This window comes from Neopelma chrysocephalum, unplaced genomic scaffold, assembly GCF_003984885.1.
Source record: "Neopelma chrysocephalum unplaced genomic scaffold, ASM398488v2 Primary Assembly neopelma1_147, whole genome shotgun sequence".
In the NCBI taxonomy this organism is placed as follows: domain Eukaryota; kingdom Metazoa; phylum Chordata; class Aves; order Passeriformes; family Pipridae; genus Neopelma; species Neopelma chrysocephalum.
In genome coordinates, this window is record NW_020897809.1 from 9,272,522 (window position 1) to 9,344,610 (window position 72,089).

Below are 72,089 nucleotides of genomic sequence, written 5' to 3' on the forward strand. Positions count from 1 at the left end.
GCTCAGTATCAGGCATGATATTGTCCTGCAGGTTGGTTGCATCCTATTTAAGTAGTTTAAGTACCATGTGTTGTACTTGTCCTAATTGTTTTGTGCTCATTGATAGCCTCGGCTGATGGCATTTTTCCAATTGGTCCAAGCTGTGACTTCAGATTTCTTGTCTTGCCCCTTTAGTTGTGCTAGAGGACAGAAGCTGGTGAATTATGGACTATAAGATGTAGATATATTCACCTGTGGGGAAAAGTTAAATGTTTTCCTTTAGGAAAGCACATGGCATTTTAGCACCTCCTAAGATTTATTTATTTTTTTAAATTAAATTATGTTCTTCGCAGAAATTGAACTTCTCTTATGTAAAACTGTTTCTCTTGATAATGCCACCCATTGTATTTGTGCAGTATTTATGACTGACCACTGTGTTTTCCAAGGACAACCTCTTGAACTCCTTTATCACTTTTGGATATGCCTGCACAAAGACACACAGGGGAGCGAAGGACAGAAGCATTAATCAGGTTTTTCTTTATAACTTTGCAAGATTTATTGATTTCATACAAAAATAGGTTTTGATCATTATCTTCCTAAAGCAATTGAATTTGCTTTATTCCAGCTTGGGAATATGGTTTAAATTTACTTGTCTTTCTCATATCATACACTGTGTGTCTTCTGGTGCATGCTTTCAAGTTTTTAAAGTTTGATTTATTGTAATTTATTACCTAGAAGGTGTTCTTAAATTACTGCTTCAATAATATAATCTACTAAAAACTCTGAAGTTTTATCACATCACACCTGTATTTGACAGCAAATTGATCTGACAGCATTATTACATGTTTTTGACAGGCTTATTTGAAATCCTCAGGTCCCAGCTCCCTCTTTGTTTCATTACCGTAACATCACTGGCATAGCCTTGTGATCAATTATCCACTTAGGAAGACCCAAACGTCTGCCAGTTAGGTTTCCAGAGAGGTATTCACTTCAGCATCTGTTAAATATGTTCATTTTTTCACAGCTTAGGAAAAGTTTTCCTGCCCTGTTCTTGCTGGTGCGTTGCACAGTGATGCGCTGACAGACTTTTGCTGGGACTCGCTCTCTGGGCAGGTCTGGTGGCAGTAGGAACACTGCAAGGGGCACAGAGGTCTCTCCTCCTGCCAGAATATTACTTTTCTTTATGGAAACTGCAGAAAGGGCAAGTCTCCCAGCACTGCTACAGCTTCTGGGGAAAGCAGCACAGGTTTGCTTGCATTTCGTTCTGACTAGAATCAGTTTGGGAGATGGAGTTACCCCGCCCCTTGCAAACTGGGCATCCTGGTGTGGCTGATGTCCCTGGAGGAAGGAGTAGGACTTTGTGCCAGCTGGACCCCTCTGTCCTAGCACTGAGGAGCACCTCTTGCTGTCTGCCTGGGTGCCCTCATCACATCAGCTGCCTGGCCGGGCCAAGGCTTGGTCTCTTCCTGCCTGCTGAGGTGGGGAGCTGCTCCCTGTCTGCCTTCTGCCCAGCACTCACTGAGGCAGGACCTTGGATTACAACCTGAAAAATCTGGGATGTCTGTTTTGGTGAAGCACAGGTGTGGCTTCAGATACAAGCTCTGCCCTGTTGCAGTCAGTGCTTACACCAGGCTGAAGCACCTTGTGGAGTTGCTTCTCCCTGTTGATTACACAGGCAGGACTTTGTTGGCAAGGATGGGCTTGTTGTTATTAATAATTCATTTTTAGGGAGTGAAAAATGTAAATTTTTCACAAATAGGTATCCTTCAAAAGGGATAATAAGCTATTTTATCACCCCTAGATAGTCTCAGGGGCAATATAACTATTTTGATAGTTGAACTTTTCTCCTGGTGTTTTTGCCTATGTCATTAATTTGCATAGATAGCTTATGTGAAGGGTTATGCTGTTGTTTGTGATGCTCACTTGCTGGATCATTATTATACACTTTTAATGTAATAAGGAAAAATCTTTCAGCCATAAAAGAAAAAAAAAATCTTACAAAATGAGTTTGCCTTCCAGAGAAAAACATGCTGTTGGCAACATATTTAATGTAACATCTAGAGAGTTTGATAATCATTGTGTGTCTGTGATATTAGCATTCACATTGCTTATGGCATTTGGATCAACAACAGGGGAAAAACTATCTTTTCTCAGACTAAAAGTTTAAAACCTTAAAGTTTTACTTAAAAGCAACCAAGTTGGGACTCTCCTGTTATGTTGCAGCATCCTGTAAGTGGGATTTTTGAGCTCCATGTTGGCCTTGGAGCAGCATGTGTGACATATTAGATTTTGAGTTATTCTGTACAGGTAAGTATGGCAAATGGCCAGGTGGATTAACAAATGGAGAAGCAAAGCCTCCAGAGGAGAAGTGCAACCACTGTACTCTGTAAAGAGGAGATAGTATGCTTTAAAGAACAGGGTTGCTTCTCTACTGATGCAGTGTTACCATCAAGCTCTAGCTCTTGGCTGTGAAGTTATATAGAGAGAACTGAATCCAGGGAAACTTTACTGTTTTAAATAAAATGAGGATTTGACGTAAGAAACACAGCATGGTTTTTAAACAGCCCTGTTGTACTGAATTTGGCTGGGATAGTTTTCTTCATAGTAGTTGGTCAGGGTCTGTGTTTTGGATTTGTGTTGGAAACAGGGTTGGTAACTCAGGGGTGTTTTTCTTACTGCTGGTCAGGGCTTACACAGAGTCGAGGCCTTTGCCATTCCCCACCCCACCAGTGAGGAGGGTGGGGTGTACGAAGAGCTGGGAGGGGACACAGCTGGGACAGCTGATCCCAACCAACCCAAGGGATATTCCAGGCTGCATGGCATTGTGCTCAGCATATAGAGCTGAGGGAAGAAGAAGTAGGGGGGTGAGGTTTGGAGTGATGGCGTTTGTCTCCCTAGTCACCTTAACACATGATGGAGCAACTGTTTCCTGAGGATGGCTGAACACCTGCCTGCCCATTGGAAGTGGATAATGAATGCCTTGTTTTGCTTTGCTTGTGTGCAGCGTTGTTTGACCCATTAAACTGCCTTTATTTCAACACACTAGTTTTCCTACTTTTACCCTTCTGATTCTCTCCCCCACCCCACTGAGGAGGAGTGAGTGAGCAGCTGTATGGGGCTGAGTTGCTGACTGGGGCTAAATCACAATACCTGCTAGTGTGGAAGATGAAACATGGTTTATTTTAGTTTGAAAATAAAATCTAGCTTCACATCCTAAAGAATGCTCCCATCAGATTTCATTTGCAAGCAGAGCCTGACTTAAAGGTTAGTGTGAAGATAGTGGTGAGCACCACACACCTGACAACTTGGTATAATGACATGTGACTTCAGCTTGTGTTTCTCTTTAGAAGATGACTAATGAGTCTTTATCTCATAGAAGACATTAAAATACAATTACATTATGTTAGATCAGCTCTCACAACTGCTGAATTGCAGAGTGGTAGGTAGTGGATTTTCTGCAGTGGATTCCAGTCAAACTCCTCCTGACGCAAATGTATGTGGTAACTCACCATGTGGACAGAAATGTATGCACTTTTGTATTTTACGAGGCAGATTTTTCTTATGTTTTTACAGGTTTTTCTAGCTCTGGTAAAGTCTCTAATGAAATTCCAGTCCGGTAGTTGACTCATTAAGGTTTCCCTCAATCCATCACTGTAAAACTGATTATCAAGATGTTGTCTTTTGGTGTTATCAATCTTGAATGACTTTTTTGGAGATTGATGCACATCCGTTCTTATGACTGGCTCAGATGATATCTGCTATTTATCTTGATCTCCTTTTATTTAGTGTTATAACTTAGAAGGTTATACTGCCTTTTTTGATTGAATTTTAATGATGAGGTCTTGACTACAAGACAGACCTTCCACAGCTTTCAGACACATTTTACAAAATAGTGTCCTCGGGCTTTCCTTGCTGACACATTTCCAGATTGTCTTTTTCATGCAGTCCCAGAGGGGGGTTTACTCCACTCTGTGTGTGCTTCTACCCAGGTGGATGTGCTGCAGCAGTACAGCCAGCTTTAAAGAAGGTTGGGGATAGGGAAATATTCCACAGTATAAAACAATTACATGTCAGCTTCCCAGCTGCTGCTAATGGGTCTGCGAGGGGCAAATTCAGGTGAAAAGGAAAGCAAGACATGGTTCTGTCAGCAATATAATTGTAAATAGACTGACATGTCAGTGAAATGCCAGGTCAGTTGTGGCCACTAAAGTCATGCTCTGGTTAAGCATAGGCAAAATCAAGCAGAGAAAAGTGAGGGGAAATAGAAATAAGGGAGGAAAAAAGCTTCAAAATGGTAGTGGCAGCATCGTAAGAGTCCAGTGATGGGATAGTTGGGGCACAACTGAAGCCAGACCAGTTGGGAGATGTTTTTGAGGATGGTCTCTGAAAACCTTTTGAAGGGCAGGACAGTAAAGCTTGGCATTAAGGAATGGAAGTGGCTTGTCCCTTAGTGTATTCTTCACCATGTATATCTGACCTATTGCACATCTCTTTCAAGTCCATTAATTTTTAGGACCTATACCTCTCTACCTCTCGTATTTGAGAGGACTGTAATCCAGTCTCTGCATTACAGGACTAAAGAATAGCTTTTTAATTGGAATAAATAAAACTTTAACTTCACGGGTTTTTTTTCTCTTTTTTTTTTCTTTTTTTTTTTTCTCCCCCTGCAGTACTTTGCAATAAACCTGCCAGCAGGTGTCTAGGACATTAGCAGCATTTCAGGTAGCCTTTGTTAAGGATGTTGCTGTAGAGCCCAGTCCTGGGGTAAAGCTGCCAGTCTCTTTCAGGAGAAACATGCTGATGCAATCCTGGGCTTCATGCTGGGTGTCTTCCACAAGCCACCACTATTCCTGCTAGTATGGGGGCAGATAACTGCTTGCCTTCAGTGCAGGGGAGCTGTGTCTAGCATATAGCAGTCTCAGGAGGTGACACTTTTGTCTGCATCATTTGGTCTCTTGCTGTGGGTTCCTGTTTATCCCTAGGGAGTCAGACCACTCTATCAAGGGCTTGGGAAGTGCTCACTGCTTGTTTGTGCTGCGGGACACCATGAGGGCTGCATCTTCATAAATGGGCTCTTCTGCACTTATTCAGGCTCATGGCAGAGCTCTTACAGTGGACAGAAAATAAGGTGTGTTTAGGTCAGTATTTGACAAGCATTTTAAGTATGTACCCATATTTGCCCCCTGTCCCCCCGATGGACACAGATATACATGCAGTCATTTATAAAATGCTTTCATGGTGCTGTATTCAGAGTTTCTGCCTGTTCCCAGCTGTACTTCAGTATCCAACAGGGATTGTAAATCAGATGATGCATTTTAATGTAGTATAATAGATTTCTGGTGAAGGGCTTTTTTCTCTGTGCCTCCTCAGTGGAGTTATTTGCATTTTTCCACTGTGTCTGCATGTGCGCCAGCAGTTCTGGAGATTAACCCTAATCTCTGATTGAAAGCAAAGCAAAGTGACATTAGCTTGTAAAATGGATTCTGCGAGAGATACATTTAATGATTTTCTTTTTTTTCCCTTCAGTAGTCAAAGGTAAACTGCTGCTAGCAATGTTATTGGACCTGAATTTCCTTTTTTTTTTAACTACTTCTTTTTTCTTTTTTTTTTTTTGTTCCTCTTAAAAGCTTTACGATTCAAAGACATGAAGTTTTAGAGAGCTTTTGGATCTAATTCACAGATGGTGCATAGTTCCCAAGTGCATCCTTTATGATAAGGAATCAGTGGTTTCTTTGACAGTATTTTCTCAATAAACAGGTTCAATTGATTCTCTGTGGCTGCTGCCTGAGCTCAGCAACTACTTCTTGGAGATGAGGAAGAAGAAAACATGTAATTGAGGAGCTGGGTACTTTGTGACATCTGTTTGTCCAGAGATAGTAAGTTTCTTGGAAAGCCTCATATCTTGCCAGGTCATACAATTGTGTAGCTCTTCTGGGTGATTCATGAAGTTCTTAATGTGTCTTTAGCTCTCAAAACAGGAATCATAATATTTCTCCAACTTTTTTTTTCTGTGGATGTACAGCATCTGTGCCCTCTGTTAGTCTCTCTCCTTGGGGATGATTCCATCAGGCCTCTGGGACAAACTCCAATTGTGTTGTAATATTTAATTTCAAAACATCAAAACCAGCCTCTGTATCACAGAAACTTTCTGTCCTTGGCATCCCTCTGGAGCCTGCCCTGTTCTCACGATGGTCATCTCTGCAGGGCAGCTGGAGCACTAGTTCTCAGTTCCTATTTTTGCAGTGCCATGGGAGCAGGAGCTAGACCTGATGGGTGAGAGGGATCACTTGCCAAGCACAGACACACTCCAAAGCAGTCTCAATGGGCAGGCAGTCACTCTGCAAGCTATCACAAAACGCAATTTACAGTGGAAGTTATTTTTTCATAGCTCTGCTGAAGAAATAAAGCTCAAGGCGATGTTTAATCTGTCAAATACTTACTGGAGGGCCACTAGTTCATGTGTATGTTGTACTCTGGCAGTGCCCAGCTATAGAGAAAAGGCATTGACTCGAGCAGAGGTGGGAAGGGGATGGTGTCCCCAGGGACTGTCCCCTTCTGCTGTGTGTTACCAAAGCACTAAAGTGAATTGTTTTCAGATTTTAGTGCAAATGAAAGGCCCTACCAAAATGTCTTGACAGCAGGATTGTCATTGCCCAGTCAGGAGCTCTTTCTCTTTGGAAGCTATTGGCACTGCCTGCTCCCAAGAGACAGCTTGGCCATAAAGGCAATGGAGCAATTTGAGGAAAACTCTGGGTTTAGTTTCCTTGTGGTACTGACCCCATAGTGCAGGTAAATGCTTTGGGTGGCTGGAGTCGGTAGGACCATGCTGTGTTTTTGTAACTGGCCTTTCTGGGATGGTGCAGCTGTAGCTCAGACTGCAGTATACCCTGTTACAGTGGGATTATGCTCTTACACTCACTCTGCTCTCCATATCTTGCTTTTCCATCTGTTTTTCATAAGGCAGTTGTTTCTCCATGGCTTGTGACCATGTTCACAACATGAGGAAATTCCACTTTTAAGTTTTGCAGCCAATCTGATATCTGTATTTTATAATTCCCTCTTTTTATTGTTGCCTACTTTCAAATGTCATTGGAAACAGCCTTTAGTGCCTCTTTCCATACCCCGCCCTTATAAAGATCTCCCATTAAATTTTGTGTCAGTTCAATGGGAGAAAGGAATGTGGCTTTTCCTTAGCCATGTGCTATAAACATTTGCCTTACATGCCTGCTGAAGTTCACCTCCTTGGCCAGCCTGTGCTTTCTTTGGCTTTCCAGTTACTTAAATGAGTGTGGTTTGGGGACCTTGTGCTGCCCCATGCCGGTTAATGTCATGGTGAATTACACTGTGCACTACCAGTGACAGCTCTGAGAACCATCCTGGAGGTGCTGTTTGTCAGATGCTGTGGTGATGTGTCTGAGAAAGGGGCTGGCACTTGACAGAACAGTTACCTCCGTCTCTCCCTCCAGCACAAATACTTTGGAGCTGCAGAGCTCTCCGCAGCAGACTGTGGCAGTGCCAGCTCCTGCCTGCTTCTGGGGATGTCTTTGCTACTGGAGTAAACATTTCTTCATAGCATTCCTTATAAGGAATTCAGCTTTTTAGGGAAAAGCCCTATTTTTTAGGTTCTTTGAATGATGAGTGCATTACTTTGGTTATATCACACCACTGTTGCCTGCCTTCCTGCCTTCCATCCTTCCTTTCCTTTTTTTTTCTCCTTCCCCCCTGCCCCAGCCTTTTATCTTCGCTCTAGCTAAAGAAGTTTAGTGAGAAATTCGTATCAACTGCTTAATTATACTTACAAGCCAACTGCATTAGAAAGCTCCTTCCCCTCTACTCACCCCAGTACTTTCACGAGCCCCTGCACCCACAGTGCAGTGCTACCTCTGAGCTATGGAAGAGGTGATCCAACCTTGACGTGCACAGTGTCAGCTTCCCCCTGCTCAGTCTCTGGGTGCAGCAACCATTATGGTTTACAGGACACCATTATGTGCGAAGCAACTTGAAGTGCTCCAACTTTCCCTAGACTTGCAGCTTCGAGACCAGTCTTGAAAGTTCCTGTGCAGTTTTGTTTGATCTTGGAGAGAGATGAATGCTGTTCGTACGGGTTTTCTTCCCCTAACGAATGGTTCATTGATCCATGCTGGAAACAGTCAGCCTTGTTGACTACAGGGAGCAGAGTACAGATGGGGAGCTGTGCTTCCTTTCCTCTGTAAGCTGAATGGCATTGATTGCCTTAGAACCAATACATTTTCATTAGGCTCATTTTATTTCTCAGATTTATTTCTCAGATTTTCATAGTTCACAGTGTTTATGAAAGGAAGAAATTAATGGCCCTTGTTAAATAGTGCAGAGAAGAACTGGGAAAGCTTCCCAGGGCTTTGGTCTGATCCTTACTTTCCTGCATCATATCCTTGGGCTTTTGCATGTCTTGTTCTGGTAGCAAAGGCTGGTGTTGCTCATGGAGCCTGAGGGGCTGCTGCGCTCCCTCACTGTGTCATCCCCTGCTCCTGTGTGGGCTGGGGTGGGGAAGGTCTTCAGGGGACAGAAATACGTGAATTGTCCCCTTCCAGGCACAGTTCAGACACTAATGATAAACATCCTGGGGGCACAGGGACGTGTGTGCTGTTGCCACAAGTGGTCTTGGAGGGGATGCCAAGGCAGTGCTGCCCTTCCCTGCTCTGATGCCACACTCTGCAGTGCACGAAGCTGCCAGGCTTGAGATTAAAGGGTGCCAGTGCTCCCAGCTAGAGTGGAGGGGCTGCCTGGGTCCTAGCCTGTCATGTGTGGGGCTCTGTACTGTCCTAAGGGGCAGGAGACTCTAAAGTTGCAGAGAGAGCAGGGGCTGGCCAGGGTCTGTCTATGGGGCTCTCTGAGAGCCTGACTTTGGTAAGGGTCTTGTGAGGATTGAAAGTTGGGGAAAACAAAACAAATCCAACAAGGTAATGCCAGTGTCCATGAGCAGGAGGCCCTGCCTGGCTGCTGCACACTGTACTCAGGTGTGGCTGCTGCAGATTGAGTGAGTCCTCGGTCCTACCCCATGGCAACCCCTGCCTGCCTCAGTTTCTTTCCTGTTGCATTTCATTCACCATCTGTCAGCAGCAGTGTCCTCAGCAGCCCTTCACCATCCCACCTCTTGCACTCAGCAGCCCCAGAGGGAATCCAGCACCTCATCCAGCACCCAGGGAATGCGGCTGCTGCCATGGAGGGGTGCGATGTCAGTGAGCACTGCTTGGATCTTCCCCCTCTGCCCTCCAGCTTTGCAGTCGAGCAGAGGCTTAAAACCAGAAAACAAAACAAAGCTGTCAGAAAACCTGGTATTTGTGTTGTTTCCCTGAAGGCAGAGTGCCATACCAGGCAGCTGGGCAGCAGCAGTCGCTTTAGAGATCTGGATAGATGCTGTTTCTCTTGGAGTGGTCTGGATTTTATGATGTAGTTCTTATTCTGCAGGTTTGCTAGTCTAGATATATTTACTACATGGTTTCTTGGCTAATTATTTCTAGCGTGGCACTGATTGAGCTGTTAATAAAGTGTGAAGGTGCCTCGCAGGCACTTTTTGAGTCTTAAAGAAATGATCTACATCTAAATTGCAAATAGTAAAATTTCCTTACCCACCAATATTAAGGTGATAGCATCTCCACTATTGTAAAATTAATCAAACTTCTCTTACTGACAGAAACGTTAATTTAAATTTTTCGTCACAATTACAGAGAGAGTTATTGCAGCCTCTGACTTGTAATTAATTTCTCTTTCTTTTCATCACTGTGTTACAGCCCTTTGTAATAGTGATAAATGGAGTATCTACCTGACCTTTTTTTTATATATATAATATAAATTGCTTTTAGGTTTAAATAAAAATACTTCTGGTTAATCAGTGCTTTTCCATAAACAGGAGGATAGGAGAGAATGGTTTGGGGTTGTTTCACATAAGCATCACTGCAGTTAAGATGATATGCAGCAAGGGACAAGAGGCAGGAGCAGCAGGGACCAAATACAATGCTAGACACTGTCCCTGTATTATGTGTTGTCCCAGTGCAACCACACGTGCAGGAAATGGACAATTAGAAGAGATTTGCTGCTGCCAAGGAAGGCTTTAAAATAGGGTTGACAGAGAATAGTGGTGCATCAAACCACTGGCAGGAGTGAGAACTGGGAGAGGTTGAGGCATAATTGTCACAAGGAAAAAATTAATGGGACAGTCAGTCAAATGTTTAAGGTATGTCAGCACAAGGAATAAAAGGGAGGAACTTCATGTCTCATTTGTAATCAATGTTATAATTTAAATGCCATAGCAGAGGCTTGGTAGAAAATGGCTATGGCTGCAGTGCTGATAGAAGAGTGTACAACTTGTTCAGGGAGGACTTGGCCATGGGAGAGAGGCTGATGCTCAGACTGAGGTCGTAGTATGTCTGCTGCAGGGATCCTGGATCCTGCTGCAGGTTGTTGGGAACAGGCAGTCTGTCAGAAACAGTCAGCTATGGATCACCAAAGAGATGGGAGTGAATGAGGCTTCTGCTGAGCATCTGGCAGATTAGATCCTATCCCTGGTTGTGCAAGGTAGGATTTGGAAAGGGAGACACAGCAGGATGTGATACCATGCAGCTTCACAGCTGGCTGGGCAGGAACGGATTTGAAGAAACGGGGATATGGTGGCAGAATGGGAAAAGATGAAAAGTGATGCAGGTGACGGTTGTGAAAGGAAAGCTCGTGATTCAAACCAAAGGCAATGTGCTTTAGGATTGACATAAAAGGTCAATGGGACAGCAAGAAAGACCAGTAGTGCTGGGCCCCTGAGCTTGCCCAGAGCCCTGGGGAGAAAACATCTCCCCTTTGCTCTCTGAAGCAGCAGCAGACACTATAGATTTCCAGATTTCTGCAACTCTTAGGCCACTGGCGCAACCTGGATGTTCCCAGCTCTTGGAGCATTTTGAGAAGAGGCTAGAGCAGTTTTCAGGGCCTATTAGCAGTTACCCTCAAGAATATGAGGAAGTCTGGGGAGGTTCTAGAAAAGATGCAGGTAGAATGTGCCTCTGAAAGACAGGGAAAAGAAGAACTGGGCAAGCCTGGACTGGTCTGTTTGAATTCACTGCTGGAGCAAATGATCCAGTGGTCTGTCCATATGCACTTGGAGCATCTCAGGTGATAAAGAACAGCCAGCACAATTGTCAGGGACACATCATGTCAGCTTCACCTGCAGCAAGAGAGAAAGTAAGTGAACTATTCCCAAATCCTGGTGTGGCTTGGAAAAGGGAGGTCGACTGTTCAAATGGTTTTGTTAGAGGCTTATCCAGGGATATGGTAAACTGTTTTAGTAAAATCACTTGGGTATCATGTGTCACAAGTGGCTGTGTGTCCAGCAGTTGATAACATTAATCCCTAATTACAGGCCATCTTATCTGAATTACTTTATGACATTCAGTGATCTGTGTTACAGGAGAGAATAGAATAAATTATGAGAATACTGCCTCAGGCTGTACAATCTCATAGATCAGTAAATATCAAATTCTGTATATATCTTTGATAAGCATCCACTTTTTTTGATGCTTGTTTCCTTCTGGGTTAAGTTTCCCACCTGCAAAATTTGTGTGTCTGTGTTGCGGTCTTTGGGTTTCACCCAGACAAGTCTCCTGTTGGAGGCATTTGGACACCAACCAATTTGCCAGGCAAACTACATTTTTCACTCAAATGTAGTTAATGACCCAAACAAAATGAAATGCTTGTTACAGGTTGATTTAAACAATGTGGTCTAATGACAATGTTCTCTCCTTTCTGCCCACTCTCAATTACAATTCCACTTTATTTCAACTAGGCAAAAAGGAAACGAGCTTTTTAAACAAGGCTCAGAAACGTGTCTGTTGGCTGGAGGGAAGAGGAGGGGGACCCATTTAGCTGGAGATTTTTACTTTGAAATTTCCTGACAAAAATTAATTAGAAGAATCATGTAATTACAATAAATGTATCTCATTGGTCCCCAGTGGCTTGTTTCTAAACACTGAAGGATTATTTAGGCATTCGTGACAGCAACAAAAAGTAACAAATAAATGTAATGGGTTCTTTTTATATACAATAAAAATGACATAGAGTAGCTGCATGTTTTACTAATTTTGCTACAGGATCTTAAAGTGGTGGGTATGGTTGTGCAATTTTAATTTTTGCTGTGGATGCAGAGGCTGGGACTGTACTTGCAGGGGCTGAGATGCTGACTGGTGTTCCTACTGGTGTTCCTGCTGGTGTTCCACCAGATACTTGGGAAGAGAAATACCCCAGCACTCAGAAATGTGGCTATCTCCACTTGCTGTGTTGCCCAAATTGCATGTTCCTCCCATGAAATGGGAGATGTAAATATTCCTGAAAGGCAGAGAAAGGCTGATAAATAACTGGAGGGGCTGTATGGAGCAGCCAGTGCCAGCCAAGGATAAAGCTCCATTGCCTGTGGTGGGACCACCCATTGGGAGGAGGTGGGTGCTTCTTTCACTGCCTGGTGTTCTGCACTGACACAACTGCTCTGTTCCTCTGCTATCTTTAAAGTGGCTTCCTGAGCACACATTTGGGGTGCCTTAGGTTCTGCCATGGCACAGGTTTCTGCTCCCTCAAATCCAGTTAATGCCAAGACCTCTACTGGATCCTCCAAGGGAGGAATTGCAGTTTGGAGGAAATGCTGTAAAAGCTACTGTATATCCTTCCCCTTCCCACCAGTACTGCAGCCAGGGCAGCATTTTGGGTGATGTGAGGCAGTGGTGTGTGTACAGCTGCCCCCTGCCTTCCCTGGCCAGGCCCAGCTGGACTTACCTCCACTGTGCCAAGAGCAGGGCTGGAAAACCACAGCGGTGTGAAGGCAGAGAAGTTCTACTGCAACTGAAGCTGAGCTCAGTGGCGGTTGTGGAACATGGTGGCTTGATTTTCATCATGCCTGTGATGAACTCTGTTGCTGTGTCAAAAGGGTAAACCCTTCCTGGGGCACTTCTACCCCAAAACTCAGCGAGGCAGGAGTAGTGCACATGTGGAGTCAGAGAAGGACTGGGATTGATCCACCTCCTCTGCTTCTCTCTGCTTGTTATAGGGCTTGCACCTGCACAAACCTGAGAACTGTGATGTGATTTCATCTCCTAAATGCCTCAAATTCAGGTCTTTTCACTTATTTCTGTTTCATTGTGTCTCCAGAGTAAGTGAAGCTTGAAGGGAGAATCTCATTAATAATCATAAAAATTGGATTAAACCAGTTATAAACATTTACATAAGGTGGACATGTGCCATCTTAATATGCTTACCAGTCCCCTTTCCCCTTCTAAATTATGTTGCTTACAGGGCAGAGGTCTCTCTAGCATGGAGTGAAACTGGCTTGCGTGTTTGATATGGCATGCTACTTTTTTTTAGTTATTTTTATTTTGTATAACTGTCCTGTTATACTGAACATAGCATAGTCAGATAAGTATGTAACTTAATTTTGGCTTGGATTCATCAAGTTGAGCTAGGTGGAAAGACTCATGATCTGAACATGCCTCTTCTTTTTTTGTTTTCTATAGAAAAGGAACTTATATAGCAAAGCTGGCCTGGCTTTGGGATGTTGTTCAGGTGAACTGAATCCCACTCTGTGTTTGGATCTTAAAGGTTGTGCATAAGAGCCATTGGTGGAGACATATGAACACAGTAAATCTTTTTACCGCATGTACCAACCATAAAGAGAAGTGATCTTCAAATGACATCATCAACACAAAGGGCACTAGGAGAAGTTCCAATTTATGACACAATAAATCAGCAAGTAGTCTAGTAATGGACATTGAGCCTAGACAGTTTTGCAAAGTGAGTTCCCATATAAAATGGTATTGTGCATTGAAATGTGGGCTCCAAACCTGCTTAGCTAGTACCACTTAAGCTGCTTTAGTGAGACCATTTTGGATTTCCACAGTCGACCAATCTTCCCAAATTGCTCAGTGTCTAATGTAATCCCAGATGTATTTACCATACTTCATTGTATTTATAGAGGTGACTAGGCCATTAAGACATGGCTTATTTCCAGGGACAAGAAGTCCGGGTTCTTCAGTGCGTTTCCTGCCCCTGAAAGCAATGCTGTGGTGCTCTCGGAGTTTGCGGTTGCGCACATTTGTCTTTGCTCAGTGACGATGGTTGATCATTAGCAAAATGTATTTCGGTATTTATGGTTACAGGCGTATTGACCTTAATGCTCCATACAGCAGTGATGGGATCACAGCCAGCCACCGTGGGGGGAGGTGCACAGCTTTTCTGAGCAAAGAAAATGCCTCCAAGGCATGGCAGCTGTGAAGGGCAGTATGTAAAAGGAGTAAGTCCTTGGTTCAAGTATGATAAACTGGCTACTACAGCCTTGTTCCTTTTCCTTCCACTGGTTCTTGTCCTTATTTAGCACACAGGGACTGTTAAACCACATGCTTCTCTGGAGCTTTTCTGTAGAGCTGCCCTGCAGTAAAGGGATTACACTAATCGGTACCAGTGTGAGGATGTGGCCCACAGACATGTTTACTGATGATGCTGCCAGAACTTGTGCTTCAGAGATGTTCTTCTCCAGCACAGTAGTGTCCAACTGTATGTAGTTTTGTCACTTCACTGCCAGTGTATGTACATTTGCAATGCATGTTGCTTTATTCTCAGAAGTCTAAAGTTAGGTTAGGTTTGCAAGACAAATGTATGATGTCCTGAAGCATAATTTATGTTTTGCTATAGGTTTAGTGTGATTCCTGGCAGCAGAAGGGTCTGATCAAAGCCAGGCAAAAGGCATGTTTTTCTGTTGAGCAACATGACAATCTTGTGACATAATGAATTACACACAGCTGGTTTTTCTCTGGCTTAGGAATTTTGTCTCATTATTACCGTAGCTGTGCAATTTCTTAATATTCTTGAATCTGGACTCTGCTTACAGGCATATCAGATTGTTCATATGCTAGAGTGAAATATGATATGGAGAAGAGCATAGAATGTGCTTTATTTGTGGGTAACTGCTTATGTAATGGTGTACAAAGACTCAGGAGCTGGTACTTAGCTGCAGTGTCTCTTCTGCTTTCTCATTCATCACCAAGCTAATGTGTAGGGATCGTTTGTAAGCCTTCTCTCCTACACTGTTTCTCTTCTCCACCTCACCTTCCTAAGCTAACAGCCTTTTAGACAGTTGACAGTGGTAATTAAATAAAGTAGACTTCAAGGGGATGCCTGACATGCCTGTGTTCAGCTGTATAGTGTTAACAAGGCTGGGCCTTTGGGCTTGGAACTGCGAACTCCTAGAGAATTTGTGGGACGTACTGCACCCCCATTGACTTCAGAAGAAATTGAGAAGGCATTTGGTGTAGGAAAGGGCTGGGGGGACTGTTTCTCCTGGCCTGCACTGGGATGAAATGGAGGCTCTTGGAAGGGAAATCTCAGAGGACAGGAGCACCCATACTTACTCCTCAAATGGGACACAGGAGTTAGGGGTATACAGGGGACAGATTTTAAGATCTTACTCTATGCCTCAAGTTAAGGTCTCATATGTCAGTTTTTTACATGTGAGGCTGGGTTACTCATAAGTAGAATATTAGGCTTATGGAAAAAAGTCTAAGCTGAAAATCTCACCTATGGTGAAATAGGTATGTATGATTATGTATATGTATGTGTTATGAAATACCTTGTCAGAAAGTGTAAGTTGGTCTGTTTTGTTAGTGTGTTAGTACTGATCACTTCTGACTCTCCATCTTCTTAATGAAGAGTGTGAGGAGCAATGACTTAACTCTTTGGGTGCTTCCACTGGTCAGTCACATTCCCTAATTGTATGTCTAATTGTATGAAATGCCAATTCCTAATTGCCAATTTTCTAAGTGTTCTTTTATTGATGCAATTGCATCTTGCTTTACCTTAAGATTTTACTACAACTTCACCAAGAGTGATGAGAAACTCCCTTTTGTGTTTTGCTAGTGCTTCTGTCCACCTCCTATAAGTGATGTATATCTTAATATATTAAAATACAGTGCAGTTTATTGCCAAATCCAATGTGCCTACAGATTTCCATTTAGGTAATCAGGTATGCCCAGCTTGGCTGCTTATAGGTGGAGCACTTGACTGTTCCTTCTGCTATGAGCTCAGTCTGGGTTAGATTTCTCTGGAGAGCAGCTTTGTGATTTAATAGCTGGTCTGCAGTTCCGTGAATTGCATCCAGGGAATTGTTCAAGATGGATGATAACACAAATGGGTTACTTGGGCTAACTCAAGCCATTCCCTTGAGCATACTAGGTCAATTTTCTAATGGATCAAAGTGGGTGTGTTTTGGAAAACTGCTGGCATACACGTACGTACACTCCCATGCTGTATCACGTAGATTAAGACAATTCCAAATTCTGCTCTATTTCAGTCTGTTCACATTTCATACCTATTTGAGACTTTTGAAACTGAGTGAAGCATTGGAGATTGTGCTAAACAGAGTGACCTGGGACTGGTGAGTGAGTGGTCTAAATGTTCCCTTCCTATCTCTTCAATGTTGTGAAATTTAAATGCTGGGGATACTGGTGAAGCAGTCCCTAGGTTGAATTTGAAACCTTTGCTGCACTCCAGCCTGGTTCATACCAAGCAATGAAAATGCACGCAGTCAGATATCTGGATATTTACCCTAAGCCCTTCTTCTTTGGGATCCTTTTCCTCCACTTGATGAATCAAAGTTGGGGAAGAGCCATAGCATGAATCCATAGCTTGCTATTAAATGAAGCTAAAGCAAAACTTCTCCTTATTGAATACTTTGGCAATTTTTTCATGCCTTTACTAGGTGCATCTTGCTTGTGTAAATTCAGACATGTCCCTGAGACCTGTAGACACTGACATCTAGAGATGGAGCGGAGTCAAAACCTACGGAGGGACGTTGGTTTTACATGTTCATCCATTTAAGTGCACAAGAATCTGGTGGGTGTTGTGTGCCTAAACCTCTGTAGGTGAAAGGAAAGGGAGGCATTACCTGGAAAGGCATTAGCTAGAGCTTGCTCTCTGCATGTTAAGGCAGTGTTTCTGAAGTCAGTTCATCGACAGTCCTCATCATCTGCTCTTCAGTAACTGCACATGTTATGCCTGATGTTCTGCTGGTACTCAGTAGAACAGCAGACCTGGCACATTGATCTGTTGTCATTGATTTTGTACAAATGTGCAAGAGGTGTGTGGTTTCCTTGAAAGATACTAAGAGAGATTTTATCAGGATGCAGACTGTTGATGTAACGAAACTTTCCCATGGTAGACACTCAGCGATTGCCTTTCCTGTGCAGTCAGTGGACATAACTGGATTTTATTGCATGGGAATGCAATGCTTTCCTTTTTTCTCTCATGTAATAGGAAAGCTGGAAGGGATGGACTCTACTTGGAACTTTATTTCTGATTAATTACAACATAGGAGAAGGAGATGTAAAAAGTTGTTATTATGGCACCTCATTTAAACCTAAATTCATAATTTTAATTTGTTTTTTGGCTTTTGGTACTGCATTTTTTCAAAAAAAAAATTTTTTTGTGAGTTTTTTTGAGTATGAAAAACTTGTCAAATTAATGTGAGGGTTTTTGTTTGCAGCACTGGGGTTTTTTTTGTCAGGTGACACAGGGGCTTATTAATGAGTGTGATATAAAGTTAAAGTTGCTTCTGTTTGTGGCCAAAACCTGCAGTTTTACGTGTAAAGTTGTTTGTGAGGATGAGTGTGGGTCTTTAGCCAAGTACGCTGCTCCTCTGTCCAGGTTTGGATTGTCGTGCAGACCCTTCACTTACCACTTGACATCAAAGACAGGATAAGCCATAAAAAGATACCCAATCTCTGGCTATTTTGGTGTAAAGGGATGATACCTCTCAAAGTCTATTCCTCCTCAAGAAGCCAAGTATCAAAGGAAGTTGATAAAGTTGCTGGTGAACGCTTCCTAGTCTTTTGGTGTAATCATTGAGATGGGGGTGATACAAAGGAGGTGACATAAGGGGCACTTATGTTTCAAGTGAAGTCTGGGGATGGAAGAGTGTCCTGGGTTGATTTCTGTGCGACTTCAGGAATGTTGAGTGAAGCTGGCTTACGTGTTTGATATGGCATGCTACTTTTCTTTACTTATTATTATTTTGCATAACGAGTTTAGTTGACAGCCTACTGGTTTTGCTCTTTTGATCTCTGCTCACTTTGACTGTATTTTCAATAAGTACTTAGTATAAAAATAAAATGTGCAGGCCACATGAAATAAACTAATTAAAGATTAGAATGAAAAAGTGTCAAAATCCGAGACCTCGCTGAGGCAGATTAGTCACTGCATACGAGACACGATCTAATAACTAATGGGTTGCTGTAGTAACGGGGGAATCGATACCCCTCGGCTGGTTGGGGAGCTGACAGTAATTTCTGCTGGGTCATAGATTCTGGAAAATGAAGTGCCTCCTACTACAGCACAAGTAATCTCTGTGGGCTTTTTGACAACAGAGCATCTTACAAAGTTTATATCAAAGAAAATATTAATCTCTCAAGTTTTCTTGTTTACCTCTGCAGGGGTTATCTGATATTGTAACCGCCACAGACAATTAAGTTTAGTCTCCTATGTGGGCTCTCGGTGTGTTAGGAAGCAAGCCTTTGGTTTTGGTTCCTAACTGATAGGTTTGTAGGATGTGCCAGTACCAGGATGTCCAGTCTGCTATGCCAAATCACCTCCTCTTACTTGAGGAACTCCTGCTTAAGTCAAGAGGAGTTCAGCTTGAGTAGAGAGGAGGAGATACACTTGGGTACTTAAAAGAAAAAGGTTGTTTGTAACTGAGCTGCAAATCCAGGCTTGCTGTACACTGTGTGTGTTTGTGCCTCAGTACCCAGAATTTCCAAGAGAATCATTATCCTTCCTTGATTTCTCTGAACTGATTGCAAACTGTCTGGGATGGGATCACTCTTACCTGTCTGAGCAGGACCTAGAGCAGTGTCAGCTGTGTACCCTGACTGCTGATGGATGGCAGAATGGGGCTTGACTGTATACTGGAACAGGCACCACAGCTCTTCATCCAGGACTGGGAGCTACAACTACCCAGTGCAGAAATGTGAGAAGGAAAACAGCAAATGGAGGGAACTCCAGCACGTATTTTCCAGCTGCAGGCAGGGAGAGGAGAGCCCTGTGAAGCATAAGGAGTTAATGTTAGCAAAAGAGCTACGGGGAGGTTAATAAGGACTTCTTCCAAACATTTCAGAGGTATGGTAGTGCTGGAGAGAAAGTAGGCCACTCCCTAATGAGGGGAGTGGTGGTGTTAATTACATCTGGAAATTGCCTGAGACACTGAGCTCCTGAAATTCATCTTCAGAAAACCATCAGGAAAATAAGTTCAGGCAATTAGGAAATGGGGGGAGAGACCGTGTAAAAATAGCCTGGATAATTAAGAGCAGATAAGGACCATCTAAGAACTGGCAAACAGTGCAAAGAGAGGCTCGTGCTTTTGCTGAGCTCTGCTATGCCGATCTCCCAGGCCAGTTGCTGGTACAGAGGATGCAGAAGGGCAGGTCCTCAACCCACAGCTGCCTCTGCTGATGGCTCAGCTGTGTGAGGGCTGCTGGGTGGCAAGAGCATGTCTCATTCCTTGCACCACGCTCAGGGCAGTGCGGCTGACACCCCTGTGCTGCAAAATCCCTGGGAAATTGGGTAGGGCAGATCTTGGCTGTCGGTGCAAGAGGGGGATTGACATGGAGCAATTACAGCCACAGACCTGTGAGAGTGGCAACCAGTCACAGGGTCAGTGGGGAGCAAATGCAGCTCTGAATCTTTTAGATGGGCTGTGTTGTGGAGAGGCACAGCTGTTTTCTACTCACAGCAGCCTCGTGCTGTGGTATTGACTGTGACAGTGCATGTGTCCTGCTTGGCACAGGGAAGGAATGGGGAGCTACTCCCTCTGCAGCTTCTCCCCCATTTTATGGGACCAGTGTGTGGCAGGGAAAAGCCCAGTGCTGAGTCTGATGTTCAGCAACAGCTCTGCAGCTGCTGCTGGCATTCGTGGTGGTTAGTACATAATGCTGGTGAATAATAATACCTGACCTAGTAGAACAAGAACTCTTTTATCAAACACATTTAAAGAAAAATGACAGTCCATGTAGCATGTAATGGAATGGATGATAAATCACAAAATGGGGAAAAACAATTGTTACTCCTGCTGGTATGAGTTCCTGTTCAGAAGGTCCATAAGTTATATTTTTTGATGACATAAATTTAATGAAATTCTCTGGAAATGCTGACCAGAAGTCAATATACAACTCAGTCCCAAGAAGTTTCCTAATATCTTTGTTTGTTTTAGGTAATAGATCTGTTCATGTGTGTCCCTCCTATTAAGTGCTGTGATAGGATGCTATAATGAAATTACAATATGGAATGGTAGCTCGACTAAAACAGCATTATCAGAAATGTCACCCCCTAACAAATTAGCAGTTGTGATATTTGCCCTCTGGTTACAAAACCTTGTTCCTTTTGTCTTTTGCTATAACTTATAATAACAAAGCCTGTGATGTAAATGTCCGCAGGGTATGTTTCCAGTAGCGAAGTGTGAAACATGTTTCAGTGGGGATATGGGGGGAAAAACACACTTTTTTTAAAATTCGAGACAAAGGATTTTTTGCCTTGGGCATTTCAGCTGCAGCTGATGTCAATATAGGGGAGATGGAACTGTTTTTCTAATATGTTTTCTTTTTTTTTTTAAAAAAAAAAAAGGTTACCCATGTATCTGGTTATGTAATCCACAATCTTTAAAATGGACAAACAAAACAAAAAAATCCCTCCCAGAAAAGTAGTTACTAATTTCTCTGGAGATTGGTTTATGATGGAGAGATTGCAGATTTCAAATGAGTGAGGTGCAGTTTGTATTTACAATTTCAGAGCCTGGGGATCAAGAAGTAAAATGGAATGAGGTTTGGAGTTTTTTGCTTTTTGTTTTTAAGCTGAGAATATTCACAACTGTTACTCCAAAGCCAGTACAAAGACCTCCATTGGGTCCTATATTTTTCATTTAAAAGGCCATAAAAAGGATTGCAATTTTTAAAAAAAATTTAGAAAAAAAACTAGTCCTCAAAGCCATGACTACTCCCAGCCCTGCATGTGTTGGAGCAGGTCTAGGGGGACCTCCTGTCTCTGGCTCATCTGGGGAGGCAGATTGCTGAAAAGCTGTCCCAAAACTGCTGCCAGTGACAGCAGGACATGCAGTGTGTTGCTGAAAGGCCCACCTGGCTCTCTTGTCCTTGCTGGGGTGCTTTGTGCAGGTGGGAGAAGATCTTGATGGAAACCTCTCCTTGTCCTTTGCCAGTGACAGTGGTCCCCAAAAGTGGTCAGTAAAGGGTCACAAGGCAGCCTGGGTGTGCAGGACTTTGGGAAGGGGCCTAGGGAGGCTGCAATCCATGCAGTACATGAGAGGGGATGAAACCTGGATATCCAGGAGCAGATAGGAAAAAGAGACGATGGGTTTGGTTGGCATGATGAGCCATGATCAACACCTGCACGAGTTACTAATGTGCAGTTGTGCAAACCCACTGTGTGACAAGGGTCTGGAGCTGGTTTTCTGTGCCAGGGGCTTCTGTTTTACCAAGCAAGCGCATTCGTGGTTTATAATCTTTGCAATCACCCTTTCTGGGAATCAAAGAATGAGCTAAGTTGTGCTGCTCGGGAGTGGTACCTGTCATCATTTCAACAAAGGAGTCAGAGCCAGTCTCCAGTTGGATATAACTAAGTGTTGCTTATTATTTTTAAGATGCCACAGAGAAAACTTACAGAAGCTTAATCCATAATGGTGACATGTCAGTTATCCAAGCAACTGGGAAGTGCTTAAATACTGAAGCCTGTGGCTTAATTATTTACCTGTGGCTTAATTGGGTGTAATTTTACTGAAGAGTCTGTTTATTTTCCTATGGAGAGGCTCTAAGATGCCTCTAAATGAAAATGTTACTGGTCTCTACCTGTGTGCCACTTGACTTCAGTGGCACAGAGCTCATTTAAACCTGCAGAAACCTGTAAAAAAACATGTTTTCTCTGGTGCAGTCAGCCTGTGGTTTCCTACCAGCTGGGAATGTGTACTGGGAGGTGAGAAAACACCTCCCATTTTTCTGCACACATTGCTCTGCTTTAACCTGGCTTAGCAGTGCTCAGCAGAGCAAGGCAACACAGGAGCTATTGCTGATGCTGTGCTGGGGGAAGAGAGTCTCCCCAGAGGGGAGAAAAAAATACTGGAACCACCAAGAGCTGTCTCTGGGGTGATCCCACAGTGACACCTTTCATCTGCGCACAAAAGTCTTAGGAGCAAGGGTCTAGATGGGCTTAGGGAGGCTTGTGCTCTTCTCTTGTTTGTTGGGACTTCACATGGTTTTCATCCTCTGCAAATTCTGTGCTGGTAATTGTTTCTGTCCCAGAGATGGGAAGGATCATTTTTGCACGATCTGATATTTAAAGTTATGCTCATATCACAGCGTGTCTGAGGGTATTTGCTGTTTGTATTCCAGGCACAAATCCCTAGTGAATAAAGGCAGACCGGGGGCTGTACCCTGGCCAGTCATCCTTATTTAGATGACCCTTTTGACTTCAGGGTGTTATTCCTGCATACCTAAGATTAGTTTTCCTGTGTGAGAGGTTAGAGGATTGAATACCAAGGTTTTCCATTTGCATACCCTGGTTAGAGGCTAAACTGGTGCTTGTATCCAAGTGTGAGGAAAATCTTTTCCTGCTGTTCTGCCAGTGTAAAGTGCAATGAAAAGATTTTTATCTTGAATATCCGTTTAATTCAAACCAAATGTGCTCGGATACATTCTGACTACGTTTTCACTTCAGAAAGCTGATTTTTCTTCTCCCCGTTCCCCCTCCTCCCCAGCACAGAGGCTCATACCAGGAACCTCCTTTTGAATGTCTGTAGGCAATTTCCTATTAGTACTTGGACCTCCAAGCTTCATTGGACTTCTACAACAACAGAAGCCTTATATCATTGGTTTTTCACCCCAAAATGCTTAGTTTCTATTAACAACCTTACAAAAGGGCAGTGTATTACTACTTGGTGATCCCAATGATAAATGAAGCACATTATATGTGAAGTAAAGGCTCTATTTATCCTTGCTCTCTTTTTTTTAAAGTCCCAGCAGGTTTAATGTGAGTAGCTCTCGATGACCTTCATAACAAATCAAGACTAAACCTCAGTGCATTTTCATGAAGGTGGGCAGCATTACAGACATTTTTTAATTGAAATAACTATAACAGCAACAAGCTCTATTAGTAGTATTTGATAATGCAAAAAAAGTTAATGTTCACTGAAAGCCAGGTGCCAGCACTATTTGATTGTTTACCAACACAGTCATAAAGAAACAGAGTTATTAAAGGATCTGAAATCACTCAGTAATTCAGCTGCTGACGTTGATGGATGGAACTTGGCTGTTCCTCTTTGCTAAAGCTGCTGACTGGATAAATGTTTTATTCATGAAGCCTAGGGCAGGAAGGGATGCCAAAGGTTTAAGAATATTTTAAGAAACTCTTTGAGATGTCAAGCAAGTTAGCAGGTGTTGTTAAGCAAAGGAGCTGAAGTACTACATTTAAACACAACTGAGCTCTCAACATATACAACAACAATACATCAAAAGCCAGGATGCGGTTCTTGTCTCAAGCCATATATGGAATGATGAGTTGGGAATACAAGGCCTTTTATTTCCTGTACCTTTGTACCTTCAGCCATCTTGCAGCCTTGTCTCTTTGAGCATTGTTATACCCAAAGGGAATTTTCACACATTACACTGTAAACTTAGGCTTAGAAACAAATAAATATTTAGATACTGAACCCTACAGGGTCACATATTTATATCAAAGCCAAAATAAATTATATGATGAAAATGTTTGTGGAATCACAGCCAGGACGGAACAACTTGGATCAGAATAAGTGGATTTTGACTGACCGCTCAGTGGGAGAAGTTGTTCAAAATGGTAATTATTGAAAGAGGCTGTTATCAACACACAGAATAATGAGGAATTTCCCTCTATCCTCTTCACCCTGCACCTGCCTTTTCTTTGTCTGAGGGTGATGTCTGCCAACAGCAAGCCCAGAGCTCCTCACCTATTTAGTGCAGTTTTGCAGTAATGAAGGACCAGCTTGTAATTTAAGTTATTATTTAAAAAAATTTCTTGATTTTGTTCTATGAGAATTCAGATCTGGATCCTTTGTTGATTCTTTTATTTCTATTTTTTTATTTTAATGGAAAGATGTGTTTTGCATAAAGAATTTTAATGAAGAGATCCTTAGCCCCACAAGCTCCTGCATGGACAAATGTATTTAATAATCAATATCAATAACTTCTTTTAAGTTTCTGCAGTCTCATAAGAGCAGAACAAATGAGCTCTTGATGCCACTGAACTGTCAGTCTGAACACTGTGACATTAGAAAATAGCTCCTTTTCCAAGTCTAGCTGCATGAAATGTCCCTTCTTGCCAAGGGAGCAGCAAACTATAGTTTAAATGTGCCTTATTATGATATCTCAAGAGTATAAAAATTGGGAAGGGTATTAAAAATGAATAATTAAAACTGGAGACTGATAGAAAATGGCAAATAAAAAGCAGGTAAGTACAGCTCTCCCACTGCCCTTTTCATTTGCAGAGATTCAGTGTTAAAGACCAAAAGCATATTTCTCACAGGCCTCAGTCAAAATTCAAATCCAATAGACTGACAGTGAAAAATACGGTCAAAAAGACCCCTGTCAAGTTGTATCAAAATAAGTCACTATATTACCTCTCTTTATCTGTCAAAGGCATTGATTATTTTCAATAGAGGAGCCCTTGGACAGTTGTTGAAACTGAAGAATTCCATGTTGAAATGTTTTGGTTGTCACATGTCACTGTTTCTTAAACAGGTAAGTCAAATATGCTATTTTTTACTCTCTCTGTAGGAGCATTTGTGTTTATGTAGTATTTTATGAAAGATAAATAATGCAGAAGGAAAGGAACATCCATTAGCACTGCATTTTCTCGGCTATTTGTATCGGTGGGTTTTTTGTTGCATCTTTAAAAAATGTTCTTTGCATAAAATCATGTGTTCCTTTGGTAGCTGTGATACATTGCAGAGATTTGCTAAGATACCCTGAAGTAATTCAGATAATCAGTGAACCATATTGGTGCTATTCTTGATTGCAGCTGTCAGTTTACTGTTGACTACACTAAACTTCTGTTTTCCACCAGCCACACATCCATAGCAGTGATACAGACATTAATGCTCTGCCAAATGCCCGTTCCTATTGCAGATGGACTAACCGAGAAGGGCAAAATAAGGACTACATCCTGGACTTGCTGCCAGCTTTTGGAGTGAAAATGGGGCCGAGCCTCTTCCCAGACTCACTCTGTGACCATCAGCTTTCAGATGGTGGATCTGGACAACCCTGGTGTCTAGATGTTGGCTTTGCCATTCTGCAGAGCATCTTTGGCAGAGAGGAAAGTCTGTTTTTCAGCTCAGCTGTGTAGTGGTTGGAAGTAGGGCCCTCTTTCCAGCTGAAACCTTAGAAAACAGATAATGTTTCCAATATGCTCCCTTGGGAGGAGGTTAGTGAGTGGCAGAACCATTGTGACTTGCTAACCCTATTAACAAGGTGAGAACTGGCTCAAGCAGCAGCAGCAGTCAGAGACAGGTTAATACCCTTGTAGACAGTCTTTATTATTCATTAGCACATATTGTGCTTCCTCATAAATATAATTCAGGCTACACTTGTATCACATTAAGATAACACTAAATCTTTCAGTAATTTGAAGGAAATACTGCTCCCAGCTGTTGTTGCAGGAGTGAACTAAACAAAATCCGAAGAGGTGCTAAAGGAATAACTGTAAAACTCCCAACTGCATTTGGCACACACCTTCTTTGGTGCTGTTTATCACAGAATTGGTTGTGAGCAAACCTCTGTGTTTGTGAACATGATGACTCTGTGCTCCTGGCACTCACACCTTGGGAATTACTCTGCCAAAATGAATCAAGCATCTAAATCCCTCAGGTACTTGAGCACTTTGCTGCTTTGGGGGGAATTGGGTACCTCAGTGACTGATGAATTGGACAATCAAGATCCTGGAGCAGGTTGTCATGAGGGACCCAACAGTCCCTCTACTGTTTTCAATACTGGTGAAAATAAGGTGCACAGAGGCTGAGAGTCTATACTTCAAAGACATCTGGGTGCCTAATTCTGTCTCAAAGTAACAGAAGTGGGGCCCTAAACTGCTGTGATGACCTGGACGATGCAGCATGGCTCTATCTACACTGAATTGACCTGAATCAAGTCCAGCATTTAAACAGCTTCTCTGTTGCAAGCTTTTCCTGAGGCTGTAAGCTCTTGTCATTTTGGTTTGCGTTTGTACAGCACTTAGTGGAGTAGGGTCCTTACCCATGTGGCTGCTCAGGAACTGTCAAGATGAATTAATATTAATGGTAACAATAATAAAAATAAACATGTGTAAATAGGGATAGCGACAGGCTCAGAGTTCTGACAGACCTGGAAAGCTTTGATCTTGCATTGGTAGAGATCAGGATGTGCCGCCTCCCCAGATGACAGGCTTGGATGGAGGAAAGAAGAAAGAGCTATAAACACCTCCTGTAAATTGTGCCGCCATCATCCCCCTCAGGCTCCCTCCCCCATTAGCTCTGATGATTTACTAAGAGAGTGTGTCTATGCACCAGCAAAAAAAAACCTGAGAAATTAACGCCAGCAAACTTAACAATCTCATACCTGACCCCAGAAGTGTGCAGTGTTGGGCATCCAAGTGGTAATGGCTTGGCATAAAAGCAGAGGAGAAATGTGCCATTAAAAGGGGAGTGAGCTGCTGAGTGGTGACAGCCATTACAAGATACAAACCAACATGGGGTTCTGACAGCATGTTATATTCAGAAGACAGAGAGGCAGAGAGAGGAAAAAGAAAAACAAATGGGGTTGCTCTGTACATAGGGCCAAAAGGGAATTGCAGCATAATCCAGAAATTATGGTGTGTGGATGGGCTCCCTGTTGGGAAGAAAAGCACCAGCCTTTGGGGTCTGGGCCTGGCCAAAAGCCTCCTGGATAAAGGGAAAGTGCTGCAGGAGGTTTGGGGGAGCATCTGTCCAGCAGCAGGCCAGCAGGTGCATTGTTGGTGGAAATGAACTGAGGACAGAGAAGGAGCATGATGTAGGAGGAAGTGGCAGACTGTGATTTTTGTCTAAGTGCAGATTTGGTTTCTTACAAAATCAGATTTATGCTTCTTTCAAACAGTTTTGCTAATAAGCCAGTGACTCAGAGCCCGCAGCAGATTCTTAAGCTGAAGTAGAAACTATTGCTTTTGTCCTAAAAAGAAAGTAACTATTTTTCTTTTCTAGAAAACTGATCTCTGGAAAATGTGATGATTTTTCCCTCCCAGCAGAAACACAGCCTTTTCACGTAATACCCAGCAATGCTTCTGGACTCTTACCTAATATGCAGAAATTCTCATTAGAAATAAGTAACTAGTGACAGCTTTGTATGTCATATGCTGGGGAAAATATTCTTTTTAAATCAACTCCTATAATTAATAATATCCCAGAAGCCATTGCCAGCAACCACAGCACTAAACAGTGATTTGTGGTGAGCTCTTCAGCTATCTGTATGGCAAAATGCCTCCTGTCCCTGGCTGTTGCCAAGAACTTGGGAATATTTCTCTAGTAGGAGCATAGCTTTCCATCTATCTCCATGTCTCTGTTCAATGGCTTGATACCCAAGTAGAAAGTAGTGACGAGTGGCATTCCTTGGGAGTTGATATTGAGCCCACTACTGTTCAATATTCTTGTTGGCTGCATGGACCAAGGGATTGAGGACACCCTCAGGAAGTTTGCCAATGACAGCAAGCTGTGTGGTGTGGTCAACACAATGGAGGGAAGGGATGCCATCCAGAGAGACTTGGACAGGCCTGAGAGGCAGTCCTGGGCAAACCTCATGAAGTTCAACCAGGCCAAGTGCACAGTCCTCCACCTGGGTCAGGGCAATTCCAGGCACAAGCATAGGCTGGGTGGAGAATGGATTGACAGCCGCCCTGAGGAGAAGGACTTAGGGGTGCTGGTTGATGAGATGCTCAACATGACCTGGCAACGTGCACTTGCAGCCCAGAAAGCCAACCATGTCCTGGGATGCAACCACAGCAGCATGGCCTGCAGGTTGAGGGAGGTGATTCTCCCACTCCAGTCTTGTAAGACCCCACCTGCAGTGCTGCATCCACTTCTGGGGTCCTCAGCACAAGAAAGATATGGACCTGTTGGAGCAAGTCCAGAGGAGGCCACAAAGATGATCAGAGGGCTGGAACACCTCTCCTACGAAGACAGGTTGAGAAAGCTGGGGTTGTTCAGTGTGGAGAACAGAAGGTTTTGGGAAGATCTTACAGTCCCAAAAGGGACTTCAAGAGAGCTGGAGTGGGACTTTTTACAAAGATATGTAGTGGTAGCACAAGAGGGAAAGGATTTAAACTGAGAGGAGGTTCGAATTAGATATTAGGAAGAAATTCTTTTGTGTGAGGGTGGTGAGGCACTGGCATAGATTCCCCGAAGAAGCTGTGGATGCCCCATCCCTGGAAGTGTTCAGACTTGGTTGGACAAGTGGAAGGTGTTTCTGCCCATGGCAGGGGGTTTGGAACTAGATGATTTTTAAGGTCCCTTCCAACCAAAATCCTTCTACGATTCTATAAATAAATCCTTGGAAAGGGACATCTATCTAGATGTGAAACTGCTGAAGATTTCCTTCACCTCTTTTCTTCCCACTGTAGATGTTCAGAAACTTGATTCCCTCTAAAGTAATTCAACGCATTTTTTTTTTGTGAGAGAAGCATTCACTCTAAAGGAAGTTTCTGAAGGATGGCAGTGAGCATGAATATATCATTATAAAAAGACATTCTGAATTCAAAAACCTTATGTGGTCTGAATTTCACGGAGAGGGGTATTTCTCTTCACAGGCTACAGAAGTGTGTGATACATAGGGTGATGAAGCCTTTCCTGACATTGTTTTGTTTAAAATCCCTTTGAAGGCTGTCATGTTCACCTTTCTTGAAAATTGTGTTACAGCAGCCGGAGGAGGTGGGTTTTTTTGGCTTGGTGATGTGCATGTGAATGCACCCTAGGAAGTGACAGAGGCCACTTCACTCCTTCCCTCTTGTAGACTTGTGGTGCAGGTGCAGAAAGTTGATGTTTGAGATGTAAAAATGCTTTGAAAATAAATTAGGCTTTTATTTATGTTATGATACATGCATTTTTTGAAAATCATATCTCTGTGGAGTGCTTCAGTAATTATATATACAGACATTTGCATGGTAGGCACCCCTTGAGCTTGTACTCAGTATTTTATGATAATCTGAAAAAGACAGTAAGTAGCAAATTGCTGAAATTTGATGCTTCAAAATGTAATCAAATCTAAAAGTGATTAAGAATTTCCCTTGACTTTACCAAAGCTATATTAATCAAAATACTGATAGTAAAATGCAATGTGAGTAAAAGGAAGTTACTACTAATTGGATGCAACAGCTGATTGTATAATGGGGTGAGCTTCAAAACAAAAAATATCTCAAAGAGCTCAATGGAAAACATCTGCTGAGGTCTGAGCGGTGATCAGGAAAGCATAAATATGAAACGGCATGACATTAATTTGCTGAATAGAGGACAACACTGAAAATATGACAGTGTTGTTCTAGAGATGGTGATGTGGCCTCACCTTGAGAGGCATGTTTGGTTTGGTTACCCTAATTAAAAAATGATAGAGCAGGAAATAGAAGAGGTTCAGTGAAGGGCAACAAACCTAATCAGAAGCATAGAAAATACTTTACTGGAAAGATTTGCATGCAGCAGAGACTGCAAAGGTTAGGTCTGTTTATTTTAAGGAGGACAATACATGGGATGTGCCACTGAGAGACAGGCTGTGATGGATATAAATAAAACACCAATGCCATGACTTTTTCTTCTGTTGAATAAGAAAGAGTGACATAAAATTAAATTTGAAGTCAATGCATTGAATAGCTTTAATAGGAAGCATTTTAACCTAAGTTTTAATTAGCCTGTGGTACTCATTGCCACAAGGTAGGATATTGAGACTGACAGATTGGCATTGTTTGTATGATTAGCAATATCATCTGCAGTTAGGTGGGATGGAGTTTCATCCTTTGTATTTCCGGCCACATGCTAAACACAGCTTATCCCTCAGGCATGTTGTGTATAATTCTCCATTATGGGATTTTACAGGGCCTTTTGAAGCAGCTGGCACAGGTTGGTCTCTAGGCCATTGCTTAACTCCAGCACTTTGAATTCTGTGTTAGTGGCAAGGGCTGGGCGATAACTCCTGGATAAATAAGTGCAGAAGTTTGGACTGTTGTGGTTTTCCCCTACCCCGCCTTTATGGACTTCCCTGTGATTTGACGGTGAGTATATCAGCTTGGAGGAGAGGTTTTGGCTTCCCATGGAGGGTGTCCATTTGCCCATTCTGGACAGATTTGTTTTACTTTCTTTGTCCTCTTAATAGCTTGCATCCTTTACGGTCTTTAATTATTGCAAATTTTGGGCTTTTTCACTCCAAACCAGCTGCCATCAATAAACTGGTCCAGTAATTATTTCTCTGGCTTCAGAAGATGGCTCTTGTGAAGTCAGCGGCAGTAGGAACAGGTGGACTGCAGAATGCCTGTTTGATTTGGTAAACAGCATTAAAAAATTGGCACTTTGACTTAGTCCCTGTAACAGACTAGTTCTACAGCTTTTGTTAATAACATGATGCATGTTTTCCAACGTCACAGCATACGTTCTTTGTCACTGCAAGATATTAATTGCTTTTCTTTTTCTTTTGAAAACATAGAAAGTTAAAAACACCTATGGAATACCCACACGATGGAAAGCCTTCCAAAATGTATAGTGGTGTTTGGTCGGGGAGAGCCCTTTGGGAAAAGGGGAGGGTACAGATGGACGGGCAAAGTCAGAGCAGGCTGAGCTCGGGGTACAGCGCCGGCACAGATGCTCTGCTTTGTGCAGTTCCTGCTCTGTGCCCAAAAACTGTGCTCTGAGGCACTTTATGCTTGTAGGGCAGTTTAGCCTAATGCAGAGCTGGTAACTTGGCGTGCAGGAGTCCTGCGATCTGTGCTTGGCTCTGCTCAGACCTCTCGCCTGAGCTTGGGGAAGTCACTGCAGAAACCTCAGTTCTCTGCAAAATGGGGACTGTGAACCTCCAGCCCCACGTACGGGCTCTGTGAGCTGCTGGGGAACAGCATTACTAACTGGGGGTGAGGTGTTACTGCCCCTCTCGAGGATGGGGCTGGGGTTGAGGTGCAGTCACCCCCCAGCAGTGCCCCAGCACTGTCAGCTGCCGGATCTCCTGCCCCTCACAGCATCATAATGCAGCTTCAGTACCAAATAACACATCTGGGTTTCTCTGTTCATTTGTTTTTGTAGTCTCAGGTCTTATCCCATGTTCCCCTCAACATTTGCTGACATTTGGAAGTGCTGTTTTCCACTGAGGCTCTCTCTGTAACTAGATCCTGCAGGAAGGGCTTTGTGAAGCAGGCAGGAGCTCAGATGAGGCCATGACTAATGAGAGAAACAGTCCTGCCCCTTACACCTCCCGCAGGATAAACAGTGCCAAAAAAGATCTAGGGGACTTGAGTTCCCTTGCTGTCCTCTCCACATTGCCTGGAGAGCAAACTTCATCCCTTTGGGAGAGGAGACACCATCTGCTCCTCCTGAGAGCACTGTGCGAAATTCATTCCCTATTGCAGGTCACAAAGGAGCAAGTAAATAGATTCTTCTCTTATTCTCCTCCTCCCCCCCCCCTCGCCCCAGAGTGGCTGAAAAGTGGTGACAATGGATTTCTTCCTCCTGCCAGTGCTTAGCATTAGGGCACATACGTGGGGACCCTGTGCCATGAAGGATAAAGTAGGGGAGAGACAAACTGCTGGGGGGTTAAGGGGGTTCCTCCTGCCCCACAAATAAGAGATTTGCTTCTTCATGTTAGTAGCTCTTCCTAGTACAGCAATCTGGTGATTCTTCATCTTAAGGGCAAGTGACAAAAAGTGACAAAAGTGGGCCGATACCAGCTTTGTATGAAACCTGGTGGATTTAAAACAGGAGAGAACAGTGTCCCTGCACACATTGACATCTAAGAAACCTGTTGTTCTGCTCCCTGTGCTAGCAGTGCAGCTGTTAAAGCTCTGGAACATTTTTGGACAAAGAGTACAATGTTCCTGTGAGACTTTAAAAATGAATTAATAGAACATTGATTTAACTTACTGGCTTTTTGCAATGCCTTTGTTTCCAGGCAGTAAAAGTCTGCTTGCCAGTTGTCCAGCCAGAAGCCAGTATCTATAAAAACCTGCCCCAGGCAGTTTGTGAAGGGCCTTAGTTAATTATGATATGCATTATCATCTCTGGTTTGGGCTGCTTGTGAGAGAATGTAAAAAGCACAACTAGACAACTGTCTTTTCCTCCTGTTTTGAGACTCATTCTTGATCCCACTGTGATTGCCAGCAGCAGACAAGGAACAGAGCCAGAAGAGTGAAAATTAATAGTGGTGGCATCTGAAATCTCCATCCGTGAGCTTAAAAACATGCCTGCTTTAGATTGGAACTTTTATTTCCAGGGGGGAACAACTCATTCCCCTGGTCTGAGTGCTGGAAAATTTAAAAATAGAGTGTAAAGACCCCTGCTGCCATCCTGCACAAGGCTTCAGACAGCACATGGACTTCTTTGTGATCAAAAGGGATATGTCCTGTTGTCTGTGTAACTGTGTCTATTCAAGCATATACATTTTACAAAGTGGCTGTGTTCTTAATAGTCAAGGGTACAATGATATCCTGAGGAGTTTCTCCTCAAATGTTAAAGCATTTGATTCTTGACGTACAGTTTTAGTGAATGAGAAAACAGCAGTGCTTTGTCTTCAGAGTCTCCATCTTCCCCTTTGCCACCTTCCTTCTTGCACAGGAATTCTGCTTCCCTCCCTCTGGCTAATTTCCCACAAGGACTTTCCCTGACTGCATACCTTTCCTGCTGCCTGCCCAAAAGCAGCGAGCACCCAGGAAAGTGCCAATGTGCAAGTTTTACCTTCATAAATGTTGCAAAAGTACCAGGAGCCCCCTGGCCTGGGAACACAGCAAGCTCCAGGCTCCTGCATGTCAGGTGAGCTCCGTGACGATGGATGTATCAGGAAAGGTCCCTTCTTGGATATGGGCATGTTGTTGCAGTAGGGTGCCCACTACCTCTTGCCTAGACCATCAAAAGCTTATCTGGTTTCTTCAGTCTGCTATGGTTGAGTTGCATTTGACCTAAAAGGAGGTGGGGAAGGGCTCTGGAAGCAGGCAGCAACTTCCAGAGCCAGCTATTCCCCAGGGAGGAAGGAAAGCTCCTAAGCCCTAGATAAAACACTCATCATTTAGACAAATGTGCAGAGATCCTCAAATCCTCCCTAGAAATAAGGGATTGCAATATTAAACATAATTATGAAATGTCTATAGAGCTGCAGCTACAGATGGAGCTTTACGACTGGTTTGAAGTAATGCTGCACCAGCATCAATTATCCCCAGCAACTGCACAAAGATATTTTTAGGGTGATATTTTCATTTTACAGCAGCATTTGGTCACTTGCAGCCACCACCCAGGTGCCATCTCCCCATTTGCACCCCAAGCATGCAGTGATCTCTCAGCAATGCATGGCCTGTCCTGTCCTCTTGCCTCTACAATCAACAGCTCAGATGAACATTTTACCCTGTCTTGATACCTCTGCTGTCAAAATTGCTGTGAATGAGGGAGCCTGCCTCTCTGCTCCTGCAGCTGTGAATATTAGCTGCAGAGTAGCACTAAATCTTGTTTAAGCTACAGTAATTCCACCCAGTGATGAATGTCACTACCTGAATAATTTGGGTAATTTCCTGCAGCTCTAGTGTACTAGCAGAGAAATGAATGTTAATTTACTGCTAATTTAGTATACTAACCCTTAATTACCAATGAGGAAGCTCTGAAATATTGGATTCTGAAAGCCCATCAAACTTTTACCGAAAAAAAAAATTGCCCCTCCCAGATGAACTCTTCACTCTATTTGAGGTTATTAGCAAAATGCTATGGGAGTGTCATTCATTGCCTCTCACTAGGATGTATGTAGCTGGAAACACCCCCGTTTTCCACTCTTGCTGCAGAAATCCATTAAGAAGATTCTTGCTCTTATGGAATATATTCAGCTGTTGTGCGGAATTGCAATGTGCAGATATGCTGTAGCTTTAGTGACAGGCAGGATTAATCATAAAATCATTTAGGTTGGAAAAGACCTTTAAGATCATTGAGTCCAACCATAAGCCTAACACTAATTGTACAGATTATCAATGACTGGTGTCTAAAAAGGTGAAAGAAAGGCTGAGTGTGTCTAACGGGCTGGGTTGTTGCTACAGGAGGCAGCACATGGCTGTATAGAAAACCTGGATGTGACATGACAAGATCATCTCCCACTTTATTCTCTGGGCTGTTTTGCTCTTTTCCAGTCAGGTCTAGTGTATCTTGCTCTATAGTTCTATTGATTTTTATTTTATTGTTTTTGGATGGTAACTTGCAGAGTAAGGCACAGCACAGCCTGAACAGGGGCCTGTGTGACCTGAGTAGGGGATCACAGGCAGCCCTGCCTGTGAAGGGAGAGTGGTGATGGAAAGCTGTGGGGCAGGAGGGGAAGGGACTCTGGGGAAATGGAGGGCTGAGGAAAGGAAATCAAAGAGAGATGTGTGTGTCAGCTGAACTGCTGAAGCCAAACCAAGCACTAAGCTGGGCAATGGGCCAGTGCATGACTTATCCATGCCTCTGTGTTGGTACTGGAGTATTTTTGCAGAGAAAAGAGCAAACTGTCAGATGAAACTTCATATTGTTGGAGATGCAGTTAAACAAAGCCCTGTAATTCTGGGGTGCTCTGCTAACTGTTCAGCAGCAATTTCCCCTGCTGTGCAAGATTATTTAGGTGTCATGTGGCCCAACAGCTCAGTGATGAGTAGAAGAGCTTTCAATGATTAAGAAAGACTCTGAATGCCTTTCCTGTCCCCAAGAAAGATGGAACTTCCTCAGAGAGGAGAGAGGGTGGGAACTGCTCATAGAGTGTGGTCATGCCCTGACAGGTTACCCATCACTGCAACTACATCAAAACATGGGCTTTCCTGTTTTGATCTATGCAGACTTATCCTTCCTAAGTGCACTTTGAGTGTGAACTGCTTTTCTATTTCTATCTGGGACCCCAGTACTTACCTGATATCTGTCAGTCCCCCTTATTCTACTTTCCCTTCTGCCTCTTAAGCTCCTTTTCTGGCCTCTCATCGGTCATGCAGTTGAGTGACAAGACTCAATTGCTAGTGCTAGAGATTACCAAATGTACTTTGTAATACAGGTTTCACTGAACAACTTCAGTCAAATCTTTCCAAAAGTTAATTGGAAGGTCTTTTTCTGGAAATAACCAATGCTGTACATTCAGAGAAGTGGCCATTGCAGATAAGCTCCAATGTGCCCAGGCTTGCTAGCTGTGAGGTTGTGTGAGTGCAAATTGAAGCCTGTCCAGCTGTGCCAGGACTGCTAGAGCCCCAGATGGGCCAAAGACACCAAACTATAGTGTTTCACAGCCTTGTCCCACTGCCAGTGCCTGGACAGCCCCTGGCACCACACAGCTCCTTGCTCTGCATCCATATTGCCATGTTCTGTGTTTTCCCTACTTCCATGAGACCAGCTCCAGCTTTAGAGAGGTTCCTCAAGAGGATTTCACAGTGAGACAAGTGGAAGAGAGCTGTGCTGAGAAAAGAGTCCTTTCTAAGGAGTAGGACGACAAGCTGATTTAAAATGTAGTCCATCCCTCTACTGGCCACGTTGTTTTCCTTTCTCTCCCTCTGTTCCCCACTGTGTCTGTTGTCCCTCCTCAGGTCTCACCAAATTCTCTGCAGCTGATGAACAACACAGTAGAAACTCCATTACTTTTCTTCCTTATGTAAATGCCCCTTTTCAGTGCCAAACCTGGCACTAGTTTATGGAGGACTCTCTCTCTCTCAGTCCTACATGGAAGTGTATATTCAGGGGCTGAGACATGCAAATTCTACCTCTTTCTCATAGCAGCTTTTACCAGTTTCTCTGCAGCTTCTGTAGTGTGCCTGGCAGGGTAGGAAACCAGATGCCTGGTGTAGTCTGTCAGCATGGCAGGCAGGCTGCAGCACAGCTCTTCCATTTGATTTTTCTGAGAAGTTCTCTGTTTTTAGTAGATCAGCATTCCTTCATTAGTTGCCCCTCTGCTCCTGCTGCCAGGAGGAGTGGGCAGGATTTGCACATTAGAAAAAAAAACAGATGAAAAATGGCTGTGTGTGCTTTCCATTCAGCTTTCTCTTTAAAACTTTTTGAAGATTTGTTGAGCTTTTCTTCCATGGAATATAGTTTTCTTGAGGAAAGTTTTGTCATTGCTAAATGAGGCATTCCACAAAATAAAGGAGTACTGCTAGACTGTGATCTTCTTCTGCCCTTCTAGGCAGAAAGTGACTGTGATCTCCACCCACATTTTGTGGTGCTGACCATGTTGGAAAAGGGAACAGCCTCTTCTTGGGAGGGACAGATTCCACCCAACTATTTTTCACAAGTGTTGAGCTGAGAGAACTTACTCCCTCTTGTCTTGTTACACACATGTAAGAGCAGAATCTAACATCAAAATTAGCACTTAAAATCCATTATTTAAAGAAGTATGCACTTCCATATTTATGTGATGGGTGTTTTACTACTGGAGCACTTTAATAAGGTCATGCATATTATGCTATATTTATCTGCAGTGTGCTGTTTAGACTCAGAGGGTAAGATTCACCTAACCTGATGTAGATGTGTTCATCTTAGTTTGGACACATGCAGCTTCTACTGCAGTCAGTGAAAGGAAACTGGTACTTTACAGATGTCATTCATTGTTCAAAAAATATATGTGTAAGAGAAGTGGGATGAAATGAACCCTAAAAGCAGCTTTTTCTCCCTGTTGATCACAAAGGACATTTCAGGAGGGTCAAGCCTGCACTAAGGTGAGTTCTATTCCACAGCAAAGTTGTCTGCAGAGCTCCAGGAAAGAAAGAGCTCTGGTGAATGCAGAAAAAGAAAACTGAATTTCAATATGTGAACATGTGTGTTGTGTGTGTGCTTTCTTAGTTGCTGTTTCATGTAACAGGTAACTTTAGGATCTGTTTTAGTACAGACAAACAGGGATTAGTAGTCAGGTCTACATAGTGAGAATTGTTAACCTTGGAAACAGTGATTAAAGTAAGACTTGGAGCACAGTTTGGATAATCTATATGATGGGAGAAAGTCTAATGCTATGTTGTGGTAAGAAGTTACAGACCAGATAATTGTGTATATTAACAGTACTCTCAGGGAGATGCTACTGCTCTAATTTCTGCCACTGGGTGCAACTACTGGTTCCTGAGTTTGAGAAGAATACTAAGAACCGGAAAAGCCTCAGAGGACCATGAGAAAGCCCATGGCCTGTTTCATTCCCATTTAATTGAGAAAGTCTGTAAGATCGCAGCCCTGGTAATGAAAACTCAGTCACCATCTGTAAGTGCTTGTACAGGGAGCAAGGGCTTGCCAAATTGCCCTTCATCCTAGCAGAAGCGAAGGCCAGCAGTGGGCGGAGAATGGAACTGAACAAATTGGTGGTGGAAAGGAGAAGGGGTTTCAGTGGGACCTGGCCCCTGATACAGTACACCAAAGTGACACTGGCTTCTGCTTCACTGCCAATTCTATGATCAGAATGGGGTGTTTTTCTAACAGAGCTGCTGTAGTTCAAAGAGGGATTAATTCAGGGAAGTTTGTGCTGTGCAGTAGGTCAATATAGCTGATCACAACAGACTCAATGGGAAAAAAGACTGTCTCTCCATAAATCAAGGCTGTGGTTTTGTCCAAATGGTTTGGAAGCAGGCTCTTGTTTACTAATCTGTAAAGTCTTTAAGCAGAAATTTAAATTTTCTTTCTGGAAGCTCTTTAAAATTGATTCCCACAGTAAACCCGGCTTCAGGAAATCCAGGACAATGCCAGTTAATTAATTAAGGCGATTAACAAGTAAACTGGTGCTTCCTTTCACTGTGGGCGAGCAGTTGGCATTTTAGCAAACTTTGCCTCATAATAATAGTAGTACTTCTTAGGGCTGTCACACTGTCCTCCCCCACCTCCACCCTTACCCAATTATAATTCTCTTCTTTTGATCTTGGAAATGTTTTTTTTAATTTTTTTAATCTAAAATATACTGCTTGGAGATGACATTTTATGAAATGTTCATTTTAATTATACAGGGATGGTTATCACTGCAGGGATGTTGGCACTGGCTTTCAATGCAAAATCCTTCTTTTCTGCTGATTATATCGAGAAAATCTCTCTGAGCCTTAGGCACCTGAAAATTGTAATGCATCATTGTTCGCTGCTGCGAGCAGCAGGGAACAGAAATTAAAGCTGAAGCGGGAGGGCAATGTGGTGGCATCTAAACCAGCAGTCTGTGAGGACAGTGGGGAAGCTGGCATGCAGGTGTGCTGCTCCTGGCCCCAGCCAGGGACTGGGACTGCACCCTGTGTGCATACAGGGTGATGGTAGTGCCCACCCCCGCGGAGGCCAGAGCCATGTGTCCCTCTTCCTTTGTTGGCTGCTAAAAGTGACAGAGGAGTGGAGTCATGAAGGTTTTCCAGCTGGAGGAGCATGGACACTGGCCAGTGGACTAACTGCCAGAACTCATGGCTCTTGATGGCACGGGTCTTTTTGGATGGCCAAGCCTTCAGTATGGGGTCTACCAAAGCCTTCATGTGTGGCACCAGGTCCCCACACAGCTGCAGGGCAATGCAGGACTCTGACCTCTGCTTGGTGCTGACACCAGTCCCACCAACATGCCTTGGCAGAGATTTGCCTTGCCAGCAGTAGGTTGGTACAGGCCAGAGCTGATGCTGGCTAATGGAGTTACTCTCTCAGGTCCAGCAGTAAAGGTTTCCTCTTCAAAAGACTCACTTTTGACAGTGGTGTTTACTCTGGGCCAGGCTCCTCTAATACGTCTTGAAATTTTTATCTGTCTCAGTGGGACTGTTGAATAGTGAAGTGCTCCTTGATATAGGTAGGGGTGATGTAATCTAAGGACACAGTAATAACACTCCATGCTTTAATGAGGGAATATGAAAAACCTGTTAACAAATGAGGCTGGAGCTGTTTCTCATATACTGTGCCCAGGGCAGATGTGTGAGACCTGCCCCAAGACATGGCCAGGCAGCTGCAGCTTCCACCTGTCCCACTGGATGCAAAACATGAACTGTGGTCACTCCTTGGCATAACTTTACAACAACCTTATTGCAGCTCTGAGAGATTCCCTGTGTCTGCAAATGAACTTCCTTGGTGTCATTCCCTGGGTTTAGATTTGGCCCAGGGTACCCACGTTAGCATTTTTGCTTTAGTGTACAGCCTGTCTGATAAATCCTGCAGCCACAGGGCGTTGTCCTTACACACATTGCAATACGGTCTCACAGTGAACTGAGATTTGAACTTTATGCTGAACAAACATGTGACTAATGGCAGGTCCTTCCCTCAGGACCTTACATTAAATAGATTCCTCTTCAGATTATTAAAACTTCTGGTTTGCAGCTTAGGTGAAGATAGAGCTGAGTAAATTGTGAATGTTTTGAATTCGTAGTAAAAATGAAAAATTGGCTAGATGGAATGAGCAGTCATAGTTTAGTGGCCAAAAAGAAATACTCTGTACTCTGAAAAAGTACTTAGTTTAGTTCTCGGTGCTTTAATTTTTAAAACTGTCCTGTCTTTTAAAAACCTAGCTCAATATTTAATTTCAAAATGGCATTTTAAAAATTAATGGTGCTGACAGTTTGTTTCCTTTTTGGGGCTAGACGAAAGGGTAAGGGATTGACAGAAACAACGGATTACAAGTCTTTTTGTCCTTTTATTTCTGCTTTCCAAGAAATTTCATATTCAGAAAAATTAATAGATCTCCACTGAAATAATAACATAAAATGAGGCCTGTCTGTCTAATGCCATCCCACTGTTTTACTACGGTGGAAAAGAAATAATGAATTTCATTCATAAATGCAAGAAGTGAATGTAAGTGCAGGGTACAAGTTGCTGCTTTTGCATCAGGCAACACAGGCAAGCTCAGCTATTAACTGAGATGAAACTGCACCAAAGGAAGGGATCATTAGAAGATTAACTGAGACTGTTTTATTATTAATGAAAACTAGTTTTAAATGTTAAAAGACTCCAAATATCTTCAAAAAACGGAGCAATACCACTTTGAGAAGAAAGCCCAGAAGCGAAAAGATCAAAACCTTTTTGTCGCAACACAAAAGAACCCTCAATTTCTTGTGCAATAGGATGTTTGGTTAATTGACATATTCAAAGGACAGGAGGGAGGTGGGTAGTGAGGAAACTGCCTCTGGACCTGAAAGAAGTGAGTGAGGAGCTCCTGGGGCTGCTGCAGGTGGGAGCTGCCCCAGGCAGAGTGTGGAGCTGTGCCATGGCACACGGCCTTCTGGGTCCCACCCGGCAGCTCCTGATGCCTTCCCCATCCCACCACGGTTTGTCGGGCTCACAGGAGAAACAGGTTTGCAAAAAGGTCCAGTGTGGCAGAGTGCAACTCCATGGGTCTGAGCATGAAGGGCAGCAGGGGAGGATGCTGCTGCCCTGAGCAGGGGATTACAGGATCCTTTTATGCTTTCAGGGCAGCATAAGGGGCTTGTGTGGGAAGAAGAGCTGGTGCAATTCAGGGCCTCATCCCAAAGCCCTCTGCTGTCAGTGGGAGCCTGCAGAAGAGGGGCATAGCTGCCCGTCAGCCTTTTCCACATGCAGTGTGCCCTTTCCTGCAGCTCCACAGCTCCTACAACTCCGGTTTGTTAGAAAACTGAAAAGAACTATTAGCTAACTACCTAGAAAACTAATTAACCTATTGTGGCACAAATCCTGGCTTTACTGTTAATCTCATTCAAGGAGTCCTTCTGTCCTGGTTTGGCCTGGAGCTTAACACGCAGAGCAGCATGAGCTGGAAGTGTTCAGCCCCTTTGAAAAAGAGACCACATGCAGGTAGCCTGCATTAAAGGATCCTGGAAAATAATCCCCTGGCACATTAGCTCATGGATGTGTATGTTGGCAGAGATCAAGTCAGTGGTTCATGCTGAGCATCTGAATTCACAACAAAACCCAAGTTCTGTAAAATAATGCTGGCTTTTTTTAATCCATATTTATTTCCTGCTTTCAGGCGCTTACGTAGGTATTGATCTGATCAATGCAAGTAACTTTTTGGACAAACAGGCTTCTTAAAATGCCTTAAAAGCTTCATTATTAGGATAATGGAACCAAAGTTAAAAACAAATCAAACAATGCACGTGTAAAAGGTTTCCCCCAGACAGCTTGAAAATAAATTGAAAACAAATTCAATTAAAATAACAATCAACCTTTTTGTTCCTTCAGCGGTATGATTTCTCTGAGGCAGGTACACAATGATAAGAGATTTCTTTGAAATGCTTGAGATAGCACACCCATAGGCAGTGCTATGACAGATCAAAGCAGTATTTTTGCTAAAGAACAGCCTACTACTATTAAGTTTCCACTTTAAGGTTTGAAATGTTTCTCTTTTTTTTCCCTTTTTTTTTTTTTTAACTTTTCAGTCCCAGATGCTTTTGCATCTGTTACTGCTCTTTCCTCGTGCCTTTTACCTCACTAAGTCAGGCCCTAGATCTTGACCCAAAGGAAATGTTTTATCAAAACTTGTTTTTACATGTAGCATTGTACTTTCCCTGCTCTATATAACTGGTAGTTTTCTGTTTCTCTGCTTACTCTGATACCCTTAGCCTGAAATTTCTTTATGCCATTAATCTTTTACACCCCAGCTGTAATGGAAATGGGGCCGTGCTTGGAGCAGCATGGGGAAGCAGCACGGTCAGAGGCTGGTCTGCCCAACAGGGACTGGTCCTGCCTGGCCAAGGAGCAGTGTGCCAGCAGCACTGGGGCACTGAAACAAGCTGCCAGCTGCTGTCATGGTCCCCTTGAGGATGTTTTGTCGTTGCAAATAGAATTACAAATGGGTTGAGGATTTTGGTTCTCTGTTATTTGGCGTTGTGCTGGCGACCCCACATCTGCAACATTGTGTGCAAAGGTAAAAGTAATGAAGGCAGCTACTGATGAGCTGTTTTTTGCAAATCATTGTGCTGTATTTGCTCAAAGCAGTAAGGACATCCAGTTACTTACTGTTTTGTATGTGCTACAAAGCACTTTGGCCTTGCAGCTACTCTGAAAACAGACACATTTTCTGTTTTAACCAAGACCTGGCACTTCAAGAACTATCCCTCTATTATCCATTGATGAGGCGCCCCCTGGGGTTTCTCGTGTAGTGCGTCCTTGTGAAATAGGAGCCTCTCAGCCAGGCTAGTGATGCTTTGGGTAAATTACAGTGCTATCTGTGGAGAGCCCGTGGTGCTGTTTGCAGAAGGAACTTGCTGGTTTGGTTCACGCTTTTTGTTGCAAATTTGCTTGATGGCTACTCTTCTCTGCCAAAGTACCTTTTAGTCTTGAAGAAGGTGATAGACTTTCTGTTTTGAAGATCCTCTAAAATGAGGTATGAAATACTCCTCTGTCATCTATTGTGTGTTGGGACATCGTGTTCCCAGTGCTGTAGCTGGGAAGTTACAGCATAAGGTGAGTGTTCAGTTCCTTGTATTGTCAGTGCATTGGTAGGAGAGTTTGGACCTATTATGCTGCTTTAGCAGGAGCAAACAGAGGATTAGAGGGACTGAGGGTCATACCCTCATCTCCTTGTTCATACAGAATGATAACGTGCTCCAAGAGCACTGTGTCAGACGTTGCCAGGAGAGTACTATTTGGGACAGTCTTGGATGTTAAGGCAGAGCTCTGGTAGTTTCATGAAAGCCAGGCAAGCAGTTGCTGTTCCAGCACTGATTTACGCATGCATTTTTGCTTCTTCAGGAATGGTGTTTCACCTGGTGGATCCTGTAGTGGCTGTGATCGGAGCTACCTCTTGTTTAGCTTGAAATGACAGTGTGGTGGTCTTCAAAGGAAGACTCTGTCTTGTTCTGAAAGCAAAGTATATTCCTTGTTATTCCAGGCACAGTCACTTGCATAATCACAGATTGTCTTTTGAGTCATCAGAATTGATTTTCATGCCCACTAATTATTGTCATGTCTGTGCCTTGGAAACCATGAGCAGTGAAGGCGCAGTTCATGGGCATTGAGCTAGTACAGTTTATTCTGAGCTGAGTTAATATCTGGAACAATATTTGATGTTAAATGGCTGGAGAGGTCTTGCAATGTTGCTTGCTGCTTTGGAAAATAATATGGTTGCAGTTTCCATTCTGCTGTTTCTTTCCTCTTCACTATATGATCCAATCAAACTACAGATCAGCTGGCACCATTTTATACAAGCTCTGCATTTTATTAGTTTTATTGAGGACTCCCACTAAAATGGTATCTTTAGGATAATTTTGGAAGATGTTTCCTTTCTGTCAGTTATTGTCATTATCCTTGTCAGAATAAGAATACGAGTTTGGGCTGGTGACAGATTTAGAGCTATACTTGGATATATCAAAGAAGAGCCAGAATATGGCACTGGCAGGGGTAAAAAAGGTCAATATGCTGCCTTGTGTAAAAGCAACCATGTCTGCAGGATATTCTAAGCTGGGAGTAACTGGCTACCAGAATAAGTTTTGGTGATAGGAAGATCTTGGTAATTAAACTGGTTGCACTGGGTGAGAATCCAGTGGGGATTTCATATGGGTAAGATACATGATGTTAATATCTGTTTCATAGCAGCAAAGCAAAGGGAAGAAAGACAGTTCTTGTGTTTATTTATCTTTCAAACAAATATGATTTTTCCTAAGACTTTATTTCCACACCTTTTGGACCATTATGCTACTTTCAGCAATTATCAGGCCTTGCTTTTTGAACATGCAGAACACAGGTTTGTATGAAAGTGATGGGAGTTACAGGTTTGAGCACTTGTGATTAAGAGATAAACCCAGGCAGGCCAGCTCTTAACAGGATCTTCTCTTTGGATAACCCAAATTTTTAGGCAGGTTTGAAAGCTGAACCTGAATCTAAATTTCACAAATAACCTTTACTTTTTCAAGTGCCCGAACCAATGTTTCAGGTCCTGCAAGCATTGGCTCTGAATATCATAATTTGACCCCATCTATGATGATGGAAAAGAATCAGTTTATCTTTCTACCGGGTCATTCCTGGGTGAAATGGCTGGAAGCTCTTTTTAGCAACATAAAGCACAATTTTAGGTAGGAGAGCAAATTATTTCACAGTCTCCTTTGAAAGTAATTAACAGAAACAGGGTGTAAATACCGTCTTCTGTGCTCTCTGAAGTAAACAAAATAAGAATTTATGCTATTGACCTTGTTAAGTAACTAACATTTTTCCTGCTCTGCATTAGCTTTTGCTTTCTCCCACAGTTCAAACCCCCCCTGAGCCTGGGGCCGCATGCTACACCAAAATGTTCAATCTCACATTTGAATAAGCTGAATAAATCCAGCCATACTGCTAAACATATGGTAAGTAATAGCATCATTAACAATAGCATAGTGCACATTTGACAACTGAAGGGATTTGGCTGCTTTGTGCCAGAGGAGTGACAGCAGAGAAGCAGGCCTGGCTGCTCCTGCCATCCTGTCCTGTCTTTCACCCTCCCACTGCCTCTGCCTTGACCACCTTAAAAATTTGAAAGGCTGCCCACCTTCCTGCCTGTGACTTGGGCTCTTATCTTATGCTGTCAGCTCTGCAAGGCTCCATTTCACCTTTAAATGTTGCTGTTTATTCTGCTTGGGGCAACTGCAAAGGTGGGGATGAGAGTGCAGAGAGGAACAAATGCCTTCAGCATCTGTCCAGATCGCTCCAGGGTGTGCCTTCATCCTGACCCTGTCCATCCATGGCTGAGCACTTCTTGTGGCATTTAAAGCAGACTGTGACACGCGAGGGATGCCAGAAAGTCCCAGCTACTGCAGCATGGTCAGGAGCACAGAGAACTGGCACATGGTGTGCTCACCATTCTGAAACTGGGAGACCAGCAGCCTGGGGCACACGGAAGGAATTGTTGGAGTGGTGTATGTTAGTTTTGAACTTGTTCAGAGAAAATCACATCACTCTCCACACCCTCCCTGACCTAATCGTGAAGGCACAGGTGCTCTTAAGACAGTCCAGCCCCAGAGGACGTGCACAAGATCCTGCCTCTCCTCTGCCAAAAGTGCTCCTGGTACCATGCTGCTGCAGGATGCAGCCTTGCTGAAGGGTTTTTGGAGTGCCTTGGCCCCCAGCACCTCGTTCCTCAGATGTCACTAGGGGTTGGTAGCCACTCTTTGGTTGGATTCTTGCTGCTCCTGCTGCAGTCACTGGCAGAACCTCTTAACCCCTGTCCCCTCCCTTCCCTGCTGCTCTTCTTTACTGCCCTGCTCCATCTTTGCTTCCCCTCCAAACTCTCCTTGACTTGCTGTCTCTCATTTCCCTCTCTCTCCTTACCAGATTTGAAATCCATAAATGCATCAATCCCAACCCCTGCCCATCTGAGAGCTAGAGACACTAGGATTTACCCCAGTTCTCCCAGAAAGACCAGACTGTTGCCTTCTGCACCTCAGAGGGCTGCTGGCATGGACAAATGGCACTCCCCATCACCCTAGGGCCTCAGTAGCAGGGTACCTTGTGCATTTGTTTCTGAAATGGTTTTATTTTGTATCTTTGTGTTGTTGCTGGTCTACTGCCTCATGAAAACACCCACAGCCATATAAAACTTTTCTGGTTTTGATATTCAGCTTTTCTAATTCTTTTAGACTCCTACCCATGGAAACAGCAGATGGCTTCTGACCAAAAAGTCACTCCATCAATATAATGCTTAATGCTAGGGGATAAGTGTTAAGACTGCTGCTTTACTATGCATCCTGGATACATAAAAACAGTTCACTTCATCATCTCTGAGCTCCCTTCACTTGCCACCTGTTATTCTCCTCCTGTGGATCAGTGCACTCCCAGATAATCTCTGTTTCCCGGTGGTGTGATGGGCAGTGCTTGCTGCTCACCCACAGCCTGAGCTGGCTTAAGGTGAGCAGCAGAGGCTTCTGCAAATGCTTCCTACAGCAAGAGGTTCTCCCCAAAAATTTGTCTGGCAATATTCATGTCCCAAACTACTGAATTTAAAACCATCTGTGAGTGTTACAGATGCGTCAGCAGGTCACACTGCCCCTCTGTTTTGATACTGTTCTCAACCTCTGCTAGCTGCTGGGTTAATAAAAACACCTCCATAAATGACATTCTTTCACTTCTTTATTTTCAGCAGGAATGTTTTTTACATAAATGAACGTCCCACTGCAGCGTTTGCAGTCCAGATGTTAGTGCTTTATGTTAATGAAAAAGGACCCCAAAGTGAATTGACTATAAGGTGATGATATGTTAAAAAGTATAAACAAAGCCAGGAAGTCAGTTCCTGTATTTTGCATTGGCTGAGCTCTTAGAAATGCAAGAAGAGAATAAATAATAAAAAGAGAAGTTAAATGCAAATGTGTAATGGGTTTTTTTTTGCTTGAATCATTGAATATGCTTTGAATAATAATCAAGACCAGGACTTTTTCTTATTTTTTTTAAGTTAGAGGTTTTAAACAGATTGTTTCAATGCAAATCCACGTCACGTTGCTGGGGAAAGACACTATTTTATTCATCTAACTCACACTTGTTTTTAAAGGAGTTATGAGCGTGTAAGGAGCAGGGAGACATACTACCCACCTACATTGGGAAAACCAAGCCCTGGAAGATGTGTTTGGATGTGCCTCAGGTCTGTTTTGACTATGCAATCTGCCGTGACTATATACGAGAAGCCAGAGAAGAGAGCAGGTAGTGAAAGAAAGTTACTATAGCAGCTAAGAAGTATTGATGCTGTGGGCTGAAAATAAAAACAAGATTTATCTGGCAACAAGAAACAATGCTTTAACCAAAGGGGACAGTTGGAACATGCGTTGTTGCAGAAGGGTTGTGATTTTCAGGGAGTGAGGGAGCCCTGACTGCACTTCGGGAGCGTCAGCAGAGGTGTGTGCACTTGGACAGGAGTTGTGAACAATGATGTGTGTGAGGAGGGTTTGTGTGCAGTCCCTTCTGTCTGTGAATCCCAGTTTGAATCCCAGCGCTGCCAGAAGGACAGCGCTTGTTTTAGGAAGACACACCACTCGCTCCCTGCGCTCGGCTTTGGCTGACTTGATGGATTTAATGCCCGAGTGCCAGGCGTCAGTGTGCCTCGAATTTATCGCTCACACTGAATGTTCTTCAGCCCTCACCCTGCCCTTGTCCCTTGTGCGGGAGCCCAGCAGATGGAGCAGTGTTCCTGTTCAGAGGGATGCTGGCGGGGGGTGGGTGTGTGTTTCAGTGCGGGGGAGCGGGGCTGGATCCGGAGCAGCGCTGTGAAAGTCAATGGAGTTGAGCCGATCGGCCTCTGTGCATCTATAAAATACAGAATAAAAGCTTCAGTGTAAAAAATATATGTGAGATTCCCATTTTCCATGAGGGGAGTGCTCTGTAATGTATATGTCTGATTAACTGAACAGTTTATATAGAAATACATTATATTTTCCAAACTTTATGTGCTCTACAGTAGATTGTTTTTACCCGAGCTCTAATTTACAGGTAAAACTGAGAGAAGGGCATAACAGAATAATCCTTTTGATCACATTGCTATTTTATGATAAGTATATACTTTATTATTTTTAATAAAACACTAGTAGCTGCTGTTAGCAGTATTCCCACAGCAGCAGCCATGAGTGATGGCACAAACAAGAACAGAGAATCCTTTTCCATCTCTTTTTTTTCTTAATAAATAATTGAAGGAGAAAACGAGAAAAATATGGTGTAGGATCCAAACAATAAACAAAAATCAGGGTCATAAAGCAGGGCACATGCTTTCTTCTCCTTTAAACCTAGCTACCCATATTTTTTTCTTGCTGTGACAGAAAAATGTACTCAACTCTTTTTGTAGTGAATTGTATCTTCGAAAAACAGTTTTATATATGGCAGTGCTGAGCGAAGTAACATGTTTAATGGCATATTTTCCTCTTTATTACTAAGACAGCTCTCCTGCCATGCAAAGCACAGCCCTGCTCCAATTATGTGCTCTTGGCTGTGTCTGCCCTGAACTACCTGCTGCTCATCGGAATGGTTGTTGCACCCAGGTAAGTTTGGAATAAAAGAGATAAGCATTTGGCCCCTGCAAACTAATGGGAATCTATCCTTTTGTAGGTTTTCTTGTCTCTCTCTTAGCTTCACTGATGGGGCATCATCTTCCAGCTGACTCTGGACACTGTGCCTTGCTGTATCTGTGCATCTTCTCACTTTGCAGGCTTCATCTTTCTGATACGTGTCCTTTGGACATCTCCTAATTTTCCCCTCTGACTCTGCACTGCTGTGATCTCCCTCTAACTGATCTTGCTGTCAGTTTGTCTGTCTCTGGGTACAAGACACCCCGTGTTCAGTGGTAGCATTGCTGGATTTCAAAAGCATTAGAGGTTTTTAACTGCAAAGCAGACCTAACAGGAATGTAAATCGCTTCCCCTGAACACAGGTATTTTACATTAGTGAGGCATGTCTGTTTGGCAAGCTTCCCTCCATTTCAGGAGGACTAAATTTGGCTTCTGTTCAACCATCCTACCTCGTTACACAAGGTAAGCAGTAGAAGTGAGCTTTGGGTTGCTGTGTTAACCATCCTGTGTGCATTTCATTCACCTGGTGTCTATATTTCTAGTTTTGTGCCTGGAGCAGGTAAAAACCGTGGCCACTATCACATCATTTCAACTCTATTTAAAAACTAATGGGAACTGCTACAAAATCTTAGCTAACAAATAGATTTAAACTTCAGTTTGACCTCCTTAGCCAAGAAAAACAAAAGCTGAAAAGGGATTAGTTTTCTTTCTGTGAGCACATCAAGGGGCCAAGCGAGTGGGGAAGAGCTGTTTCAGCTGAGGATGATGTTAGCAGGAGAACAAAGAGATCTAGATTAGTCATGAATTAATTTAGGATGTCAGAAGCTTCTTCATGTCTGGTCAGGGCAATTCTGGGACGAGGGTGCAGTAGGAGCATTAGGCAAAACCCAAAGCTGGCTTTTTAAAGGAGCATCCTCAGGGTGTGAAAGGGATTATGGGGGTGAGTCCTGCAGGAGCCTGGACTCGCTGCCCAAGGAGTCCTTCACAGTCCACTCCTGCTTATGCCTGTGTTAAAACCATTTAATGCTCCAGTTGGAATTTCTCTGAGGTGTAGAAAAAAAGCATTTCTTGTGGTTGCATTGCTTGGGAAGAGCTACTGCTGAGCTGGGAGGAGTAACTCCCAGGCTCTCTGCCTGTCGCTGTTTCAAGGCTCTAGGCAGCTGGGTTGAGCTCGTGTCTCTGCTGCATCTGGTTCCACCCACTGCCTGCTCTGAACCCTTTTTTGCCTTTTCATCAGGCCTATGTTCCTGATTTTGAAAGACACTCTGTACTCTGTGCTAACCTCTCTCTATAGAAACCTTACCCCATATCCTTCTGCTACTCCAGTCCCTTAGCCCCATCCACACACCCAGCTGCCATTCACCATCCCAGGACCATCTGTACCTGTAATCTCCAGGTATCTCATTTGGACCTAGAGCTCCATTCTTTAACAGCTGCTCCTCTTCAGAGTCTCACCTCAGTCTGAGCACACGCCACACAGCTGGAGTGACTCAGGTTGCCTTCTTCCTCCTTGCTCTGTGCCCCAGTCTCTGCATCTCCTTTCCCACTGCTTGGACATCTTACACCTGCTCTCAGCAGGATTTTGTGGAGGTTAGAGCCAAACTTCCAAATGTGCCTGGTGGAGTGTAGGATTTTGACATGGTTTACCACTTGGGTCAGTGGTGGTGGCACTTGCTCAGGACTGCTTTGCTGAGTACAGCTGTACTCCATTTTAGTATTAAGTGCTCTGTTTAAAGTTGAGTGCAGGGAAGAAACTTAAATAGCGGGATTCTGGGTGTGATGGATGTATTTTGTGGGAGAGATGGTCCAATTAGAGTATCAAATGTTTCTCTGAGTATCTGTCTTGGGTATTTTATCTACTTTGTCAGCAGTTGAAAGCCATGTGAGCAGATGAGGCTTTGTTCAGAGCAGTTCTCTGTAGTGTGCTGTGGGGTCGGAGTTCAGAGCTCAGGTGGAAGTGACACTTCTTACTGATTTCCTGTGACTGTGCCAGTGTGGCTCACTGCAGAGAGAGGCTGTCGTGCCTGTCAGGGTGAACAGGGTGCCTGTGAAAGCCTGTGGGTCTGCAGTACCCTGGGACACATCCTCACCAGCCCAGGGAGCAGTGATGGCACTGTGCAGGGCAAACGGGGGCTGTTGTGCTGTAAGTCATGCAGCAGTTCAGCATGTATTGTGGCAGTGTATTCCAGCTTTGTGCTCCTAAATGGGAGGCTGATCTATCTGATCCATGTGCTGTCAAATTAAAGTCCAAAGCTGCCTTTTGGATTCAAGTCTTTCATAAGAAGCAGCCTGAGTGACAGCTAGAGGAAAGAATACAGAGATGTGAATTTCCTGCACTGTAACTCCTAAAGACTAAAATAGTTGGTATTCATAGTTCAGCTCAGCTTTTGGCAGGACACTCTGAAATCAAAAGTTGCACAAAGGAGAAACCATGTGTGCTCAGATACACTAGATCTTTTTTTATTGTTACTGTACTAACTCTCCATTTCTAAGTAGCTCCATGCCAGATGCATGCCATTTCCCATCCTACCTTATAACAGAATTTTAAATTATGAAAACACTTTTTGTCTGAACCTTGGCTAAAGAACATCTAAAACTCTGTGAATTGCTGGTCTCCCAGAAACATAGTCAATAAACTCCTGGCACTTTGCAAGTACCACAAGATAATATTTTACTTGATTATGAAGTTTGTGCACCTTGCATTAGTAGTACTAATACCTCAGAGGAAAAAAAGAACATTTTTAGCATTTCATTTACATAATGGCTGAAGCGAGAATTTGTTTCTTGTTGAATAGGTACCCTGAGGGTCCTTTGATTTGCTGTGGAGCTCTGTATGGCAAGGAAATAGCACAGGAATGAGTAGCACCAGTGGAACTTGGTTACTTTCTGGCTTGTCAATGTCTTGCTACTCAAACCCCATTGACTTGGCACCTGCAAATTAGGTGACCTCATGAGTTTGCTTGTAGTGTTGCTGATTAGCCAACCATGAAGCACAGAGAGAAACCCATGACTTCAAGGTGAGTTTGAAGGTAGGCTGTGGACAACAGTGCATTCGGGAGAAGGGTGCTGTGAGCCCTGGTGCATCCTACCTCTGCCAGGAGCAGAGGGGGACAGCTGGCATAACCTGCCCTGTGTTGATGTGGGGATGCTCTGAGTGTGCCCAGTCTCCTGCCGTCCTCTGGGCATCACTGACATATCCTGAGCCCACAAATTGGGTGGACATTGAGCAGGTGAAAATAAGTGGTTTCTGACCCTATCTTAGAGCACAGGGGGGGAGTTTCTCTGCCATACAAGGCAGCACAGCAAGCCAGTGAGCCCTGGAGACAGAAGCTGTTTAGCACAGCAGCTGTCAGTGCAAGATCCCAGCGAGGTTGATGTTGGTGGCCTGGGTATGTTCCTCAGCTATCACATACCCACTGTGGCTGTCCACTATGGCAGAGGGAGCTTTTGTTGGAAATGTGAATCTCAAAACACTGTCTTCTACTGCTTGGTGCAATAAGCTAATTACAAAACCATCCTTACCCTACAACTTGCATCAACAACTGCTTCCACCATGGAAACAGTGGGCCCAATTTGTTAACCCATGTGCATAGAAACATTCCCATAAATTTATTCAAGAATTTTTGCCATGTAAAGGAATGCAATATCTGAATAATTAATTTTTAGTATTGCACTCACAGTTTGTCACTTGCAAGCCTAAAGAAGGGGGAACATGTGTTGTGGTGACATAAAGGGTAAGTAATGAAAATTAAGTAGATACATACATTTCAAGAGAGTTTGTTAAACTGCATTTAACCTAAGTGTGAACAATCATTCAGAACTAGCAAACTCTTCATTTGCTATAATTTACTTTGAAAGTGGATTAAGGTAAATTGAATTAAGGCCTCTTTAATTTTAAATAGAAGCATCTACATGGTGATGCAATTAAACTAATACATTCTGAGAGTTAATTTGAATAACATATCCAAAACGAAGAAAACGGCTATGGGGCACTTGCTTAATTTGAGGAATCCTCTTAAGGTGGGCACTGGAAAATATTAGCTCATTTCAGAGATGCAGGAAAATGTTCTTGGAACAGCTTCTCCCTGTCCTGAGCTATGCAAGAGCTCTCAGACACTGTCTGCAAAACCTTTCCAAGCAACTCATGCTCCTCCAGCTGTGGATCTCTGCAGCTTTCTGAGCTGCTTGGCTCTGTGATCCTTTCCTTAGTGAGGACTAATGCAGCAACTGCAGTTAGTTCATGGGGCTCTAACTTGAAAAGCAGATAGAAACTCAGAGAAGATTGCTGGTAAGAGTTATTTAAAACCTCCACCAAATTTTGAATGACTGAAAATGTCAGGTGATTATCATTAACCCTCTCTGGTTCCAGAGCACAGAGTAAATGTTTGCTTTTTTTAGTTAAAACTTCCTGTGTATTCCAGCCCAAGAAGGAACATACAGGTGCAGTGCCTATACTGCTGTAGACTTGTATATTCTTCCCTCCCCCTCCCCAAAGACTACACTTGTCTTAATTTCCTCTCAATTACACTCAGGCATTAACTAATACAGACTAACTACGGCCTGAAATAATTATTGCTATCTGTTCCCTTTGTAAATATAACTCCAGCATTGAGTTAGAAGAATAATGGCATATTTACAGAAGGCAGCTAATTAAATCGAGCTTCAATTGCTTTCAGTTTGCCAGAAGGAGCCATTTTCACAGCAAAAAATGTGTGCAAGCCTGCATGCTTACCAAGAACAACTTGGTATAACATAATTCAGAGTTCCCAAGACAAAAATTCAGTTCAAGACAAATTTACACTGGCAATAAAAATCTCATTAAGGAAGATATGAAGATGTCTCTACTACACCACGACAGTTAAAAGAGGTTATCATTTTTTCAGTTTATTTAAGGAACAGTATATATTTCATTGTTCCAGAGCAGCTGTAATTGCAAGTGTCTTTCAAACACTGCTTGCAGTGATGCATTTGTCTTATGACTGTAACTTCAGAACCAGCCTGTTGATGCATCTTCATTAGGACAGAAGATGCTGAAGTTTCAAAGCTCTTCAATGCTCTAGTTCAATTTTCCCCTATTTTTCCAACTCCAAGTCCTGGGAAGTCTCTCTCCCCACTATTATTCAGCCACCTGCAAAAACTTACTATGGTCACAACTTGTCTCCAAGTGTTTGTACTCTCTTTTGTTCCTTTGAGATGTTTAGCTAAAACCATTCATGATAATTACAGAGCAGCAGTCCTTCAGCAAATCAGTTTGAAAGAGCCATTCTTGTTGAAGCCAGTTGTTACCAGTCCCCAGGGCCTTTTCTGTTCCACAAAAACGAAAACAAGGGGATTGTTTCAGAGTGTTTTTTTCCTTCCTAACAAAGAATGTGTCTGTCTTGTCCCAGTGTTCAGATGGAGAAGCCTGGCCCGCTGATTGTTATTTACAGTTTTCCTTGCAATAGTTCACTGCGTTGCAGGATGGAAAGCTAATTTTCTTCTCCTGTCTGCATATCATTCCTGAATTTGTTTTTATCTGTTGGAAGTAATGATTTGGCAGACATCAGCACTTTTCCATGTTTAATTAATTCATTTAATTTTGTGGTAAATGAGAATAATGGGGCTTAATTTTGCTATTTATGTATTGATTGGTAATTATGGACATAGCAGGAGATTTGGCTTTACAAACCAAAATTAAGTGACCTCTCCATGAGGATGACTTGGCACATCTCCTTCCCTCGTTGTATGAAAGCGGAGATGGCATGGAAGCAAATGCTGCTGAGCTCTGTTTAGGTCACAGGAAGGTAAAATGTGGAAATTTGTAATGTAAAACTGTATTATATAACAGAAACTAGTATCAAGAGTGAAACACAACCTGCTATGCAAAGACTGCTCTGGCCAGCTCCTCTTCTGATACAATGGTGCTTTATTTAATAGGAACTGGGTACTGTCAAGCCTCAAAGGGCTGAGGAGCGTGAGCGAATTCAGATAAATGGATTATAGGGAGTGTCTAAGCTTGAAGTTGGGGCTGAGGATACCTGGCTTTACTTTCTGTTCCTGCCACAGAAGACTGCTGTGCACTTCAGCAAGGTTCTTCTTGTTTTTTTTCCTGCTGTACTGTTGCATTTATAATATTTTTGGTCTACCTTGCCTAGTTTGAGTGCCAATGATTTGTGAAAGGATTTATCATTGAAAAGGTGAAACAAGGCAGGTCTGGCTCCTGTTGGAGCTTCTGAAACAGAGATGGCAAATAACACCACAAGAAGTCCACCAGCTGCTGGGGCTCATGGTTGTCTCTGGTGATCCAGGACCTGGTGGGACAGTGGTGCTGTGGGTGAGCTCTCCCCATCCTGGCTCTGCTGGTGAGCTGGCTTTGAAGAATTCTGGACTGACTGAGCAAACATGGGCTGAACTGCACCTTCCTCTTGCAGCAGTTCTGCTATTACTGCTGTGAGTTTGCAGTGCTGGTTTGGCCTCCCCTGGCTGATGCTGGTGCGAGTCCCCCACGCAGACATTTGGTTGGGTGCCTTCAGTTGGGCCAAGGCTCTGGGATGAGACACAGTGGGCCGAACCCAGCAAGAGAGAAGAGCTTTTGTTACCCTCTGTCAGAAGCCCTGCATGTATTTCCAGGGAGCGGGACAAGCTACACCAACTTCTTTGAATTTAGCCTGAAAATCTAATTTCAAAGACAACCGCTTGCAAATTTCCAACTGTCTTTTAGTCTTAGTGTTGAAAGCCCCTTGCATTCCCCCAGTGGCAATGCTCAGCAGCCCTTGAAATTATTTCCAGCATGTATTTTAAGTTTCCAAAGAAGAAAGCACAAGGAAAAAAAAATAAAATCTAGATTCTCCTCAGTGATGTTGCATCAATACTTGGCTGATCTGTATAATGCGAAGCACAGCGGAGCAGAGCTGAGCTACCAGTTGCTAGCTAACAAGAGGATTAGATTCGCCTGCAGATGGGCTGGCATAACTTAAGCAAGAGGGCAAATGTGTGGTAAAGTCAAACTTGGACTCTGGGTGAAGGTGGTAGTGCTTTTCCTCCAAAGAGCATCTGCCTCACAAACAGTGGGCAGGAAAGCAAAGCGAAAGCAGTTGGTTGGCCGGGGCCTGAGGAGTGTGTTGCAGTGAGTCAGTGCAGTTTGCATGGAGTTTGTTACTACTACTAATTGTATTTATGTTCCTGGCCAAACCAAGTGCACTGAGGTTTAAATGTGATAAACAAATCAAATCAAAATATAATCACAAACTCTCAAGTAGGATCTGTTTAACAAATAACATCCTCCAAGGTGGGCTGGGGAACAGGGAAACCAAACAAATTGACTGCAAAGAGTTTCCGAAGCCAAGAAATAGCGTAGCAGTGCCTTTGCCTGTTGATGTGGGGAGGGGTAGGGATGAGAACCCAGCCTGTGGGTGTAGGGAGGTGAGTGCTGTGGTCACCCTGGGAAACTTGCTCACTACTGGGATAGTACTGAATTTCTTGAGGTTCCTTTGAGGCTTTCTCGTTGAATAAAGATGATTTGAAAAGAATGTAGCTGTTCCAGGGAGATCTTTGTCAATGGTTTTGATAGTCTGGAGAACAAATTATCCAATCTTACTTTTAAATGTTTACATTTAATGGCAGTTTAAAATCTGTTACTGTTGGAATAGAAAGTGTTGGCATGTCACTGTAAAAGATTAACAAATTTTCCATCATTTTAGAAATGTTTGCTGTTTATTTCTGCATTTCCTGCAAGATGTCTAACAATTTTTCCATCCTCATCTATTATGAAATTTGCAACCTGGCTAGGATTTATTATCATGCTATTATATTTAATTTCCATATTGTTATTATGCTACAAGTCTTAGAATTTACATTGATACCTTTAAGTTCCTTTTTCATATTGTCTGCTCTTCCTTGCTGACATATGTTCCTTGATATCAGAGGAATGACTTTCCTATTTGTGATCGAATTTTAAAATTATTTTAACGTCTCTCCTTTTAACTGGATATTTTTCCTTTTTAACTAAAGAAACATTCTTTCATGGTTGAAGGCGATTTTTGAAGGTTTGTTTGTTTGTGTTTCTTATCTCCTGCTTATTATTCACTGACATTTTATTTTCCTCAAAAGCATTTTGAATTTCTCTTTTGGCTTGATGGTTTTCCACAGTACCAGCAGTCAGCATTAATGGTCAAGCTTGTATCTGCAGAGAAGAATGAAATGTGGTCATGATTACTAGTAGTGAATCCGTCATGAATATTTAGGTTGGTGATTCGTTCTCTTCATCTGTTTTTTCATCCAGGGAGATTGGCTGCTGAACCACCTCAATGCAACTGTTTTTTTTTTTCTGTTAGAAAAATATCAGTTTCTAAGGTATTTCCTGAAGTTGAGCCCCTGTGGTAATGTAACTTCTTCCACATATCACGGTAGATGTATTTCAGTAGGTCTGGAGGGGTCTTAGAGTGGCAGCTCTTAATGCACTGTGGTAGCATCCCATACTAACTGGGTCTTAAATTTATAGAAGAGCCTCTAATTCTGTTTTCTTTATGTTTAGGAAGCAAATACAGCAGTTTGAGTCAGGACAGAGCAGGAATTACAGCCATGGGTGGTGCAAGTTCAGTAAAGGACCAGTGAAAGCTGCTGACTTGGGAAGGGCCAGCTCTAAAGGCACACGAAGGTGCTTGATCTAATTTCTGCTGTGTGGGCAAATCACCCTCATGGGTTGGCAGGTGGAAGATGGACACCTCAGAGACCATCAGCCCTCCCAGAGGAACCAGCAGAGGCTGAAGCTTCAATACCCAAACATATTAAGCTGAGACTAAGGATGTTGCCACTTGGTGGGGTCAGATTTTGGCTGTGGGGAGCACAGAGGACAGTTCAGAGCTGCTGTCATGCAACACTCGTGATTTAAGGAGCTGCCTCCTGGAGCTGTGTAAGCTGGATTAAACAGGGGAGAGATTGGTCAAATGTAAGAGCTCGTGGTGGTAGAAATGAGAGAGGAAATCATAATTGCAAATAGCAGGTGAAAGCAGTTGAAATTAATTAGTACTGCATTGTGAGGTGAAGTTGCAGAAAGCTGCACACAGTGCTCTGTGCACTGATTATCACCTGCTGATTATCACAAAATGTCTTTATTTGTCCACGATTCCTTGAGGCAAATTGTAGCACCTTTACTTGAGGAGTTGGAGGAACAATTGGATTTTGGCCTCAGAGGGAAATCCTTGTTACTTGAGCAAGTTAAACATCCATACTGCTTATTCTATGCTTTTCATGTGCTTATTGGCTGTTAGTTTAGCATTTTACAAGTGAGACCAAGAAGATATGACATTATTTTTTCTTTTCACATTTTTTTTCTATAAATTTATTCTTCATGTCCCTGCAGAAACCAAGTTTCCCCCCTATTGTTCTTGTTATTGGCATTATACATAGATAAAGCAATTTAAGAGAGTATTTCTCCTAGTTAGGCAGAGCAGACATACAATATACCATAGGCACATCTGTCAACATGATGCCCCTGCCTGTCTTTATTTTCTTAGTTTGCTTGTGGTCCATTTAAAATTAGATTACGACTGATTGGTTCCTGCATTCAAACGACTTTGCACAATGCTCCATCCATGGGCATATAAAACAAAGCTGAGGCGACTGGAAAGCCTGAGGGATCAATTCCAAATATCACTCTGTAATAAAAACTGTATTTCCTTAATTTTTTTATTGATTCAGCACTCATTCTCCTGTAATGCTGCTGTGGTAATATTAAAACTCAGTGACTGACGGTGGCATCCCATAGAAGTAATTTAAACAGAGTACCAGGGAAGAGGGAAGGCTTTGCTTTTGCAACAATTTTCCTCAGACTGGCCCAGAGGAACTCCCTTGCAGGAAATAGACTGTGCACCTTCTCCCCTTTGAAATATATCATCTGTATTCCTCCCAGTCCTGTACCATGCCTGCTGTTGGCACTGCTGGGTGCAGCCTTTAAAAGCAAGTGGGAATATTTGGGTTGTAGGTGGGAACAGATTATTTGCGTGAACACAGAACTGACGTTTGTTCTAATGCAAACTCCAGACTATTCTTCATGCAATCCATGATACAAAACAAATGAAAAGAGCATTCCTGTGAAATTGAAGACATTTGGGTAATTAATAGTCACAAAATGTGTGCTTCTTGCAGGTGGAAATTTCAAAGGGCCTTGTGAGGTTTACATTCACAGAGCCAGTCAGTGAAGTGGGAACTGGGCATGTGAGTCCCAGAAAATGCCAGGGAGTCCTTGCTTGCCCATGGAAATAGGACGGAGATTTTGCTACGTGCTGTGAACCTCCAAGGTCTGCAACACTGTGCTAATGAGAGGTGTTTCTCAGTCTCTGCCATGGTTGGGGAAGCAGGGTATTCACAGTACTCCAGCTTGGGTTTCTGCTTCCTGATGGCACTCACAAATAAAGGAGAATTCTAAAAATGAAATGAAACTTGAAAATAGATATATGGGAACTCCAGAGGTTGCTGGAGGGTTTCTGTGTCAAGAGAGGTTAGTTCCCAATCTGCTCTCATAAGCATCCCAGAACCATAAAAAAGACATGCCCAGAGGCTGTTTCTGGACTGGGGAAATTTTAATGGAAATAGTCTCCTGTAGGAGATCCCCAGGCTCTGGCAGAGACAATATTTCATGTTGAGATAGGCATAATCTCCAAGATGTTTGTGGCCCAAAACTCGGAATCAAAAAAACAGCGAAAGTATGATCAAAACTGTCCCAGTTGAGATGTGCTAACCAGAATGATTCACAGAAGCAAAACTGATTAATGGGCATGTTTGAAACAACATAAAACTGGTGGCAATTTGTGAAAGAGGACTGTGGCAAAGCTTTTGTGGGACTGGGTGCTAGGAGCAAAGCCAAAGGCCTTCTCCCTTGGCTCAGCTGGATTAAAAAGCAAATTGAACCTACCCCTGAACAAAGAAGAAGTTTGAGATCTGGTCCAAAACCAGTATGTCTGCACCCAAGAGGTTAAGTGACACCCGCTTTGGCACTAAGTGGTTGTTTCATTGCTCTGCAAACTCTGTGCTTGTTGTTGATATCAGATTCTAATGAAGAGAGTGGAAAAAAGGTAGCTCAGACCTTGACTGAGTGGCATGAACGTCCCCTTGAGCTGTGGAGAAACACAGGCATCTTTGCCTTGATGCTGGGTGGGTGGGAGTGAGCAGTGCCACAGGTTCAGCCCGGAGCAGCAGCTGGAGGGGAGCACAGCTCGATCCACCTTCTGTCACATCAGGAAAGTCTCTCACCCTGGGCCCAGTGAGGGGTGGCCTGTCCCATCACTGCTTCCCAGAGTGGAGGGCTGTTTCCTCTGGACTTGTTTTCTGTTGACTGAAGTCAGGCAGTGGTTTTGTTTGGGTGTGATGCTGAATGAATATTGAGTGTGCCTCTAAGATAAAGTCATTATTTAGGAGCTCATTAAAGTACTGGCCTTGAAAAAATTTCCCACTGCTAATATCCTCTTCCATCACTGTGTCAGAGACTGGAGCTGCTTTAGAGAAAGGGCTGTGTGCTCCACAGCCATCTTCCCCCTCTTACCTGGGGGGCTACTGGGACCAGGGCTGGGATAAAACTTTTTTAAGTCTAGAGCTAAGAAAGGGCCAGATGTTAACATGAGTTTAAATTGCTAAGTAACCCCCCAACACCTTAATTTTTAGAAAAGATCCTGAGGCTATTTTCTCTCTACTCCTCCCTTTAGTGAGCTTGGGTATTACTCCCTGCTGTGAAAGCACACTTCTCCCTCTTTCTTTTCTCCCCACTTCCCACTTTCTCTCCTCATGCTCCTGAGATTCACCTGTTGCTGTGCCTGCAGGCTTTGCAATGGGAAGGGTTAAAGCAGCACAGCCATTCCCACACATTGCTATCCTGTGTGTTGGGAGAGAGCTGGAGCCCCAGGAGACACTGTGGACCCCTGTCCATGGGGTCACATCTTAGCCTGTAGCTTGGGAAGCAGATGGGGCTGCCTGCTTTCCACTGCTTGAAGGTAACTTCAGAGAGGTCAAAAGCGAGTTGCTGGACTTCCCCATCAAGAAATCCTTCCTCGTAGTCCTGTTGTGGTTTTCTAGGTGAACCCTGTCAGCATTAGTGCTGTGCTGGCAGATCCCAACTTCCTGCAGTGGGATTCAGGACAGCAAGTGTCTGTGGTGGAGAGTCTGTCCACAGCCCACCTTTCCTTCAGACGGTGTGCAGAGGCCTGCTGGAGCTTAAATAAATACTAATTTGCAGTAATGACATTTAATCCTCTTCAAACCATAATTTACAGTATCAGATTATTATCATAATATCTTATCTACAGTTCTTAATGCTTTATTGTTATCCCATTACAGGGAGTTCTGCTGCCATTGCATATTGTCTACTTCTCTTACAAATGTTCTACAGAAACCTTATTAATTATTAGTCTCATAAAACACCTGTTAATGTTACCATTTTAATAAATCTCCTCCTTAATTAAATTAGGTCATTCTGATAGTAATCCTCTAATGTCCACTGCCTTTCTGTTCTCATCACAGTCTGATTGTAGAGTGGGAAGCAGCCTTCAATTATAATTGATGTAGGCCATAATTCAGAACCAAATTATAACATATAAAGCCATATGATCATTGAGGAATATAATAGATCTCTACACTAAAGTGTCATTTGGATTGATTAGTGCTGTTTCTAGAGCCTTGTTAGAGGTGACAAAAGGCTTAATTCAAAGGGATTTTTTTTTTTTTTGCTTTTCTTTTTCTCTCTTTTTGTCTTGAATTCATGTACTCTATTTTCTCCTCAATAAGCAGCATCTACTCCAGCTACTTTGGTACAGTGTTCACAACAACTACTTTCCCACTCTTTCCCACTGGTGTTTCAGTTCTACAGCTGGCCCTTTTAGAATTATTTTGTAAAGACAGACTACATGATGATTTTATTTAATGATTTAATAAAACCTTTCCTCCTGAGATAGCTGCAAGAAATCTTGCTGATCTATTACTGCTGCTACCCGAGCATGGAAGTGCAGTTATGTATGATACAGCAATGCTAAAGCTATAAACAAAAAATTAAAAGTATATCAGAACAAAGATCTTACCCTAGCTGGAAAGCTGATTAGGGACCAGGAAGGTTTCCCACACTGGGGCAAACATGCTGCTCACTTGGGTCCAGGTCAGTTCCTCTCTGCTAGGGAGGTTTCTCTCAGGAGAAACCTGTCCTGGACCTTGCTGGTGCTCACCCACGTCCTGTTTGCATGTATTTGCACTCTCAGCATTGACTGCTTCTTTTCAGTTTTCTGAGTAGAGATGAGACACGTTTTATGGGATTAGTGGTGATCTCTGCTCTTGCAGGAAACCGTAGTGCAAAAAGCAGAACTTTCCCAGGACCATGGTGAGAACCTGACACTCAGCTCTCCAGATCTTTTCTGCTGCTGTTTTACATTGCTTCACTGCTTGTCTCCCCTCCCATCATACTCATTTGCTTTCCTCATGCCAGGTACAGTCATTTATTGCCCTAGAAAGCAATGTAGTAAAATGTTATCTGTGGTTTTTAATTGATTTAAATATAATTTAGAGGCTCATGTTGCAACAGTTCCTTTTCAGGGTCTCCCCCTTGCCCTGTGCATGCCTGCTTCCTCCCTGCCAGTCCTCCTGCTATTCTGTGGGCTTTGGTATCCAGCCCCTGTGGATATCACTGAACGCCCTTCTCAGAGGATATTGCCCTATTTCATGAGGTGGATTCCATCTCTCCCCAGTAATCCTCATTTTTCAAAGAGGATCCCAGCGTTGTAATTTCTGAATCATTTGTGAATCACCCAAAGGGTGCTGTAGCTACTTTGTATGTGATCTGATCCTTAAAAAAATTTTACATTCTTACTTTTAAAACTGAATTACATACCAAAAAGGCTTTGGAGAGAAAAAGCTGCAAGCTTTATTTGGATGATATTGTAATGAAGTATTTTGACTTTTTAAAAATGAAACATTTTGGTCTGTTTGGGTTATTTGCCTCATGTTTCCCAACAGTGGAAGTATTTTATGATTTTTTTTCCCCCACATTTGCTCATAACTTGCTGAAATTGTGTTATTTTGATGCCTTCTGCATTATTAGCTGTGGTCGCTCATTTGCTCATTTCCAGATCCATCAGTTTTGGGGTTTCCATTTCTGCCCCATGTGTTATCCACACTATTTTTGATATGGATACAGACAATGAGCACTGCAATCTCAAGCCATTTAAAACAAAAAAAATAAGTGGGAATCTGTGGAAAGGAGCTGTGGAATTTGGACTCTTAAGTGGTAGGTGCAACACAAGTAACTTGCAAATGATTGTAAAGCCCCGTGGGCGAAATAAGGTGCTGGTTTGGTGCCTCTGACTGAATTGCAAGTCATCCTCTAGCATTTTTCTACCTCCTAAACTGCAGCTGTTGTTTGTTTTGGGCCTGCACGAATTTTTAAGGAGCAGATTCTGCAGACGAGGCTTGAAATGAGGCATTGGCTCCTGATGCACACGGTGGATCTTCCTGTGGGAAAGGACGATGCCTGTTCCTCTGTCCCCTCCCGGGCACCCAGGCGGAAGATGCCCCATTCACTTGTGCACAATGTGATAATTGAGAGGGAGTTTCCTGGAGCTGAATGGTGCCTGCCCAGGGTCAGCAGCTGCTCTTCCATCTTGCCTTCCTCTGACGTCCCATATGAACTCCTGGCATCGGATGTTCGAGGGAGTCCTCCAAGATGATGAGCCTTTTTGTTGCTAAGAGATGACTTCTGGAGGAGCAAAAGTCATTAATTTGTTGGGAGTGGATAAGGAACTGTGAGTTAAGGTAGTTTGAAAATATTTCTATTTTTTTACATTAGGTACAAACAGAGGGAAATTATCCTGAAATCTGGGGTGTGCTGGTTATCCTTGGATCTTGGTTGTCCCAATGGATTGCTTGGATGTTTCACTACAACTGTGCATAAGTACTGCTGTCCTCTCTCTCTCTTTTGGGGTGCATTTAACCCATGCAAAGTGTGGCAGAGCCCAGCATCTGCTCAGTGCTGTCCCTGCTCTCCACTCGTCACACAGAGACACGCAGAGACTATTAACTGGGTCAGTGTGGTGATGCTCAGAAGCAGTGTGTGGCCCAGCCTTACTGAACTTTGGTAGATGAAGCGTGTCTGCTGAGTTATAGTCCTACTTGAGAGAGATTCATTGCTCCTACTAGGAGATAATGTGTTTCAGGGTATTTTTTTTGGAATGTCACACATCTCTGCCGGGAGAGGGGAGGGAAGGCATGGAGTCACTCGTCCCAAGCGCACTGCACTTTACAACTCACCCTCCTCAGAGAATTCTTTGCACCATTTAACATCAAAAAAAATCAGCCTGTGGGTCCTTTGCTAAAGACAGCATGGGATTTGTGCTTTGTGGGGCCTGATCGTATCCAGGAACACCTTCCTAGCCAGTAAGGAGACCCTTGGTCAGTGCAGCTTGTTCTCTCTACCTTTATCCCTGGGGTGTTTAGCAGTTGACTCAGCTTCCCATTGCTGCTTTGAAGGTTTGGGGGGGGGTGGAGCTGTCTCCAAATTGCCACGGGGGCAGCATTAACATCCTTTCTGCCCTGACCCAGAGCAGCACAGAACACGGCTGTGCTGTGCAGGGAAGCGCCTTTCCTGCGTCCTGTTCCCAGACAGTCACTTACTGCACATTAGCAGGGTCCAGTGGAAAATTTATGTGTGATTTCTCTGCATTCAGATTGAACAGAAATACCATTCTGTGAGAGAAGTGGGCCTCACCAGAGCTGAATGGCTCAAAGAATGGGTCCTATCAAGGCTGATAATCTTCTCTAGCGATAACACAGTGGATTATACAGCGATTGGATGTTGAGAGTACACTGACCTTAATCTCCCTTAACTTTGGTTTTCTTTCCCATCTGATAATAATGGAGAAAGTACATCATGTGCCATGGAAGATTACACACATCCTGCCACACTTTGCAGATGGCTGATACAAAAATCAGAGACAATGCTAAAATAATTAAAATGCCCACAAAAAAAATAAACCAGTGTATTCAGCTCTCTTTGTGAGGCTGTGGCTAAGAAAACTGAGCCAGCCAGCCTGAAATGCACAATATAAATGTAAGTAGATCTTATTAAGATTCTATGTGGCTGTTAAAGCATCCTCAGCCATTTCTTCAAGCTTAACATCACTTCTAATGGTGAGGAGAGGGAGAGATTAGTTTAGGCTACTTTGAGACACCACAGATATAGGTGGGAGGCATCCTCTGTTGCTTGAACTTGTATTTCACTGGCCAGCTATGTGACTAGTGAAGTGCCAAAAATACAGAAGAGTTGGCACATAAAATCATGTCTACTGTATCTACTCTGTCAAGACTAGGAAAAAAAGTCCTGAATGAGCCTTGGAAAGTCAACAAATCACTAAAACAGCAGCTAAAAGAGGAAGTTCAGCACGAGTTCAAGTCATTAAAATTCCCTCTAATGTATGCTCTCGCAGACAGTGGGCTGAGCGTGATCCTGGCAAGCGGAAGGATGCCTGTGGACTTGTGTGCAAGTAGAAAATGGCCAAGGTTGATGTTACTGAGCTTCAGCGGCGAGGCCTGACCGTTCCTGTCATTTGAGGTGGCTGTGTGGGAAGAAAAGGTCAGTGGTGCAACTCTGAGCTGGAGATGGTGAGAAATCAGCTTTTGCACAGCTCTCCTGGGCAAATCCCCACCTGTGTGCAGAGCAGTGGGGCATATTTATGCCTAGACTTTTGCTGGTAATAGCATGAGGTCTCAAAGGGGAAGGCAGCTGTGGTGTGGTGTGGCTGTGGTGGAGTGTAGGCAGAGATTGTTCATTTAGGAAAGACCCTTTCCTAATGGTAATACTTGGCTAAAGAACAGACATGGCCTGTGAACCGTGAATAGGTTCTTTTTAGGTTCTTCCACACAAGCAGTGTAGGAAAAAGGAATACTTAAACCTGCACTGTCCATGTTTCCCACATTTCTCATTGGCTCCAATGGGAGTTTTGTTCAGGAAGTGCAAAGCAGACCTGGTAAATATATTTCCATTCATTCAATAGTTCTGAGATTGAAAACGATAGAGGCTGGGCAAAAGAAATACCAAGGGCATCTCATATCCATGTGTCGCTTCATTAAACATCTGAAAATAGCAATGAAAAAGCAGAGATTGCAGAATGAGATTCCCAGACAGCAGGATGATGATAACATAAAAGCCTCTGTCCTCTGCTTGTACAATACACATGTGGTTGGAAAAATAAAGGCAGCAAACTGTCTTACTATATAATAGACAAGGATTTTCATAGCTGTTATTTGGGATGCATGGGAAGTAGAAAATGGCTTTACACAAGAGAGTCACTTGTTAACTTTGGATATGTGATATGTGAATGTATAACTGAGATAAAAAATCATCTGGTTTCATCCTTCATCCTGTCAGGCAATATTTGCATTCAGAAGCTCCAGAAGTAACACTGAATAGCTAAGGAATATATGACAAAATATTATAAGCTGACATTGTGCACAAGAAAATTAGTTTCCTTTTATTGCTCTTTTAAATAGAAGAGATTTGATCAGTGTTGGCCCCCTTAATAGAGGAAAAAAAGTGATTAGACCACAAATTCTTGCAAAGCTGCCTGAAGGCATGACAACTGCTGAAGAAAGGGTCACTCTTTCATACTTGCACAGGTGTTAGGTAGCTCATTTCTTCCACAGGAGAACAATGTGCAAACAGCAGTATGTTGGGACCTTGCTGTAAGAACTGGAGTGTAAACCAGCTGCCTGTTATCCTTGCCATTCCAGTGCTGGCATCATCCCTGGACCATGAATCCATATCCATAACCTTCACCCTGGGCAGCTCCCCGCCATGGCTTGTCCCCCTGCCTCTCGTTGGCAAACTCCCATGAAGCTCTGAAAGCTGCATCACCTCTTGGGAGCAGAGGTAAGAGCAAGTGTTGGACCATGGTGAGCAGGCTGGGGTGTAAGGGACATCCAAGCCCTGCCTATGTGTGGATGACTTGTCCTCTGGCTTAGCTCAACCTCCCAGCCCCCAGCACTGCCCTGATTGTTCCTAAGCCAGCCCTGCTGCAGTGGAGATGCTGACATTTCTGACATGGGAAAATTTGTAACATAAATTCCTACTTGATCACCACATTTTTTTTTTTAGATTTGTCCATTTTTTAAGAACAAAGGGATATATACTCTGGCTTGTATACTTGTTTGTGCCATTTGGTCCTGAGGCAGGCAATGAAAGCTGTAATTCCAGCTGTGCCCACATCCAGCAGGCCAGCTGCTGGATGCCTGCCTGGTGGCCCTTCATCCTGCTGTGATCTGCTGCCATCCATGCACCTCACCACGCTGGTACCAAATCTCCTGAGGCAAATCACATTCTTAACCAAATTCAAGCCTGACTCACTCACTGGGGAAGGGCTGACCCTGACTCCTGCCACCCTTTTGTGTCGCCCTTGAGTGACTGAGCTGCCAAACCAAAGGGAGCAGATGGGTCAGGAGGAGCCCACCCAGCACTGGGATGTCAGGCTTTTGATCACCTAAGTCTCACCTGCTGTCCAGGTGGGCTGCTGCTAGTGTTGGGGCTTGTCCTCATTAGTTCCCGTGTGCTCTCCACTAGTTGTCATCAAGAGCTTTGCCTTTTCATTTTGACTTTTTAATGGGCCTTTTTAATTAGGTTTTTGATGCATTTCTGTCTGTTCAGCACTTCACAAGTTATGTGGCTCCCTGCACACCTTTGGGGTTTTTTGACTGTAATTACAGTGATGGAGAGGAATTCCCCAGGAGCTGCCAATGTGTCCCCGCTGGTGGCAGCAGGCTGTGAGTTCTGGGCACATGGTGTCACGGAGTGAGAGCAGGAAGGTGACGATGAATATCTCAATCCTTGCACCAGCATCCAACCTAAAAGCCCACTGGCAAGCAGCACATATTCCAATGACAGTGAAGCCTACAGCCTCTGGAGTCTGGATGCATTAGAGCCTAAAAAGAGCTGAGCTCCCTAATGGACACATGCCGTGTTTTTGAGCATCTGTGCATCTTTTCCTGATTGTCTGCTCTCGAGCCTTCGTTTCAAGCAGTGCTGGGCTTTCCACTGCACACCAGCAATGGCTTTTCCAAACTTCCTTGATTGTGTCTGTGCCTGTTGCTCGGTGCTTGAGTGATGAAATGGAAGGCAGCAAGAGTGACAAAGATTAAATGAGCAGCGAGAGGAACATGAGCTGAATTTTGGGAGGGTAATTAGCGGTGCCAGTGGCTCCAAGCAGAGTGAGGGCGTTTGCTTTCTACTATTATCTGTGTGGCACTGGGGAAACGCCAGGCAACTCCCTCTTGATTCTTCTTCTCTAATTAAAAGGTTTTTCTGTGTAAGGATTGGAATATATGAGGAAGTGATAAATTAAACACCGTGAGTTCCCCACTCTGTGCTTGTGCTGCAGCAGGAAATAATTCTGCATCTCACAGTGAGGCCAGCGAAGATACTGCTCCTTTCCCATTGCAAACAGGAGCTTGCAGCACTTCCAGCAGCAGCCAGGGTCCCTTGGCAGGTGTGGAGTCAGCCTGCCGGGTTTTCCATGCCTGGTGACAGTGCCCAGCATCAGCAAACTGACCATGGGATGTAGGAGCCATCCCCTAAGCAAAGGTAGAATAAATGCTCTGAGCATGGTAGAGCTCTGCTGGCATGAATCCAGGACAGGAAAGCAAAGGAATTGTCTTCTTCCAGCAGTGAAAAAGCAATAGTAGAACTGCTTAAAGCAGTTGCTGCAGCCCTGGGCTGCACTGCCCTCTTTCCCAGGACAAAGAGTGGAAAATGCAGCCGAACTGCAGCAGCTCCAGATTCCTGCTGATGGCTTATCCTGCGTATCCCTCATGGCAGGCTGGGGAGCAGGGAGGAGACTGGCAGCCCAGAAGGGTGAAGCAGGAAGAAATTATATCCATCAACCCACTGAGGTACAACAGCCCTGATGGGACAGCTACAGCAGACCATCCAGGGGCTATGACCAGGAGATACCACTCTCTGCTCCCAGCTGACCTCCTGAGCACTGGGAAAATAACCGATGCAGTAAAGCAAATCACACACAGACAAAAAAAGGAAATGGTTCAAGGTGATCCTAAGGAATTTTTTGGAAGTTTTCCCTGAAACACTGATTTTTTAAAAATTTTTTTTAAAGGCTTGGTTAGATTGAAAGGGAAAAGGGAGGTTGTTTTCCTGCGACCTGGTGTCAGAATCTAAAAAATATAGTTGTAAGTGAAAAATTATTTCAAAATAAAATTATAATCTGCTCCTCCATGACAAAAGAATGCTAACGCGGAATTTTTTAGGTTTAAAGATCAGGTTTTCAACCTGACCAGAACAACTCAACTGCTCAGTAGCATTTGGAAGTACCTGAGGGAATCCAAATCTGTGTGTTACAGAGAAAAGGCCTTCTTTCCAAAAAAATTCAGTGAGCTCTCCATAGGCATAACCTCCTGGTCTGTCCATGCACTAGAAGAGGTGGTTTGTTACTATCCTTCTGAAAAATTGTTTTATTTCAATAGGTAAAACTCATGCATAGTGTAAACACACCAAAAAGCACACACCCTATTGAATTTTCAGAGATAAGTATTTTAAATCCAGCCTTTTCCAAAACTCCACACATGCATTATTTACACTGGAGAATAATAATGTAACAAAACTGTATTACATTAAAATTGTTCCATAAAATATTATGATTATCATTTTTTGTAGCTTGACTTAAGGTGCACAATTTATATAAAAATGTGAATTATTTTGTTACAAAAAATTATTCAGTGTGGGCTCTGTGTATTACAGTTATTAATCTTTCTATTTAAATGCAAATTTTTCCTTTCAACTGAGAGCTAAAGATACTTTTTATACAACTAATAAAACACAAGTCTGATCTTCTGATCCCTCATCAGGGAGATGGCTTTCTCAGTTGTGTTTGGGATGCCTCTGCTGGAACACAGTGTTCCTTTACAGCAAGGATGGTCTCTTCATAAATACATTGAGAATTATCTCCTGGTAAAAATGAAATATTCATTTGTACAGCAAGGTGTGACTTGGGCAATCCTTAGCTGCTTTGTTTTTGTAATAAGAGAAGAGAGCTAAGAAGGGCAGTGTCCTTTGCGTGGCCGTGTGTGGGGCCTGCAATGTAGAAGGGTCGTTTATCCTCAGAAAATCTTGATTTGCATCCTAGTGAGTTTGCTATCATGAGAAACTTTAAATTGAGAGAGTTCTTTTGAGCAGGCTGATGTCAGCTCAGGTGGGAGCTGGTAGAGTGGCTCTGTGAGGGAAGTTGGATGGCGTGGCCAGAAGTGTTTCATCCCACTGTGAAACAATTGTTGAAGATATGCCAGGCTTTACAATCACCACGGTGTCTGTGCTGTTAAGAAATTTTAGAAGGCTTCATGTCATCCCTAGAATGCCAAATACTCCCAACATCACCAGAAACTCCAGGGGCATGGGAACCATTTGCTCTGCATAAGCCTCAGAGACTCTCTCTGAAGACTCACTCTTCCCATATGCAGAAGGGAGTGGAAGTTGACCTGCTGGACTAGAAGACTTCCAGTGTCTGATCCCTGGGAGCTGCCATCAGCTGGTGTTTCTGCTGGTCTTGCCATATATGCAAGAATGTGACAAGGAGAGGGGTAACTCCTCCCTATCTGGCAGTTTGTGTCCTTGTGAAATGGAAATCAAATCTGTTTATGTGATTTCAGGCTAGTTTCTGCCCATTTTTGTTCTGAAAAAGTGCTACCATTACCCTGAGCAACTCCAAGGACAGCTTCCATAATAATGTTTATAGTGTTGAACTTCTTACCAGCATTAGCAAAGGAAGTTGAAAACCACCCTGCAGATCCATCTTTTGTGGTTGCATGATTACAAACTTCCACCTTCCGAGGACTGCTGCCTCCTCCTGGTGGAAAGCTTTCTGATGGTTTTCCAGGTCCTGCATGGTCTGGCAGAGCGTGTTGTCCTCTGGCCACCCTTTGGTCTCCCTTGTTAGTGGTGCTCTGACTAACCCTGGGTGGGAGCTTGGCTGTTTCAGTGGTGGAAACACGGGTAATTGGAAAGGCTAAAGTAGTGAGTGGTGTTATAATTAACTGGCCGTATTAGGCATTTTACAATTCTGACACCTCGCAAGAGTGGAAGTTTAATGAGAATGGAGAGAGGCTCCAAAGCAATCCATTTTCCCAGTAAAGATTGTAATGAAGGTGTGAAATGATGCACAGCTAACTAAACCTGTCTGTAATAGCCTCTCTGTTATAATGTAGTGATCTGACAGACTTTAGAAAAACAATACAGTGCACGTGTGTATAGATATTATATATATCTCTATCTCTTTATCTTTCCTTGCAGTGCTAATGTAATGTATAGTGCAGCTTGACTGGATGTGCCATGTGTAGGTCAGATGCCAAAACTGTTGAAAGGAAATACCCCTTTGCAATGTAAAGATAAGTGCACCCCAAGGAATGTCCCAGAAAAGTGTCCCAGAGAGGACATTCAAGTGGAGCACGAGAGGCTGTGAACATCCGTGCCAGGGCCAGCTGTGACACAGCACAAACTAATTCTGCAACCCAATTGCACCAGCACGGCCTTCTCACTATGGTCCTGTGATGAATTCCTTGTGGATCTGCTGGGAAGGAGCAGAAAGTTGGCTTAAAGGCATCTTCTTACTATTGTTTCAGAAGAGGCTCAGTCTCTTATTATTAATTTAAAATCCAGCAGCAGCAGCTGTAAACAGAGTGCACTTTCCACAGTGAAACCCTGTAGTCTTTCACTGCCATTGCAGCTCTGTCTTCATTTGCAAGGAATGGGTCAGATTAGGGTGGGTGTGGAGGGGTCTGGAATGAGGGTGGCACATACCACGTGGGCTTCTGCTGGCACTTGGGAGTGAGTGGCCCTCTGAGGATATTTTTGAAAATGGATGCTTTCCTGTGGGATCTTGTGTTCCCAGACTTCATAAGTTTTTATCTCCCATCCCCGCAGGGTTTTACTCTCAGCTGGCGAGGAGCTGGGTTGCTGTTGAACCCCATGCCCCTCAGGAGCATGTACACTGTGCCCCTCTGCAGCACCCAGACAGTGTGTTGTGTGGTCAGGAGGTTGTTTCTGCCCACAAAATGTCCCAGAGCTGTCCCCAGCATGGAGCACTGAGGGCTGCTCCAGATGTCTTGCACTCACAGGGCAGGTTTTGTTTTGAGTGGGTAGGTTTGTCTCCCTGGGAGCCCTTTGCCACCTGCTGTCACCTCTGCTTTGAGGCAGGAGCCCGCTCTGAACTATCAGCTATCATTCTCACCTGGTGGGAACACGAGTCTGCTGCCACCTCTGAGTTCCCAGCCAGGCTGAGGAGGGGTTGAGGGCCAGACCTCTGGGTGCTCAGAGGTCTGATGTTTCCCATGCTGGGGCCTAAATGCATCAGTGTCGTTTATGGCAGACAGGCAGGAAGGACAGTTTCCATTCTGTGCAGCTGTTGTTCCAGTTTGATCCCAAAGAGAGCTTTTCCCGACTGACCTGAATTACCTTTTCCTTTTCTGACTGATACAAATGTCAAGCACACAGATGAAGAATAAAAATGGAGATAAACACGTTGTTAATAGTAATCATTCTGTAAGTACCTGAGCCCATGAATTTCAACTCATGTAATTAGTTTTACAGTTTCCTTTACTTGTCAGGACTTGCATGAATATGGCTGAGGTTTCTCGTAGCTGCTCACAGGATAGAGCCTTGATTGCTAAACTACATGTGTTTTTTGTGTGGCATATGGCGAGGGCTCATGAAACATAATTGCAGAGCATTAATGTTCAGCTCTCCTGCGGGGAGTATCACATCCTGAGGGGTGACTTCTTTCAGTAACATCAAGATCCTATAGGAAGGGAGCTTCTTTTAAAGATCTCAGCCATATGATTTATGGTAAATAACACTTGTATTCCCACAGTATATGTTTCTTCTCTAGAGGCTTGCCCTTGTTGGTGCTCAAATTTGTTTTTGTTTAGTGTGTCACAGGACTTGGAGCTAT

At 43.4% G+C, this 72,089-nt stretch overlaps 1 long non-coding RNA gene across 2 annotated transcripts; it reads left to right on the top strand.

Moving 5' to 3' along the window:
- Positions 1-10,422: 10,422 nt before the first annotated feature.
- LOC113976123 lies at positions 10,423-58,353 on the top strand. 2 transcript variants are annotated; one of them, XR_003537006.1, is made up of 4 exons: positions 10,423-10,533; positions 13,500-13,548; positions 56,651-56,773; positions 58,264-58,353. It is a non-coding gene; the product is annotated as an uncharacterized LOC113976123 (long non-coding RNA). The 2 variants fall into 2 exon arrangements; XR_003537007.1 differs by lacking the exons at positions 56,651-56,773; positions 58,264-58,353 and adding an exon at positions 14,142-14,223.
- Positions 58,354-72,089: the final 13,736 nt, after the last annotated feature.